General features: G+C 42.7%; 3 long non-coding RNA genes across 3 annotated transcripts; 1 reads left to right on the top strand and 2 right to left on the bottom strand.

Annotated features, from left to right (window-relative positions):
* The first annotated feature begins 10,956 nt into the window (after window positions 1–10,956).
* Window positions 10,957–11,414, top strand: LOC116537487. The gene is made up of 2 exons (XR_004263145.1): window positions 10,957–11,005; window positions 11,307–11,414. It is a non-coding gene; the product is annotated as an uncharacterized LOC116537487 (long non-coding RNA).
* Window positions 11,415–30,655: 19,241 nt separating this feature from the next.
* Window positions 30,656–39,812, bottom strand: LOC116537486. Its single transcript, XR_004263144.1, has 2 exons — window positions 39,220–39,812; window positions 30,656–31,057 (listed from the first exon to the last, which is right to left on the bottom strand). It is a non-coding gene; the product is annotated as an uncharacterized LOC116537486 (long non-coding RNA).
* Window positions 39,813–44,627: 4,815 nt separating this feature from the next.
* On the bottom strand, window positions 44,628–69,101 carry LOC116537500. Its single transcript, XR_004263154.1, has 3 exons — window positions 69,090–69,101; window positions 59,090–59,093; window positions 44,628–44,781 (listed from the first exon to the last, which is right to left on the bottom strand). It is a non-coding gene; the product is annotated as an uncharacterized LOC116537500 (long non-coding RNA).
* Between the last annotated feature and the right edge of the window lie 2,988 nt (window positions 69,102–72,089).

Here is a 72,089-nt window from a genome sequence, read left to right as displayed (position 1 = left end):
ATAATGAATGAAGTGATGATATGGCATTCTTCTTGTACTTGGTGGTTTTGACAGATGAATGTTAACATCCAGTAAAGCATAACAAACTAGAATTGGTTTTCTTTCAAAAGCAGTGGCTTGTTTGGAAAGTCTCGATCCAGTTGGATATGTAGCATGGAGTTTCTGTAGTCACACTTCGTGATGGGCCCTAAATTCGAATGTAATTTCTACGTACTCCTTCATATTGTTCTAATTGAGCATCACTTTCTATTCACAGAGTTCATTTGTGGCAAATGCCTCATGAAATTGCCTAGGATTTAATGATTGAGCCTGGTCTGCTTATAGAAAGTATTTTATGGGTGGGATACACAGACTGAAGACATTATATTTACTATATTTTAAAATATATTTTAGCTTTCGTCTTTTTTTCTAATGATTATTTATTTATTTTTGTTTCTGAGACGGAGTCTTGCTCTGTGGCCCATGCTGGAGTGCAGTGGCATGATCTTGGCTCACTGCGACCTCTGCCTCCTGGGTTCAAGCAATTCTCCTGCTTCAGCCTCTGAATAGCTGGGATCACAGGCATGCGCCACGACATCTGGCTAATTTTTGTATGTATTTTTTAGTAGAGATAGGCCAGGCTAGCCTTGAACTCTTGACCTTAGGTGTTCCGCCCACCTTGGCCTCCCAAAGTGCTGGGATTACAGGAGTGAGCTATGGTATCTGGCCCAAATGGACTTAAATGTGATACCCTTCGAGTATACAATTTCTTACTGATGTTCACAGTATTATTTCTCACTGTTCTTCCTGGAGGAGTCAAGTGGATTTACTTGCCATATGATGAACACTCTGATATGATTTTGTTCATACTCTCCACTGGCCTGCACACATGCCTTCATCTTCCTTTTGTCTGTTTTGATTGTGCCTATGTTATTTTGATATTCCTAGTACTGTTTAATTTCTCTTTTGCCTGATGAGTTTTGCTAGTAGTTTATTCATTTTGAAAATTTTCCCCTAAGAACTGACTTTTGCTTGTGTTGTTTCTTTTCATTGATTTTTTTGTTGTCTTTTTAATTGATTTCTATATGGATCTTTATGATTTCCTTCTATCTAAGTCCTTCAGATTTGTCTGTGGTATTTTTGTTCCGTCTATTCATAAAGTTTAAAATTACATTATTGAGTTGTAATTTACATAACAAAATTCATGACTAAGTATATAATTAAGTGAGTTTTAGCAGATTTACAGAGTTGTGCAATTATCAGCACAATTTAGTTCTGGAACTTTTCTATTATTCCCAAAATTTCTCTTGAGCCTGTTTTTAGTCTTTGCTCCCATTCTTCCTCCCGCAGGTCCTAAGGAACCACTGATCTACCTTCTGTGTCTAATAAGTCTGCCTTTTCTGGACATTGGCTATAAATGGAATAATACAATATGTAATTTTGGGGGCCTGGCTTGTTTCATTTTGCAAAATGTTTTTGAGGTTCATCCATATTATACCATGTATTCGTATCTTGTTCTTTTTTACTGCTGACTAGTATTCTGTGTATAGATACACAATATTTTACATATGCATTGACTGGTTGATGGTCATTTGGATTGTTTCCAGTCTTTAGCTATTATGACTAATGCTGCTATGAACATTATACAATTCTTTGTGTGATTGCATAGTTCCGTTTCTTTTGGGTATGTTTCTAAGAGTAGAATTGCTAAGTTGTATGGTAATTTTCTGCTCCACTTTTTAAGAAACTGCCCAGCAGTTTTCCAAAATGTCTATGCTACTTTACATTCAGCAATGAATGAGAGTTTCAGTTTCTCCATATTCTTACCAACACTTGACATCGTCTGTCATTTTAAATACTGTCATTCTAGTAGATGTATAGTGGCATTCTCATTGTGGTTTTAAGGTGCATTTCTCTAATGTTTAACGTTGTTGAACACTTTTTTATATGCTTATTAGTCATTTATATAACTTCTTGGGTAAAATGTCTACTCAAGTTTTGGCCATTTAAAAAATTGAGTGTTTTGTCTTCTTATGTTGAGTTGAAAGAGTTCTTTACATATTCTACATGTAAAGATTTAGAAATACCCCTAGTTTGTAGCTTGTCTTTTCAATTACTGTGTCTTTAGGAGCAAAACATTTTTAACTTTAATGAAGCCCAATTTAATAATTTTTATAAATGATTTATGCTTTTAGTATTGTATCTAAAAACTCCTTGCCTGATCCCAGATCATAAAGATATTCCCCTGTGTTTTCTTTCAGAAATTTTTATAGTTTGAACTCTTAATTGAGGATTCTAGGATCCAATTTGAGTTATTTTGTGTACGTTGTGAGTTAAGAGTCTAAGTTCTTTCTTTTCTTTCTTTCTTTTTTTTTTTTTTTTTCCATATAGACATCCAGTGGTCTCAGCATTATTTGTTGAAAGGACTGTCATTTCTCCACTGAATTATCTTGGCAATTTGTCAAGAATCGATTGAATATAACTGTAAGCATTTATTTCTGATTTCTCCATTCTGTTCTATCAATCCCTGCCTATTTTACACAAACATCAAATCATTAATGATTGTAGCTTTATAGTAAGTTTGAAAATTGGGTAGTGTATGTCTTCCAACTTTTTCTTCTTTTTCAAAATTGTGTCTATTCTGTAGATTTTTTTGCATTTTCATCCACATTTTAGGATTAACTTGTCAATTTTCTACAGACAAGATGATTAGATTTTTAATAGAAATTACATTTAATCTATAGATCAATTTGGGAAGAATTGTCAACAGTTTGACTGTGGCATTTCTTTGTGCTTAGCCTGCTGGGGTATCTTGAGCTTCTTGGAGCTGTAGCTTATCTTTTCTTTTTATCAAGTTTAGAAAATTTCAGGCCATTATTTCTTAAATATTTTCTGCTGCTTCTTTTTCCTTTTCTTCTGGGAATACCATTACAAGTGTGTTGGTCCCCTTCATGTTGTTCCACAGGTCTCTAATGCTTTGATAGCTTTTTTCTTCAATCTTTTTTTTTCTATTTCTATTGATCTATATTTACATTTACTGATTCTGTTTTCTGCATTTTAAATCTGCCAAGTATTCTCCTAGTGAATATTTCATACTTGTTATTGTTCTTTTAATTTCAGAATTTCCATTTGGTTCTTTTTAAAAATAATTTTTCTCTATTCAGATTACATGTTGAGTCATTATTGTCAGTTTCCTCTAATCTTTAAACATGGTGTTCTTTAATTTTTAAGATATATTTATAATAGCTACTGTGAAGTCTTTGACTACTAAATCCAACATCTGGAAACACTCAGTTTCTGTCAACTGCTTTTTTGTTTTCATGAGAAATACTTTCATATTTCTTGCTATGTCTACTAACTTATGTTGTTGTTGTTGAATACTGGATATTTAAATAATATATCATTTTAACCACAGAATCTGATTTTTCTCCCTGAGGTTTGTCTGTTGTTTAATTACTTGCCTGGATTAAATCTGAGAAGTCTGTCTCTCTACAATGTTTCCATGCTGATATCTCTGCTGAGTTGACTTTTTATTTTTAAGCCTTGTTTCCTAGGGTTTGTTTCCATGTCTGCCTATCTTGGTATTCAGTCAACGATTAGACAGAGGCTGAGCTCACATGCTTTAGGCCAGTAAGGCTTCTTTACTTTGTGCCACTGGATTTAAATGTAGGTCAGGGAGCACAATCAGACTCGGTCTACTTTGAAGTCCACTTCAGGTTTTGCTTTATGCCAGCCCTCTTGCATCTCCCCATTAGCTAGGACTGCATGGGTGAGTTGGATCTCCCCTGGTCTTTGTTGCTCATACACAAGGCTGCAACAACTTGGAACATGCAGAAGACCTTATGAGTCCTCCTCCGGGTGTCTCACCTCCTAGAACTCCTCATCAAATTCCTGGATAAGCCAGTGGTTCATTACTTGCCTTTACCATGACTGCATTCTCAGGTTAGCGGAGCCACTAGCCTTCGCTGTTTACCAGGTTTGGCTATGTGATTTGCAGGTTCTAGTGCAAAATGAAAATTGCTAAAAAAATCATTATTTATGTTATGTCTGTTGATTTAGAAGCTATAGATTGTGTTGCTATTTTTTAAATCAATAAAAATACATCCAACATTATATATATTTTTTGACAAGACAAAGTTATTCAGTTTTTCCCCTTTCTAAACATGACATGAATTTTGGCATTTGTTCCATTAACTGCACTTTCTATTTCTCCTTTTTTGATTGCCATCTAGAGTTTTGTCTTGATATGTGTTTTTTTTTTAATACAAAAAGAACTAAATCACTTTTTAATTAAGTTAAGCAATATTTTATCATTTACTGTGCTCAAAATAATTTCTTATATCCTTTAAGTGTTCATTAAGTAGAGATCTCAGAAAATCAGTGCTTTTGGTTTTTGAATGTCTAGAAATATCTGCATTTTGTTCTTACCTTTGAGGGATTGCTTGGCATAAGCTTCTTGATTGAGAGTTGCTTTACCTCCTCTCATTTACATCATCATCTTTTGAATCTGTTGTTGATGCCAGTCTAATCATTTTTCCTGTGTAGATGATTTGTCTTTTCTTTCTAGTGGATTATTAAATTCTTCTTTAGTATTAGTGTTTACTGTAATGTGTCTGTGTATATGTTTTCTTGACTTTATCCTGTTGAGTACTTAGAATGCATTTTTGATTTGAGCACCCATTTCTGGAAAGTTCCCAGTTATTATCTCTTCTAATATGTCCATTCCTTCCATTGTCTTTTCTGTAACTCACTTTATTTATTTATTATCACATTTGGAGAGCTGGGGTCTTGCTGTGTTGCCTAGGCTGTTCTTAAACACCTGGCCTCAAGCAATCTTCCTGCCTCAGCCTCCCAAAGTGCTGGATTAGAGGCATGAGCCTCTGCATTTGGTCATAACTCACTTTAGACGTATATTAGAATCACGGTTCTCAGCAGGAAGCAATTTTACCCCCTAAGGGATATGTGGCAAAGTCCAGAAACATGATTGGTTTTGACAACTTGGGGATGCTACTGATTTCAACTGTGCTGAGGCCGGGGATGCTGCTAAACATTCTACAAAGCATAGGACAGTGCTCCCACCCCCAAAACACAACAAATAATTATCCTTTCCCAAATGCCAACAGCTCCTGGCTGAGGATGTCACCTGAAAACCACTCTCAAATTGTAAATTAATTTTTTTGCCTATTTAAAAAACAACTCTATTTCTTTATACCGTATTTTAGGTGACTTCCTCAGCAGTGTTCTCTCTCATTTAGTTTCTGTTTTCATTTTAACATTTATCCAGTTGAGTTTCTTTCTAAAATTTGGTAGATTATATTTGTCATTTTTAAGATATTTGGATGTTTCTTTATAACTTATTTTGTTTTTTGGTTTTTTTTTTTTTTTTTTTTGGTCGATTTCTCTAACCACCAATAATTTCTTACTTTCTTTTAATGGGAGTTATTCCATTTCTCTGTTTCAACATCTAAACATACTACATTAAAGTCTATATTATATTGTTTCATCACATTGTTTTTACCTGGAATATATTTACCTTCTGTCTTTGACCATTCAGGCGGCTGTAACAAATATACCATAGACAAGGTGGCTTATAAACACTAGGTATTTATTTCTCACAGCTCTGGAGGCTGAGAAGTCCGACATCAAGGTGCCAGGAGATTCTGTGTCTGGTGTGTTGGCCTCTTGGTTCGTAGATGGTTGGCTTCCTGCTATGTCTTCACATGGCAAGAGATGGAAGGAAATTATTTGGGGCCTTTTTTATTAGGACACTAATCTTATTCGTGAGAGTTCCACCCTCATGACCTGATCACTTCCCAAAGGCCCCATCTCCTAATATTTTTACATTGGGAGTTAGGTTTCAACATATAAATTTTAGGGGCACATGAGCATTCAGTCTATAGCATTTTCTTCCTGCCCTTCCAAATTCATGTCCTCACATGCAAAATACATTTATTCCAGCCCAACAGTGCTCCCCCCACCCCAATTTCAACTTGTTCCAGCATCAACTCAAATGTTCAAAGTTCAACATCTCATCTGAATGTCATCTAAATCAGATATGGGTGCAACTCAAGCTACAATCCATCCTGAAGCAAATCCCCCCTTAGTTATAAGCGTGTGGAATCAAATAAGTTACCTGCTTCCAAAACATGATGGTGGGGCAGGCAGAAAGCAGGCATTCCCCTTCCAAAACAGAGACAGAGGAAAGAAAAGAGAAGTGATGGGTTCTATGCCAAAACCCACCAGGGCAAATCCGTTAGGCCTGAAGCCTTGAGATTGATCTTCTTAGGTCTGATGGTCTGCTTTTCAGGCTCGATGGGATGGAGGTCCCACTTTCCAGAGTCTGTCTTCTGGACACAGAGGGGCTGTGGTCCTGCCCCTACTGCTTTCCCAGGAAGAAGTTGAGCCCTGAAGGCTCTGGGTTGGTCTGCCCCATGGATTTGGGAGGTTCTTTCCTAATGGTGACCCCTGCCTGGACTCCACCCCCATGACTCCAAGGGATATTTCTCCTGTCCTCTGAAATCTAGGAGGAGGCATCCACGTCCTCGGGGCTGAGCATTCTTTGTTTGCTACCAGAGTTTGCTGCCTGTGCCCTCCAGAAGGATGACCATCATGACCTGTGGCATACTTGGGTCTACCAGAGCCATGCTTGAGATGGCTGAGGAGCTTGGTGCTGGAACATGGAGAGTGGAGTCTGTGATATTAGGAGGTGCTGGGCAGTGTGCACCAACATTCCACAGGCAGTGGAGCCCCCTCCTTTGCATTCATCTATTGTCTTGAACAGTACTACCTGGCTGAGGTGGCTGACTGATCGTATCAAATGGTCATGGGGCCACACCCTTAGTGTTTCTTCAGAACACACTTTCTCATTTTTTGCAATACATTCCCAAGCAGCCAAGGAATTTCCCACACTTCTAAGTTCTTTTTTCATTTTGATTAATAATTCCACCTTTAAGTCATTTCTCTCTTTTCTTATCTTACTATAAGCAGTCAGGAGGAACCAGGTTGTTCCTTCAACATTTTCCCTAGCGTTTCCTAAGCCAAATCTCCAGTCTCGTCACTCTCATGTTCTACCTTTCGCAAAACACGAGGACAAGAACCAATTTAGCTAAGTTTTTTACCACTTTATAACAAAGATCTTTCCTCCCACTTCCTTTCCAGGCCTCATCAGAATGGCCCTTAAGGGTTCATATTTCTATCAACATTCTGTTCAGGATTACTCAGGAATTCTCTGAGAAGATTGAGGCTTTTTCTACAGCTGTCTTACTTTATTTCTGAGTCTTCACTCCGCAATCACCTATGGTGAGGTAGTCTTTCTCTAGCATGAACACCCAAAGTCTTTCTGCCTCTCTCCATTGCCCAGTCTCAAAGCCACTGGCATGTTTTTAGGTATTTGTTACAACAGCACTCCCACTTCCTGGTACCAGTTTCTGTTAGTTTATCTGGGATGCTATAACACAACATTACTACCTGCCAGACGATAAATGATACATTTATTTTCCACAGTTCTGGAGGCTGGGACGTCCAAGACCAAGGCACCAGCAGACAGGGTGTCCAGTGAGGCCTGCTTCTGACTTTCCATGAGAGTGTTTTCTTGCTATAACCTTACATAGTAGAAGGGGTGGGAGCTCTCTGAGGTCTTATAAGGGCATCGATTCCATTCATAAGGGTTCTGCCCTCATAACCTAATCACCTCTCAGAGACCTCATCTTCAATTACCAACACATCAGGGGTTCGGATTTTAACATACAAATTTTTGGGAAATGCAAACATTTATAGTACTTCCATGTAAAAAATTTTATGACTATTCTATTTGTATTAGATTTTCCCCCCACACTTTTTCAAATTTAGACTTTCAGATTCATTTTAAATGGTAAGTTTTATGTTTAATTTTTTTTTTCTATTTCTCTCTGTTCTTACTTCCCTTTGTTGGGTTTTTCAGTTTTCTCTCCTGAGATCTCTGGGCCCCAGTCCAGACCAGGTATTATGATGTTATTTTTGGCGTTCCTATTCCAAGTCATAGTAAGGAGAGTGCCAATTTTGTCCCAGGACCAGCAGGCAGTTTACTTAAGTTTTGGACATGAGACTGTGTCTGGGCTTGTCTACTTTTGCAGGTGTGTAGCTTGTTCCAGTCTGTTTTTAAGGGGGAGTTTGGTACTGTTCCCTTATATTCCACCGTAAAGCACCATCCCAGCTTCTGACTTCAAGCCTATCCCTGCTTGGCCATGTGACTTAAAGAACGCCTGACTTCCTGGGACCCACAGGTACCAAACTTTGGCCACCACCTCCCACAGGCTTGTGGCTTCACTCAACTTCCTGTTTCATTTCCCTCTTCTGCGGCTCTCTTTCTTTTGTTGTTGAAACTATTTTTTGGTTTTAATTTCTATATTTTGTTTTATTTATTTACTTTTTGAGAAAGGGTCTCACTCTGTTACCCAGGCTGGAATACAGTAGTACAGTCATAGCTCACTGCAGTCTCCAACTCCTGGGCTTAAGCAATTCTCCCTCCTCAGCCTCCCAAGTAGCTGAGACTACAGCTGCATGTCACCATACCTGGCTATTTGGGTTTTCCTTAATTTTTTGTAGAGGAGGGATCTCACTGTGTTTTCCAGGCTGGTCTTAAACACCTGGGCTCAAGTAATCCTCCTGCCTTGGCCTCCCAAAGTGCTAGAATTATAGGCATGAGCCACTGCACCTGGCCTATATTTTATTTATCATTGCCATGTGTTTGAAAGAGAGGGGAGACTTCTAATTATGAATTCTCTACATTGCCATGTCCAGTAGATTTAAAATTTAAAAAACAACTTCTAATGCTTATAATTTCTTTCAACATTCGGCTAAAGGGATTCTTCTTGATTTAAACTTCTTTCATATTCTTATTGTCTATATAGTTTAAAAAAAGTCAATCTGTGTTACGTTTTCTATTCTTAGCTTGATCTTTTTCATTACAATTATTTTTATCCTTATTTCTTATCTTTTCGACTAGATTGTGAGCTTCTTAAGTGTAAGGGCTCTATATTTTACTTCCTTTATTATTCTGCAGTGCATAGAATAAAGCTTTGAATGGAATAAATGCTCTCTGTATTTCTGTTACCTTGATTATTCTAGATAAAGGGCGGGTATTCATGAGCTGTACTTAGGAAAACGGTCTCTAGATGTTACTCCATAGTGAAGAAATGAACATTATGGTTTTAGAAGATAATCTGGCATAAGCTTTCTTTGATTAAATCCCAGTGATAACATGAATTTGCATGGAATTCTTGAACGGTTGAGCATTTGACCTGGAAGAAATTTCATGAAGCTTTTATTCTGACCCACTTTATCAGATAAGTTGTGTTTGTCCCCTAGGAAAGAAATCTGAGTTACAGTGAAATGAAATAAAGGTTATTTTTCTCCCATAAAGGAGAAGGCCAGCAGTGTTCAGTGTAGCCAGGGTCAATGTGACATCGAAAGGTGCTGACGAGACCCACTTCTACTGCTCTGCTCCTGCACTTTTGTGGGTGGTTTCCTTCCTGAACGTACTAAAGCAGCTACCATGACTTCTGCCATTGCTGCTGCATTTCAGGTAGGAACTAGAAGGAAGGGAAAAGGGCAATGCCTGCTTCAAGTGTCCCATTTGATTAGGAAAATAAAGCTTTCGAGAAGTGCCATGCAAAGATTTCTACTTACATCTCATTGGCCAAAACTGGTCACAGTAAGTCTGGGGAAATAAATATTTTCGACTGGACACATTACCACCCTACACAAATTGGGAGTTCTATTAGTAAGGATGGACGGAAATGGAAAATGGGTAGGCAAATTGTAGAATGCAACCAATTCCCAATGCTTATTTGATAGAGAAGGACCCCTCTGGACAGTTTTAAAGGGATTTTCCAAATGATGTTGAGGAGGACAGATTGTAGATGAGCGAGACTACTGGGAGAGACTCCAGTTAGCCTACTGATGCAGGAATAAGCTAGGCAGGAAATGATTCTGAATTAGGGGAGTGGCAATTATGGCTAAGAGGTAGAGGCAGGATTTAAATGATTATGAGTTGGAGTGGATAAGATTAATGACAATCACAAAACCAAAAATAATCTCAATTTTATTTTACAGTTAGATTTTGATTAGTTGTAAAAAATCTAAACCTCTTATCTTTCAGCATTGGGGAAGAATCTGCAGTCACATATTTTATTTCATTTCATCTTTTTTTTTTTTTTTTTAAATTTTACTTAGTTATGTATTTTAAATAAGAGTAGAAGGAAGAGGTATGAGCCAGCCTCAGATTTCAGAGGTTAATAAGACGAAGAGTTGTCTTGCATGTTTGAAGAGGGTATGCTGCATAAGAGCTTCAGATATAGTGAAAATTGAGCTGGAAACGTGTTGAGAATAATATCCCTTTTGTAGGAATTTGGACTTGAAGTGACGCATATCAACTAATGTTTAAAAAATAACTGCTGTTTTAAAACTCACAATCAAGTTTACATAATTACATTGTTCTTATTTGGAGTATTTTATTCATCCTTAGACCTCAGACTCCAACCTGTGAATGATGGTGAGTATGCTTCCTAAATGCAGCAGAAAAAACAACAATCATCACAGCCCAAGCAAGATCTATGCCTCTATGACATTCTTTTCACCCAGTCAGTTAAGAAAAGCTTGAATTTCTAGGTTTGGGGGAGGCTACTCCTTCTGAGCTGTCATTTAAAATGGCAACATATCTCAGCTGTAGGTCAATGGGAAGTTGTACTTTTTCTATTGACCACAGATCAAAGTAGCCAAATATTAACATGATTGAGAATGAGTGCAAGAGCTGAGTGCTACCAATTATGTGTCCCCAAACCTTCTTCTTTTCCTTTCCTTTTTTTTTTTTTGAGACGGAGTTTCGCTCTTGTTGCCCAGGCTGGAGTGCAATGGCGCGATCTCTGCTCACCGCAACCTCCACCTCCTGGGTTCAGGCAATTCTCCTGCCTCAACCTCCTGAGTAGCCAGGACTACAGGCGCGTGCCACCACGCCCAGCTAATGTTTTGTATTTTTAGTAGAGACGGGGTTTCACCATGTTGACCAGGATGGTCTTGATCTCTTGACCTCATGATCCACCCGCCTTGGCCTCCCAAAGTGCTGGGATTATAGGCGTGAGCCACCGCGCCCGGCCCATTTCTTTTTCTTTTTTTTTGAGACAAAGTCTCACTCTATTGCCCAGGCTGGAGTGCAGTGGTGGAATCTTGGCTCACTGAAACCTCTGCCTCCCATGTTCAAGCAATTCTCCTGCCTCAGCCTCCCGAGTAGCTGGGATTACAGGTGCACGCCACTACATCCAGCCAATTATTGTATTTTTAGTAGACACAAGGTTTCACCATGTTGGCCAGGCTGCTGTTAAATTCCTTACTTTAGGTGATCTGCTCCCTTTGACCTCCCAAAGTGCTGGGATTACAGGCGTGAGCTACTGTGCCTGGCCACCTTTTTCATTTACGAATATTAAAAGGTATGCCTTAGAAAAAGGGAACGCAGAGTCAAATGCAAAATTTAAGTGTTATGTGATAAAATTATAACTGATACGAGAAACCACAGGAGAGTTGAAGAAGAGAGTTGGAGACTTGAAGGGGTTCATAGGCTGAGGGGAGAAAGCAAGTTTGATTGAATTTATACTTCAGCTATGTGGTCCTGAATTTCTGGAAGTTTCCATACATTGTCATTAGTGCTTGTAGAAGAAACAGATCATCTGGATGCTTGACTGATATGTTTATGTCTTATTCAGATATTGTTGTGTGTCCTTACCGGATTTAACAAACATACATCTGGAATCCATGCCTTTTAAGCAAGGATGAAAGTTGACTTTAAAATGGTATAATGAAAACTTAAGAGACAAAATGAGAGTTTTATAATTTATTCTTCAAACGTGGTTGAGATATGGTAAAGCTTTTCACATGTGAATGGCCGTTTATAGAAAAATCATCTGACTGCTTAATTTCTTAAAAACAGTATTTCAACAATTTAGGTCAAAATCAACAAATATGTGACTCTCCTTACTGCACGTGGCTTATTCTTGCATTTGACTTCAGTTGAGTACCTAATGCCTTTTATCTCACAATATGAGTCTCTGTACCGCGTTAGAATTCATAGAGCTACAGATTGGAAATGTGGTCTAAATGGAAAATGTTTTGAACATAATGTGGTACATGTCATTATTTTTCTTCCCGGAAAATAACTGAAGAATGATGATTTCATTTGATGAATGGATCTACAAAGCAAAATTGTCATCCTCTACAATCCAAATAGCTTTCCAGGAAACATATAAGTTTCCCAAATTTCAAAGTCAGGCTGTAAATACAGCTGCTGTGTGTGTGATCTTCTACCGTTAAAACCTTTGCAGCGAGCAAGTGCGGCATTTTGCTTGGAAAGTCATTGCGTTAACTTGTGATTCCGATTGTGAAAGTCATTAAAGAAGTATACAAAATTCTGTGATCTAGCAGCTGGGACAAAACATATTTTTGATTGCCAGTACAATATAGTCATTTCTTGAGCTGGTATTTTTATAATTGTGAACACTACTTAAATTATGTATTTTATTAAGGGAAAGAAGCTTCTTAATGGTTATTTAAACCAGTTTACTCACTTAAAACTGAGGCTCAGAGAGAGGATTTGACTCATCCATGGTCACAAACCTGCTTGAACACCTTTTCAGTTTGCCTGGTCTACTGGATTCTTCAAAGAATAAATATTGCTCATAGAGAATGTTGCAATTTGGGAATGCCTTTTAAATGTGTTTTGATATGTGCATTGACAGGATCTCTATTAGAATTTGTTTTTTTCTGTTCACCATCCCTTTTCTCTTTTTTATGAAGAACCCATTTCATGTGGGTTCATATGGGAGTGACTTCCCCACAGGAGCCAATGCACATTGGCTTGGCCAATTGGAATTTCATATTCTTCAGGTCACATGACTGGTTCAGGGTAGGGTAATAACCTTGTCTGGTCCATCGGAGCCCTCCCTTGTCCTGTTGCTGAAACCGTATAAAAATGGTCCTCTCTGTCTTCTATAATTGCTAGCATGAAACCCAAAACATCCGATGACCATCTTAAGAGAAAGGCGTCAATATGCAAGAAAGCAGAGCCAGCTAAAAGACCACAACTTGATGACATCGTTTGAGTGTCTGGATCACACTGTGCCTGAAGCAGGTATATGCCCTGGATGCCTTCCTATTAGGTGAATAAATAAATATTTTGTGTGTGCTGAGGTTCGTTGGAGTTCGTTTCTGCTACTTACAACCTGAAGAATTTAAAGTCACGCGGCACTTAGGGAACACAGGATCTCAAACATTTTTGTGCTTCTACAATGGCAAAATGAATAACACATGCTGATCCTCAAACAGGAAAGAGAAAAGAAGGAGGCCAGGGCCTTGGGTTGCCACCTTGCCCCAATCTAGGGGATGCTACTTGTATAAAGGACCAGATACCCCTGGAGGTGTATGGCATCACAACTTGGAATTATTAGGGTAAGAAGGAGTGACTGAAAAAAATTCTATTCTCTTTCACCCAGGAAATTTTGATAACTTCCACCCATCCCGCAGTGACTAACTAGATCAGAAGGTTCATTAGGATGAGGAAAAGAGCCTTTTGTGCTGGTGCAGGTGTAGGAAAGCTGGCCTGGTGCAGAGGGGAGGAGTGGACTCTGCAGGGTGGACTTCCTGGCACAGCGTCCATGAGTGTGGGCACCTGCTTCACGGCCGGGCGTTCAGTCACCTCTTCTGTGAAACAGAGGTGATTATAGAAATAGACAGCTGTGCCTGTTGATAGAGCCATTGAGAACGAAAAGTAAGATGAGACCCACGAGGCACTTAGAACAGTGCTGAGCACCTGGCGGGCGTGCAGTCCGTGTTAGCTATTTAATGATTTTTTTAAACAAATAGGTTGAGGGCTATTTCTTTTTCATATTAACTGAATGTCCTGGGAATGTTGGCTAGAACAAAGACTTAGGCAGGGAACTTTCAGAGGAATCTGAACTCACGCTTCTTACCCTTAGACACAAGTTCTTTTTGCAATACCGGGGTTGCAGTTCCTGCCCATCTAGAACACCCTGTATGCAGCTGCATGCTCTTGCTAGTTGCACAGAATTTCATTTGTTGTGAATCATCCAGGAGCAGCTAGAGCCTGACCATTGGGAAAAGGGGCTAATTTCTTAGAAACTAGCCTAGTCTGAAGACACAGCTGCCGATGAGTAGACCCACTCAGATTATACCTGCCTACGGAGAGTCTTCTGTCTAGTTAAGGAGCCAAGAAGGCATGAATAGCTATGTGACACCGGAGAGTTCATTAACAGAAGGAGGACAGAGGAGAGAGTCACAAGGACCTGGGAGTCACTGCAGAGGGGCTGGGCTGCACAGTGGGTGCTGAGGCCGCAGTGGTGGTGACGTTTAGGGATCCCTGAGGCCAGCTTCAGGCGGGGTGGCTTAGAAGCCTGGGAGGAATCTGTCACTCAGTCCTTGTAAGTCTCCTGTGAACATTTAAGAGCCTAGGCAGGCGCAAAAAGTATTTATTATCCAAGTTAAAGAATAAGGCTGGGGGTAGTGACGCACACCTGTAATCCCAGCACTTTGGGAGGCCAAAGTAAGAGAATTGCTTGAGCCCAGGAGTTCACAGCCAGCCTGGCCAACAAAGTGAGACGCTGTCTCTACATAAAAATAAAAACAATTAGCCTGGTGTGGTGATGTGTGCCTGTAGTCCAAGCTACTTGGGAGGCTGAGGTGGGAGGATCGCTTGAAGCTGGGAGGTTGAGACTGCAGTGAGCCATGATTGTGCCACTGCACTCCAGCCTGGGCAACAGAGTGAGACTGTCCCAAAAATCAAAAACAAAACACATGCGGTGGCTCACCCCTGTAATCCTAGCACTTGGGAGGCCGAGGCGGGTAGATCACCTGAGATCAGGAGGTCGAGACCAGCCTGGCCAACATGGTGAAACCCTGCCTCTACTAAAAATATAAAAAAAATTAACTGGGTGTGGTGGTACGTGCCTGTAATCCCAGCTACTCGAGAGGCCGAGGCAGGAGAATCATTTGAATTCAGGAGGCGGAGGCTGCAGTGAGCTGAGGTCACACCGCTGCACTCCAGCATGGGCGACAGAGTGAGACTCCATCTCAAAACAAACAAACAAACAAACAAACAAAGCACAAATGAATTCAAGAGGGGTAACAGGACTTTTTTTTTTTTTTGTGAGGCTGGAGGCTGGCTAGTCAATAAAAGAGAAGAAAAAACCTTAAAAGTACAACCTCTGTTTTGTGAGGTCCGCAGTCCCTGGTTTTGGCATCTCCTCCTTGCCTGGTCTTTTCTGTGGAGGAAATGAAGGAAATCATTCCCGGAGATCCTTTGCATCCCCCACCACCCCCAAATTCTGTGGAGAAAGTACAGGGGAGCAACTTGATAGCTTACTGCTTCTGAATTATTCACCCTGTGCACCGATTCTCCTCCTTCCGGGGGGCTGTGGCTTTAAGTATAGCAATGGTTACCTAGAGCAGGAACACTGGAAATGGAAGGAACTGGAACTTGCTTCCTTTGAAAATGATCTTTTCTGGTATCCTGACAATTCTACAGAAGCATCTGTTAAGGGTTGGTGAGAGTCTGCCTGTGTTTTGCTCATTAATTAGTTTTCTTGCTGAGGGGGAAATGATTTATTATGTATGTAATTAGGGAATTGATTTCACAGTATCCGTAGTTGAAGTCTAAAGTTATTCACTTGAAATATTTGCATCTTCTCCTCACCCCCCCCATACTTGTTTGAACTAGTATATTTATGTTTCTTTTTCCATTGCCTTAAAATGCTAATTGAAGTACAAAAGGCACAGGCTTGGGCTATTTGCAGTTCAACATCCCGGATGGATGCTGGTTTCCCATACAGAAATCTGCAGCTTCACAAGTCCCTCCAGACGCCGGGTCAGACCAGGGCCACCTGGTTTCATGATGAGTATGTTTGATTCTAGACCCTTCGGAGGTCCAAAATAAGAAAACAGACGAGCTGAGTCTGCTTAAATTATGTTCTACTGTGAACCAGGACATCCTCAGGGCAACCAAAATTGATCAGAGGCTGAAGATGGCTCTAACACTTAATCATCAGCCAGCTGGTATCTTTCCATGGATAGCATTCGGGATGTCTTAAGCACTATGGATATTACCAAGAAGGGGAGGACAACGGTCCTGTCCTCTGAAAAGTTCTGGTCTGGTAAAGACTAAAATCACACCTGCCCAGAAACTGCAGGCACAGAACCCTGCCTTGCGGTTAACCTGGAGTCATCCATGTAATTGCTGAGTGGCTACCACGTGCAGCGCCCACGGTAAATACAGAGGAGGCAGCCCCAGCCTCAAAATGTTTAGAATCTGAGCATGGAAGCTATATATGAAAATAGAGCACCAGGCATGGTGGCTCACCTTTGGGAATCCCAGCACTTTGGGAGGCTGAGGGAGGAGGATCGCTTGAGGACAGGAGTTTGAGACCAGCCTGGGCAACATAGCAAGACGTACCTCTACAAAAATTTAAAACAGTAGCTTGGTGGGGGGGTGTGGGGCACAGCTTTAGTCCCAGCTGCTTGGAAAGCTGAGGCAGGAGGATTGCTTGAGCTCAGGAGCTGGAGGCTGCAGTGCATTCTGCTGGCAGCCTGGGCAACAGAGTGAGACCCTGTCTCCAAATATATATATATTTATACTTCATCTCTACTGAGTAGGACAGATGAAAAGCTACTGGAAGCCCAAGATGGGAGACGTTACTCTGACATAGTGCAAGGGGTTGAAGCTTCATGAAAAGGTGGTATTTGAGATCGATTCTTGAAGTAATGGCACAGTTTAATGATTTGGAAAACATTGGCTCTAGAAAATCATGGCCGTAATCTCAGTGCATTGGGAGGCTGAGACAGGAGGATCACTCTAGCCCAAGAGTTCAAGACCATCCTGGACAACATGGCAAACTCCATCTCTACAAAATAAATAAATAAATAAATAAATATTAGCCAGGCATGGTGGTGTGCACCTGTTCTCCCACCTACTCCAGAGGTTGAGGTAGGCGGATCACCGGCTCCCAGGAATCCAAGGCTGCCGTGAGTGGAGCTACAATTTCCGCTGCGCTCTAGCCTGGCTGACAGAGCAAGACGCTGTCTCCGAAAAGAAAAGGGGTGGGGGGAGGGGGCGGAAAAGAACAAAAAGGGAAAGCATGGGAGGGAGGTCTCTCAGGAAAATTTGGAATTCAGTGCTGCAAGCTTCACCCCTTTTCCGTCTCTAGTTTGTGGTTTTCCCCTTTCGGGACAATGGTGAGTATTGTGTGATACAGGCTGACACGGCTAGTAAGGCTTGGTGGGGCTGATGATACCAGGTGGATTCTAGATAATACCAGAACATAGTAAGAGTTCTACGATTCACCTCCATAGGTCTTAGTCCACGACTGATTTAGTCCTATGTGCTCTGTTGTGTAAAATGAAGATTAGGCAGTTCTAAATGTCCTAGCAAACCTCTGATGGATATTTTAATGCTTGAGGTCATGTCCACAGCAGCAACTGTATTTCTCAAGCAAAACAAACGGGGCAAATTCACTGATCTGTTTGGACTGAATTACCCAGTGGGAATAGGAAACTAACCTTGGGCAGTGGTCTTACCAAAAGCAACTGGAAAATACCCCTCGGGGAGAAGAAGGAGATTCTGGTGAAAAAATGTTGCTGTGGCAGGAACTCCTATTTGAAGTTAGAAGATGCTGCCCCAGCACCATGGCCTGGAGCCTGGTGAGCAGGTGAAACTGAGCTCCCAGGCTGGCTGTCGCGCTTGGGAAGCGCGCCCCTCACCTGCCGGGCAAGGCCCTCTGAATCTTCAGGGATTTGAAGACCTCAGCAAGAGCAACTCAGGCCTCCTGTCCCACCTGTCTGAAGACTGTTGTCCCCCAGCCCACTTTAACAATAACCAAAAGAAAACTGCAGTCCATTTAAATGCCTTTTTATATTTTTTTGAAACAGAGTCTCACTCCTGTTGTCAAGGCTGGAATGCAGTGGCACGATCTCGGCTCACTGTGACCTCTGTCTCCCGGGTTCAAGCGATTCTTTTGCCTCAGCTTCTCAAGTAGCTGGGATTACAGGTGCGTGCCACCACGCCTGGCTTATTTTTAAATTTTTTATTAGAGAGGGGTTTTCACCATGTTGGCCAGGCTGGTCTTGAACTCCCGGCCTCCCAAAGTGCTGGGATTACAGGCAGGAGCCACTGCCCCCAGCCTACATGGCCTCTTCTTGATTTATTTTATTTTATTTTTTTTTACCAGAGATGTATTGACCTCTGCAGTGAATCTCTACAGTGGATGCTCAGAGCAGAATCTGTGCCTCTGCAGGTAAGATACGAACAGGAATGCCAAGAACTTCAGCAGTGAAAGAAATCACATAATGGTGACTTCAGATAGCAAGGCTTGAATCCCTTTGGCAATTAAAAGGTTAAATTTGCTGACAAACTCCCTCTGTATGAAAAAGTCTAGAAAGTCAAGAGAAGAACAAAAGCAGGGTGTCTGGCTGATCCCCACATCCTCCTCCTGTCCCTGTGCCTCTTCGATGCTCGTGGGAGGGACATAGAGGGACAGGCGGAGGGAATTCCAGTCTCACTCTCAAAAGTTCAAAACATGAATGTTATTATAACGTGAGGCAGTAAGGAACTTTCACTAAAATCAAGTAACAAAAGGAAAACATGCACATGAAATACCGTCTGATGTTCTGCCTCTCCCACGGCAAAATCGGTAAGATGCTTTATCTCCATGTCTTCTGACTTTCTGCCTCTGTCATTGAGCTGCTGTCCACTCTGGTCACTTGAATGAACTCTTCAGGATTTTCAGTGGCTTCCTTTTCTACCTTTCCACAGACTCATTCTTCTTCTTCTGTTCTTTTTCCAGAGTCAGGGTCTTGCTCTGTCCACCACACTGGGGTGCAGTGGTGCAATCATAGCTCCTGGGCTCAAGGGATCCTCCTCCCTCAGCCTCTCAAGTAGCTGAGACTACAGGGGTGCACCACTATTCTCAGCTAATTTTTAGAAATTATTTTTTGAAGAGATGAGGTCTTACCTTATTGCTCAGGTTGGTCTCAAACTCCTGGCTTCAAGTGATCCTTCCACCTTGGCCTCCCAAAGTGCTGGGATTATAGGTGTAAGCCCCTGTGCCCAGCCTAGCTTCATTATTCTCAATGTCTTGGTAGCATTTCACCACCGATTTCTTCTGGAAGCTGTCTTTCCTCACTACAGGGGCAGCATGCCATCCTCCTGTATTTCTGAGCGGTTCCATCATCCTTGGCGGCCTCTTTGCTGGCCAGCTCCCTTCTAGTGCCCTCCAGCTTTTGAACATTAAATGAGATGATATTTGTGAAAACATTTAGATGATGTAACTATCCCAACAAAAAGTGTTGCTAATGTGATCACGTTCTGTTTCATGTCTTCTCAACGGAAACGAGATCTGTTTTTCAGTTGCCTGTTCTCTTTGGGCTTCCTGCCTTTCCCCGGGGGAACCTCCTCCTGCACTGAAGTGATCACATTCTTCTCACATCGGCCCCTCATTCTGCCCTATCTCCTGAGCTTCCTTCACTTGGACAGAGAAGCCACAGCTGCCTCTGAGCATCTGTCAGTGAGCAGACGTTGCTAGACATTCCTCAAAGGAACCTCTTTGTCAACAAGCATGAGGTTCTGTTAGATGGATGGAGTAACCAATGCCATGGCTTTCAACACACCAGCAAACTTCCTAAAATTGCTATTTTCTGGGCGAATTGACTGGTTCTTTTTTAATTTCCTGAATGCTTCCAATAGTTCTGTAAATAGGTCGCTGTGTTAAATCCCCGTTGTTCAGAATATCCGGTGTTCTTTCTGTTCTCTGGACCACCTTAGCCTGTTTTCCCTGCCTTTCCAAGCTCCAGGGGCACTGGAGTTTTTCAATGGAGCAGGGTTGTTTGCTTATCATCAGATTCCATAATCTCATCTGCTGAGTCCAACCATAGTTGGAAATGTGTCCAAGGCTTAGTATATAAAGGGCTCCTGTGTATGTGTGTCCGTGGAGGGGCGTGGTGGTGGTGTGATAATACATACACATTTTTATTTTGAATATCATGGATGCATAATAGTTGTAGACCTTTATGGGGTGAATATAATGTTTTGATACAGGCATATAGTGTATAATAATCAGAGAAGATCTCAACACCCCACTTTCAGCATTGGGAAAATTGTCCAGACAGAAAATCAACAAGAAAACATTGGACTTAATCTGCAGCATCGACCAAATGGATAATTCCACACTGGTGATGTTTTCTAGTTTAGCTGTTTGCTGTGGTCTTTCTTAAGATTATGAAACGTAAGTAACAGTTTTGACACAGATCTAGGTTTTTCAGTAGAATTTGATTTGGGTTGTATCAGGAGAGAGAACATGTGTGAAATATTAATAAAATAATAGCCAAAGAAGAAAACTGTGCCTGGTAGGATCCCTCTGTGTTCTAGCACTTTCTGGTTCTCACGGGCACAAGTCAGGGAAGGTGGGGCTATGCTCGTGCCAGAGCACCAGGCCATGTGGGCGCCAGAGTGCCAGGCCACACTGGAATTTCCCCATCTGTGTGCTTTCCAAAGAGCTGGGGACTCTGGCTCAGGCCGTGTCCATCTCTGTAAGGAATTTTGCAAACCTATTGCTTCTGTTTTTTTTCCCCCAGACTTACAGTAATCAGAGAAAGAATTTAACTTCACTTAATTTAAAAGGTTTTGGAAAGGGAAGGGTTTTTCAATTATCCGCAGGTGCTACAGGGGCTGGTGCAGGCAGTGGGGTTGGGGGAGTTCCACTTTAGAAACCAAGGTTAGCCACACTGCCTGGTGGGAAGATACTGACGCATATCCCAGAGAACACTCCCAGCCTTATCTTCCAATTGCTGAGCAACTCCCAGGAGATTCGTGTCTGATTGCTCTTTGGCAGATTCTGAATCTGAGCTTCAGTGCTTAAAAAATACGGCATCTAATTCTAATTGAGGATAATTCCACGGCCCCACCTTGATTTTAGCCCCCTGCTTTTTATGACCAAGGAACTACATCGATGCGAGTTTTTCCTGGCTGTTGAACGATGATGAAGCTGAGTTCCAGCTTTCTCAGTTTGGATCTAACTGGACTGGAACAGGTCATGGCAAGCTTCTATTGGCATTTTAGTTGCTGATAAATGAACAATAAGCTCTGTTTAATACTAAGCTGTGATTTTTTTTTAAAAAAGATGTCCCTGCCCTCTATCTTTGGGTAACATTTCTATGACAGTGAAAGTGATCAAGGCGCATGACTAAGGGGAAACTCCATGAAATGACACCCCTTCCATAAATCAAGAGCCGCAAGCCTCGGGCATGTTAAACGAGATCATCGAAGTCAGGTGCTCAGCATAAAGTCACCATACAGCACATGCTCAGTAGAGTCAGGGGCTGAGACAGGCAGTCTTTCCATGGAGGAGAAACGAAGGTGAAATAATGGGTAATCACAGCTAGACAGGAAGAGTAAGTTCCTGTGCTCTAGACCACTGTAGGGTGACTAGAGCTAACAATAGCATATCATATATTTTCAGATAGCTAGAAGGATTTTTTCTTAACTTATATTTTAGGCTCAGGGGTAAATACACAGGTTTGTTTTGTAGGTGAGCTGCGTGCCATGAGGGTTTGGTGTACAGATTATTTCATTACCCAGGTAATAAGCATAATACCTAAGTATTTTTTTTTCCGCTCCTCTCCCCTCTCCCACCCTCCACCCTCAAGTAGCCCCCAGTGTCTGTTTTTCTCTTAGCGTCCATGTGTAGTCATTGTTTGTTCCCACTTCTCAGTGAGAACATGGGGTATTTGGTTTTCCGCTTCTGTGTTAGTTTGCTAAGGATAATGACCTCCGGCTCCATCCATGTTACTGCCAAGGGCATGATCTCATTCTTTTTTATGGCTGCATAGTATTCCATGGCGTATGTGTATCACATTTTCTTTATCCAGTCTACTGTTGATGGGCATCTGGGTTGATTCCATGTTTTTGCTATTGTGAATAGTGCTGCAGTGAACATATGTGTGCATATGCCTTTATCATAGAATGGTTTATATTCTAGAAGACGAATGCAGGTATTGATCAACTTACCACCTATGTAACTTATGACCATTCGACTTTACGACCACAATTGCTAACCACGACTGCTCCGCGTCTGGCAGCACAAAGGTTGCCCAGCTGGGCGTACAACAGTGCGGACCAGCTTCCGGCAGCACTACCATCTCCGTGTGTGCCATTTCAACTGTACATATAGCCTACTCAACTTACGACCAAATCGTGTTACGACCGGTCCACGGGCCCCACCATGGTCGTAAGCCGAGCACTAGCTGTACTGAATATTCCCCACATAAAGAAATGATAAATGATTGAATTGATGGATATGCTAATTACTCTGATGTGATCTTTATATATTATATGTATGGAAACACTGCTATGTTCTCTATAAATATATATATATATAATTATCATGCATTATTAAAAAGTAAAATTAGAAAAGGTCACTAACATTAATCAATAAATCTAAGAGATAAAGTATTAAAAGGTATTTCTTATGAAATAAAGGTGACATCATTTCCACATTCTTCCAAGACGTGCCTGAATCATTTCACTCCCAACATCATGAGACAGGACTCAGAAGAGCCCAGGTAGCACAGCACACTGCTCATGCGTGAACTTTGGTTATGTTTTTTTATCTATAGGACCGTGGTGATATTTACATGACCAGGCCCCTGTGGCTGCTAGCCTGCTAATCGTACCAATAGACTTAACAATGCAGCAAGTCACGTGGTTAGCCCCGTGTATGATGAGCTGCAGGACTTAGACCTGAGCACATAGGAAAGACAGCTCCTGAAATGCAAAGTCCTAATTCACGTCTGTGAAATTGTGGCTGGCCACAACAGAAGCAATCAAGTAATTGCAACATAGAAGGATAACAGAGTAAGTTGCTTAAATTCTTAGGGGGGAATAAATTCTGTAGACCTATTGCTTTTGTTCTTTTACCTCCAAGATAGGAGCATCAAACTATGTCGATAAAGGATGGGACCTAAATAAAAACCGGAGCTACCCTTTCCTGGATAATTTGTCAGAAAGGAGAAGTCTTGCTTAATTTTAAAGAATTGCTTCCACATTTCAACTCACTTCACAAATCACCAGTAGATCAAACATTTTTTAGACTTCAAGCAGTTTAGAATAAAAGCCAATTTAACTTTACTTAATTCAAAATGCTTTTTTTGCTAGTTTCGAAAGCTTTCTTGTCCAATATAACTATAGAATATTAAGAAGGATCTAAAACATTTGCAAGCATTTTTTCCCCACTGACAATAATCTTAGAAATTTAAGAACAATTCTTGACCCAGTTCAAGGTTTGAGAGTATAAAGTACCTTTGGTGATTGAGTGTCACTTAACAGAGGTATATATATACATATATATTCTTCTTTTAATCACTAAGCCCCCAAAGCCAAATGACTTAGCTTGCAAAAAGCATAAATGAGAAGGCATATACCTAACTGCATTTCACAGGTAGTGTAGAAATACCACAGTCAGATTCTATAAAAGTCACACCTGACAGCAATGCCATTGGTATGAGATTATGATTTCATAACTATAAAAATATTTTTTGTGATAGCTGATGTTAGGAGTTTTTGTATAATTTCCTACACAATCATATTTCACAGATGGAAATCACAGATGAAACTGACTCTTAGAAAAGGTCAAGAAAACCTAGTCTCAGCTGTGAGAGCTCGGAAAGGAAAATTACACACGGGAAAATGCAAAACACGAGTATGTTAGTATTGGGGGAAACAAGAATTCCTAGAAATCTTATTTTCCAACCTTGATGGTGAAGTTTTCATTCTATTTGCCAGAACTCCAGTTTAGAAGCTTACTAGATGGAAACAGAGTTCTATGTGCTATTAACGTTTCCATCTTGAAAGTCTTGTTACTTCCCCTGAAACAACTTTGTGGCTAAGAAGCGAAGATCAAGCTTTTGTTAAGATAACCAAAACGCGTTTGGTACAGCACACAGTACTCTTGTGAGGCGGTGAGTGAAAATGCTTCGGATGAAAAACAGAAATTAAAAATTGTAAAGATTTGCTGTGATTTAAAAGCTTGGTTCTTTTACTATGAGATTAGGTTTTCTTTTAGTTCTGTTCTCCCCTAACGATTTGGTGGCTTTAAAAGCTATTTGCCGTCCTTTTATTATTAAATTTAAAAACCATTTAACACAGTTTTCTCTAATGATCAATAACATGAATGAGATAGTCACTACCTACTTCTTTTTTTATTTTTATTTTTATTTTTTTGAGACGGAGTTTCGCTCTTGTTGCCCAGGCTGGAGTGCAATGGCGCGATCTCGGCTCACCGCAACCTCCGCCTCCTGGGTTCAGGCAATTCTCCTGCCTCAGCCTCCCGAGTAGCTGGGATTACAGGCACGCGCCACCATGCCCAGCTAATTTTTGTATTTTTAGTAGAGACGGGGTTTCACCATGTTGACCAGGATGGCCTCGATCTCTTGACCTCGTGATCCACCCGCCTTGGCCTCCCAAAGTGCTGGGATTACAGGCGTGAGCCACCGCGCCCGGCCCCCTACTTCTTTATTACAAGAGGATAAACTTAAAATGAGCCAATTCCTCCCTTACTCTTCACTCTATTTTCTAGTTCTTTTTGATAAAACTGGAATTATAGATCCAGATAATTATTATTTACTTATCTTTCACATCTTATATGTCAATAATTACCTTTGAGCTTGCATTCTGTAATCATATAAACAATGATTTAGAATTTGTTTTGTGTCCTATGGAGGTACTATTTTTGCCTATAATTTTTACTACAAATTTTTCAATCTTGAGTTACTTAATTTTATTTATCTCTTTAGATTACATCTTTGGGTAATTTCCTCTTTCAGAGAAGGTGGGTAATGTTTTCCCTGACTCTGTGTGTGTGTGTGTGTGTGTGTGTGTGTGTGTGTGTGAGAGAGAGAGAGAGAGAGAGAGAGAGAGAGAGAGAGAGAAAGCTTGGATTCCTCTTGTCCTTGCATATGAATAAGGACTTGGATGAGTGTACATTTTTTGAATAGTTAGAGCTGCAGGAAGAAGTCTGAGGCCAGCTTTGCATGCATTTCTTTATAAACAGCCTGCTCTTTCTGCCTGGATACCCGTACGGTTGATTTCGTATTTTTGAATGACTCATGTCTATCTTCCCTGCATCAACCCTTCACCCAGCACCCCAAGGACAAAACCCTCCATGCAGTAGATTTTAAGTAAATTCAGTTTTTCTCCTGCAGCCTCGTCAGCACTGGAGTCTCATTCTTCTGTGCAGTCCGTCCTCTGTTTCTTTCACTTTCTCCTTCATTCTCGAACCCACGTTCCACCCACGTGGGGTTCCTACCCTGACCTTCATGGCCTCATGATGACGAGGTGGAGAAGACCAAACTCTCATTCCTGCTGATTGATTAATTCACCACACCACCACCTTACAACTTCTTAAACTAAAAATTTGAAAGGAACGGGAGGATATTATAAAATAGAAATAGATATATATATTGAGCCGGGGTCTCATTCTGTTGCTCAGGCTGGAGCACAAAGGTGCAATCATAGCTCATTGAAGTCTTGACTTGTTGGGCCCAAGTGATCCTCCCACCTCAGCCTCCTGAGTAGCTGGGACCAGAGGTGCAGGCTACCACCCCTGGCTAATTTAAATTTTTTTTTTTTTTTGTAGAGACAGGGTCTCACTATGTTGTCTAGGCTGACCTCAAACTCCTGGGCTCAAGGGATTCTACTGCCTTGGCCCCCCTAAGTACTGGGATTACAGGCATGAACCACTGTGCCAGCTAGGAAACAATTCTTAAGCACGATGCCCAGTGGAGTATTCCAGAGAGGCTAAGGGAAAAAGAATGAAAAAATATCTGTTTGATTGGGGTCCCTTCCTGGTTTCAGCCTGTTTCTGGGCCTTGCTGCTCTGCCTTGAGTCCCCACCCTTGACTCTCCTGGGAGGCCCTCCTTCAGTTCTGAAGAACTGAGATGCACTGTGAGCAGTGCACCTCACCACACAATGAAAGAGCATCTCCTGGCCTGGCCCCTGCAGCCATTCTTCAATCGAGGTACAATGTGCACGCAGCAAACCAAACGTAAGTGTCCAGATGGGTGAATTTTCACACTGTAGCCTGTTTCCCCAGGGCATTTTTGAGGTCTCACTAATTCATAGCCTCACATTTTCCAAAGCATGGTGTATGTGGTCTGGTTAATACACAGAATTGGGCACAGTAGACCCTGGTGGGTTCTGGCTTCTGAGACAAGAGAAATAGCACAGAGTGTGCTGTGTACCCCAGGGCGAGTTCCTCCCCAGGTCCCTCTCCGTGTGGGGGTGAAGATGTGCTTCTTCCATCTTCCTAGCCTCACACACTCACACTGTGGGAAAGTCTCAGGCAACACGCACTCACCCTTTCCAAAAACAAGTGATAATTTGCAGAGAGAGACTCTTTTAAAATCTCTTAAAATCAACCCAGAGAATGATTTTCCTAAAGGTGACATGTTCAGGGTTTCTCTGCTCCTGGGGAAGACAGCGTTTCATATTGTTATTGAAAGCTGTCAGGGTCCCCTTGTCACCCTCCTGGCTCCAGATCATGCGCTGTTTATACAAGTGGTGCCTACCACTCTGCCCTTCCGATTCAACATCAGTCTGCTCCAGCCGTGAACATTAGATACTTGAAGACTGGGCAGGGATCTTTCACTTCTCTTCACTTAAGTTCAGCTCAAATTGTGGGCATGGCTCCTTCCCTCCCCATCCCTCTCTTTAAGTTAACAGGAATCACAGATGCCTTCATTTCTCCCCTTGCAATTCTGTTCATTTCTCCCCTTGCAAAATGCCTGCATTGCTCCCAGAGCAAGAGTTGGGGCACCAGGAACATTCTGCTGGGATATACCTGGGTAGTGCACTCTTTTCGTTAATGTTACGAGCTACTTGTTGTGAATTACAGATGCCCAGGTTCAGGTCTCTCTCTGGTCTAGGAAGACTTTCTCTCAACTCTGACTATTTCTTCTCTTTCGATGCTGGTTTTCCCTTCTGGAATGTCGCTTGCTGCAGTGAACTTTCTGTCTTCATCTTTGTGTTTTGGGCTGCCCGTCATCGACCCCAGCTTGATTTCTTTTTGGGGAATTGCATTTCCCTCCTTGAGTGCATTCTGGTGGGACTGGTTATCTGGGAGTCCTGCCCTCTCCTTGCTAAGGAATGTGAGTCTTCATGCTGGAATTTGAATTTCCAACAGAGTGATTAAAAAGTCTGACTATGGCTGGAGTGCATTTTATTCTGCGATTGTGTCTGGATGAGACTGTTGAGTATTCCCTGCTCCCCTGACCCGGGCAAGCACTCTGCTCCGACCCAGCCTGGATCTCTAGCCTCCTTGGACAGTGCAGTGAGCTCCCGGGCTCCTGCCAGTAGCTTCCCTCTGGGCTTAAGAACCAGAGCTGGTTCTCGGAAACTTAAGCAATCAAAGAAACACAGCTGACGCACTTTACACATAGGCTGCCCCTTTTTGATATCTCTCCTTCCTGTTTATGATTTTCATATCTTTTCTTCCTTTCATTCAATTTTTCTTGCACTTCAACGATTTTTTTTTTTTTGGCAGCTTCCAAACTTTTGAATGTTGCTGTCATGTGTTTGTCACAGCCTGACCCCAACTTATTTCTTGTGGCTTCATTGTTAGCCTTTGACCTTCTGTCCTGCTCAATATATTCAGCCACAATAACTGGATTTTCTTCCTAATACTGTCATTTTCACTCTAACCTTCCTGCAAACACACACGGGGTATTTCCTTGCCCTAAAATACTATTTCCTTGCTTTTCATTTGGGCACACTTTTACTTGTACAAACACCAGCTCTTCTTCAAAGCCTATTCTTTCTTCTCTAAAAAATGAAGAAAAACTCCATTTTTATGCTCCCTTTATTGGAAACCCTTAGCACTTTATCCTTTTCTGATTTGTCACTTGAATTGTATTTATTTTCAGCACGTCTCTCTTTTCCAATAGACTGTGAGCTTCTTGAAGACAAAGTCTGTGCTTAACTTATCTCTGTATTATCTATTTAGTATCTTGCACAGTGCCTGACACTTTTTTCTGTCCCCAACAAGTTATCGGGGGACTGGATGTCTGAGTGCATAGATGAAGGTTGCTAACAGAATACCTTTCTCTGCAGTAGAGGTGGACTCATTAGTTGGGTGTCCTAAGCCTGCTGTTGGGCTCCGGCACATTTTGAGCATGCATAAGTTGTTTAGATGTGTGTTTTAGTGTTCAGTTCTGTGTTGTTTAGTTGTTCGGTTGTTTAGAGTCCTTTGTAGGAATTAAACAGTGACAGTGTTCATGATTATTGGTTCTGGGCATCCTACTTCTGACACCAAAATTACTGGTCTTACCAAATATAAGAAAGCATTGATTCACTTCTCTATATAAGCAATGTTTATTGAGTATCTGCAATGCAAAAAGCTCAGAAAGGTGAACTGGGCCGGGCGTGGTGGCTCATGCCTGTAATCCCAGCACTTTGGGAGGTCGAGGTGGGTGGGTCATCTGAAGTCAGGAGTTCAAGACCAGCCAGGCCTGAGCTTTCTGCATTGCAGATACGAGAGATGCACAGGCAAATCCGACACACATACGGTCCTCAAGGAAGACCCAGTGGAGAAACATGTTGTTACAAATAACCATCAGCCAGGTGAAGAGTATTGGGAACCATAATAGATATGCACCTTAGATATTTGAACAGCTCTTAAAACACGGTCCATGATTCAATATGAGGAGATGAGAAGGAGGCAATTTTGATGTACTCCCTTATGAAGAGGCAGCTTTTTTCATTTTTCATATAATGAAGTATTTCTGATATTATAAAGGACTTATTTAGAGGCTTTTAATTCATAATCTGAACGGATCTTGACTTTCTCATGGAGATCGTTTACCTTGAAATCTTAAAAAATGTCTTTAAGGGACTCTTTAGATAAGGAAATATTTCTAGACAGTCCAGGGAGATTTGATTTTTCTTGACATTTTCGTCAAGTTTTCAAGACAAAAGAGAAAAATTTTTCAAGCATTTTGAGTTTTTGTGTTCAGGCCTTTCTCCCGTGGTTCCCAGACAGGAGAGAAATCTGATCCACTGAGAGACTGCAGCCGTGAAGAAGACCACAGACCCAGGCCACTCGGCACGGAGGTGCACCTGCGATCTCAGCCAGCCACAGCCAGCTGTGATCTGCCTTTCTAGACACTCCTGTAGATGGTAAAGTTGACAAGGATTTAGTATTTATCACTCTTCTGAAAGTTAGTGCATGAACGAAGATACACTCAATTACAGTGATCCTTGGAGGAAATGACCCTGTCCAGGAGTTCTAGCACAAGAGGAATGTGAGGCCTTCAGAAGATCCAGACAGACCAAATGACGTCCTTGGCTTGGCTGGGGTTACTAGATTATCTGGGATTCTTATGAGAACAACTGTGTTTCCTGTAGAGGTCATTCTGTGAAAGTGTGTCCAGCAAATGCAGGATTCTCCTTGCAGGCCATGTGCTCAGCCGTTCTTGACAAGCCATAACATTCTGAATTAAAGAATCCCTCAAGACACAGCTAAATACACATAAAATGAGTGAGGACAATATACCAGCTCTCTATAGTCAGCACTGGGGTGGGAAAAACTAGTTAAGTAGGATTCTGTTTGGGTTCATGTCAGATAATGACATTGTTTTCACATTCACAGACCTAAACTCAATGAGTTACACATGGTTGTGGATTTGTTTACTTATCCATCTGCCCGTCCTACAAATTAGGTTGCATGTGTGAATATTTACTGAGTACCTGTTATAAATAAAGAATTGTACCAAATATTTTTCAGGAGAGTACAGAGAATTATGTCATAAAGGGTTCTGCCTTTAAGAGTTTTCCAATGTAGTTGAGAAATTAAGGCATAAATATGCAAAAAATGAGTACGAGTGGTAAGAATCACCGAAAGTGACAGCAAAAGGTTTCTCCACGGTGTTACAGATCAGTGTCAAAGGAATCGTGCCAAGAAACACTCCAGGACACCTGTCTCCGCACACCTTGGGGGGCAGGAATTGAACTAACATTTGGAGGGTTAGCAGGGTTTGCTTGGTCTATGCAGGAGGAGGGAAGGTATTAAAGGAGGATTCCCAGCTTGAGCAAAAGTCTAAAGGCCAGAAAACACGTGGAATAGCCTAGGGTAACGCGGGAGCCAGCTGCACAGGGTATGTAGAGGGGAAGAGGTGGGGGGTGAGAATGGAGGACACTCTGGGGCCAGACTGGAGAGGTGACATTAGATTATCTGTCTCTTAAAGGGCACATAAGTCAAAAAAAGTAGAAGTAAGTTTTTCCTTTAAACTCTATAATTTTAATTTTTATATTAACTTGCAAGCATAGCCTTGCATGATGAAAACACCAATGAACGGACAATGAGAGGTCTTGGAGTTCATGCCTGTCTGCTGGTCCATGGAAAATCCCATTTTCCCTGGGCATCAAGTGAACACAAGCATGGGAATGAATAGCCTCTTAGGTCCCAAGCAGCCCCGAGATCTTGTCGCCTCTTTGCTCCCTGTCAAATATCCTGGGTGACGTGGTGCCTTGTCCCACAAGTGGACCATTTTTGGAAAGCACATGGTTCATAATTTGGAGAAATCGGACTGAGCAATTTCTGCTTTTATTTCCGTATTTAAAAAAAGGGAGAAAGAAAAAAGAAATAGGCAGGTGAGTCCAGAGAAAACAAAAATCCATCTGATAAACGTTCTTTCAGTTATTAGTAAACTCTGACAAAAAAGGACACCTCAATCCACAAATACCAATGGGTGGTCAAGAGCAGTGAGATGCATTCTGTCCAGAAAATGCTCCCTGCCTTGGAGCAGACTTCGATGGATGGTGTCCGACTCCATCTGTAGCAGCTAGGGGGGCTTCACCAAGGGCCCTGAGACAGGGTGTGGATGGGAGGGGTCTGAGGCAAGGCGCGGACGAGCTTCGTGTTCCAATGTGCTTTGCAGGAAGGCACCGGAGAATTTGAGAATAAGCCCACCTTTATTGAGTGAGTGAGTTGTTACTTTATCCTAAGAAATGAAACAAAACAGAAAGGCCATCTATCTCAGAAGGTTCCTTTAAAACATGAAGGAATGTCTGTTGGAAAGGCAAAATAATCAGCCTCAAACTGCAATTCCCTTTGCACCCACCTAGTAAATCATCTGAAGCTATTATTAAATGGGACATTTTAATACAAATTTCCAGTTGGAATGGCCAGGTCATTTAAAAACATAGTATTAAGTAATAGAGTGTTTGCACGAGTCAGGTGGCCATCATTTACTGAGGCCATGTCCATTTTCTGCTGAAGAACGTGCAGAACTGGGTGGTTTCCCATTATTTCTGGGGTTTGCAGCCACTTTCTCCTTCCACGTGATGAAACGAATTTCCCCTCGGATAGGCTAGGTGGACTGTGGGATCCTGGTGACTACAACTTTCGGATTGTTTTAAATGGATAGAGTGCTCTACAGAATTATTTGAGTCTTTATATAATAAGTAGAATTCCAGTATCTTCATATTTTTTAAAAAAGGCTATGGTTATTGTTTTTTCTTGTTTTGCAGAGTTTTGTTCAACAATAATAAAAAAGCAATTAGAAATACAAAATCATGGAAACTCTCATACCATTAAGAGGTCATTAAACTTGGCAAGAATTGCTATATTCAAAATTTTGGTCTCATTCCCTGCTCTTTGGATTACATTTTTTTTAAAAAACACAGTGATTACATAAATTTTAATAAAATAAATTATATTTGGCTAAAGCTTAGCTTGTGTTTCTTTCGGGAAAAGGCAAAACCTTGTGAACTGAAGACAGAGAAGCACACTTAATTCTTTATTACTCTTTATTATTGTTTTGAGTCAAACTTTTAACTACGAGAAATGGATCCAAATTTTGGAGGGCCCTGAAGCTTATACAACTTTGATATAAGGTTAGGTATGAAATTGAACATTTATCAATGATTTTTATAGTGATGGGGTTTCTCCATGCTGCCCTGGCTGGGTCTCTCTATTTACAGACACAATTGTCACACTCCGCAGCCTGGAATTCCTGGGTTCACGCATTCTCTCACCTCAGCCGCCCAAGTACATGGCACTGCAGGTGTTCACCACTGCACCAGGCTGGATGTTTGTTTAGAGAAAAAAAAATCACATTGCATCACAAACTTAGAAATTCCACAGACATTACAAAATGTAGACGACAATGTCCTTTTAGACTAATCCATAATATGCTGCTAAAATACTTTCCTCCTATATTTCCTTGATTTTTGTTGTACTTGTTAGATGGTAGAAGGATTTTCTGCAGACTAGCTCCACTTGTATTTTCAAACACTTTCTCCTGTCTCTGGGGACCGTGGGACTCATTCTCATAACAATGAAACTTCTGGCCCTGGCTTGTACCAGGATGGCAAGTGGGTTAGCAGGGTGGACGGGATTATTCCTGGAAGCCATTTTTACCTTGCATGGCTAGTAATACCTACGCACAGAAGTGACGCAAACTATATAAATATATCCCTCTAGATCCTAATGAAAAGTACCTTCAACTTATCTCTTTAAGCAGCATCCAAAAGTGCCCGGCATCTCTGCCTGACACGGTGGTCAGTGTAACAGCAGAGAAGCTGGGGTGCAAAGAGACATGAGTTTCAATGGACTGCGGTTAAAATATCTACCTCTGCAAGTTACACAGAAAATGTGCAGCCTCTTGTATGTTCATCGTTGTGCTATTCACAATAGCAAAGACAGGAGACCAACCCCGCTGCCCATCCGTGGTAGGCTGCATGAAGAAAATGCGGCACGCGCACACCATGGAATACTATGCGGTCACAGGAAAGGATGAAATCACGGATGGAGCTAGGGGCCAAAATCCTAAGCAAATTAACCCAGGAACAGAAAACCAAATACCACATGTTCTCATGGACATGTGGGAAGTAAGCATTGAACACACATGGACACAAAGCTGGGAGCAATAGACACTGTGGACTCCTAGAGGGTGGAGGAAGGGGAGGTGGGGTTCAAAACTGCCTACTGTGGCCGAGCACCGTGGCTCACACCTGTAATCCTAGCACTTTGGGAGGCTGAGGCAGGTGGATCAGTTAAGCTCAGGAGTTTGAGACCAGCCTGACCCACCTGACCCACCTGGCCAGCACGGGGAAATTCATTCCATCACACAGAAGGGGAGAAAGTGGCTGCAAACCCCGGAAATAACGGGAAGCCATCCAGTTCCGCACATCTTCAACAGAAGACAGAAATGGCCTCAGTAAATGGTCACCTGAGTCATTCAAGAGTAGTGAAACCCCGACTCTGCTAAAAATACGAAAATTAGCCGGGTGTGGTGGCACGTGCCTGTAATCCCAGCTACTCGGGAGGCTGAGGCAGGAGAACTGCTTGATCCTGGGGGACGGAGGCTGCAGGCAGCCGCGATCTCGCCTTTGAACTCTGGCCGGGGTGACAGGGCGAGTGATACTCCATCCCAAAAACAAAAGTAAAAAACAAGAGAACTGCTGTTGAGCACTGTGCTTAATGTTAGGTGATGGGATCCGTACTCCAAGCCTCAGCATCGCGCCGTATTCCCGCACGACACATTGCACGCGCACATCCTGCCTCTACAACCAGAGCTGAAATCACGCAAAAAAGTGTCCTGTGGCTGGACTGCCCGGCCTTCTCCCAGGGCCTGGGACGTGAGGAACCAGGGCAGGGTGAAGCCACTTCTGCTCACGGGCGTTTGTTGGCCCTAAACGACTTTTTTCTTTTTTTGGCAAAAGGAACGTGAGACACCCGTGTCCTCTCCACGTCCCCTCCGTCAGGGCCTTCGGGTGCTGGGACTTCAGCTCGCAGCCTGCTCCCTCTGCGTCCTGGCGGCCTGCAGGTCCCCGCTCAGCCCCGGGGACTTACCGGTCTTTTCCCCCCGCGCCCCGGCCACGCGGGGCCCAGCCTCAGCCCCGGGGACTTCCCGGTCCTTTCCCCCCGCGCCCCGGCCACGCGGGGCCCAGCCTCAGCCCCGGGGTCTTCCCGGTCCTTTCCCCCCGCGCTCCGGCCACGCGGGGCCCAGCCTCAGCCCCGGGGTCTTCCCGGTCCTTTCCCCCCGCGCCGGCCACGCCGGGCCCAGCCTCCTCCGCTCAGCCGCGGCTCCCTGGGGCTCGGGCCGTCTGCGCCCCGCTTCTCCGCGGGACCCCGCCGCCTGCGCTCCCGCCGGGCCTCAGCCGCAGCCCGGGCCCTCCCAGGGCGCTCGGCTGGTCCACACCCCCGCGCCCACCGTGCGGCCGGGGCGCCAGGCCCGTCCTCGCAGCGCTCCAGGGACCTTCTGGCCTCCAGTCCGCGGAGGTCGGGCTCTCATCAGAAGCTGGGGACGCACACTGCCTCCCGCCTGCGGCCCCCTCACAGTTTACTCTGGCTAAGATCAACAGTGGCTCTTGATTGATAAATCCTGTGGATACTAAATTTTTTAAATGATGAAATAGATCAAGCATTCTGAAAAATACAGACCATAGTAGGATATGCCGTCAAGTGCCCAACGGTCAGAACAGAAAGTTCCAGCATGCTATATGCAGCACATTATTCTCCAATTTGCTTTTCTTATTCAAATCAATGTTTTCAACATTGATCTATATTTCTATAGCTGTATCTTGTTTAATTCTTTGAAAGTGGGTCTATTTTATGAGACCCTGCAATTTCATCGATCCTTTTCTCTATTGACAGAACTGCAGATTGTTCCCAACTGATCAATATTCCAAGCAATGCTGCAATAAAAATGCTAGCACAATGCCTCTTGTGTCCACATGGTAAAGGCACCCTTTGTGACAGTATTCACAAGTCATAGAGCAAAAGCCTATCGACACTTAACGAGACGTTGCCAAACTGTCTCCAAAGCAGCGTATCAACTGATGTGACCATTAGCACCGTGCGTGCTTCCATTTTCCCACATCCTTCACAATACTTGGAGTTTTAACAACGTTTTTCCAATATTAGGGATATAGAATAGCATCTTTTAATTTCCAATGACCTCATGATGAGAGCGTTTGGGTATCGTTTTGTGAATTTTCTGTTTGCATTCTTTAACTGCTTTCCTATTATCTGGGGTTCTTTATATGTTATCATTACTGAACTTTTATTCTTTGGGAGTAATTTTCTCTTTTTAAAAGTTGAGCGTGTTATTGCCATATATATGGAGCAGAGGGAGTTGGACAAATCACGGCCTTACAGTGCCTCTTCACTGGAAGTTCCTGGTTTTGTTTCATATTTTATGCCTTTTAATGGCGTTTGAAGTAGTACTTAACTGTGTGAAATTTGAGAGTTTGAGAAAAGTATCAAGGAAAAATTGTCCATTCCTGGGAGTCAGTTCTGGCATACAAAGATAAAGTTTTGGCATATTTTCTTCTTGCCTATTTTATTTTTCAGTATATATTTTTCTTTTTTTTTTTAAGATGCATTTTTGCATTTTGTTTTTTTGTTTATCCTTTTTTTTTTTTTTAGATGGAGTCTCGCTCTGTTGCTCAGGCTGGAGCACAGTGGCGTGATTTCAGCTCACTACAAACTCCACTTCCTAGGCTCAAGTGATTCTCATGCTTCAGCCTCCAGAGTAGCTGAGACTACAGGTGCCTACCACCACATCTGGCTAATTTTTGTATTTTTACAATTTTTAGTAGAGTTTTGTAATTCTGTATTTTTAGTTTTGCCATGTTGGCCAGGCTGGTCTCGAACTCCTGGTCTTAGTGATCCACCCGCCTAGGCCTCTGAAGATGCTGGGATTACAGGTGTGAGCCACCATGTCTGGCCTGCTTTTTCACTTGTCCTAATGGACATATTTTGTATTTTTGTTTTCTAAATTTCTATTTAAATATATTCTATCAGGGAGGGAAATCTTTTTTGTTTAGTTTTTTTTTTTTGTTTGGAAGGAAGTTGCATAGCAGGATACGTGGTTCATTGTGGGATAATCCTGAGAGTTGAGGTGGCCTGGGCAATCTGATCTTTCTCGGTTTGTGCATAACAAAACCCAGTGCCTTTTTCAGAAACTGCATGGATTATGGCTCTGGCCTCCTGAGGTGCCCTCTTTCAGTCAGATTCTCTTAGTAAGTGATATAAATCCTGAACATATTCCTTTGTAGAACTCACTCTTGCATCTGAGATACAAGGACAACATTTTAAGCACTAGACTGCCTTCCCAGTCTGAGATTTATATTCTTAGAGTAAAAATATGTGAAGATATAAATACGGAAAACTTTTGCATCTTTTGGTTTATTTTCCCAAATGTAGAAAACACCAGTACTCTCCCCTTCCTAGTGGCATTTTTGAACTCGTTCAGTTAAAATGGAAGTTTTTTAGACTAGATGATTCAAATAATTTAAAATATCAGACCCTTTCTCAGTAAGTAAAGTAAGATATTCTGTTGGAAAGATTGCCTCCAAAGCTCTGAATGAGTAGTCAGAGAATGAGCCAGCAACATAAAAGTCCTCCTTCAGCTGTGGGTGTCTTCTGACAAAGACATTCCTTGGCTTGTCCCTGTGAGAAATTAGTTCACAAGTCTTTTCTGTTGACACATTCTCCTCTTGTCCCAGGAATATGGGTTTCAGAAATATGCTGAGCTGATTCTAGAAAGGTTTCAAAGTTCTCAGCAGCTCAATGCTTTGGGGACAAGTTTGTTTCTTTGTTTTAATGAAAGCTGAAATAAATAATTTAGGCAATTAATTAAAAATAAAAAATATGATTTGAAGTCTGTATAAGCAGTCATCCTGGTTTACCCTACTCGAAAATTATTTGTAAATACTCTATCCCAGCGGTTATTTGCCTACTATCATATTATGGATTTCAGTGCAACTTTCACCTGACTCTATCAGCATCTGCCAATCTGGTTTGCTGATTCAAGAAAGAAAATCTTGGAAAGAAAATACCTAGGCATTGAGCTGTTCTCTTCATTTTATTTCTGCTATCAATGATCATTCTCATCATTTTTAACTGAAATTCTAAATGGAAATCCATAATTGCATTTTTGAAAAAACCTGTTTATATATATTATATATATATAATATATAGTATATAAAAATATATATATTATATATATAATTTATAATATATATAATATAATATATATTATATATTATATATATATTATTCTTTGGACACATTGATTGAATTTCCAGTTAGCAAAGCTAAGTGATTTGAAACTTACTTTTCAGTGCGTATCTGTGGCTACACACAGGCCCTTTTGTAACTCTTTTCTGGAGTTCCCTCTGTCTTTCTTCTAAATCCCCTTTAGACTTTTGGTTAATATATGCTATTCATTTTCCCCAGGAAAATTCAGCTCTCGAGCTTGGTGACAGATCCGATTCTGTGTAATTGATGATGAGTATAAATTTCAGTTGCTTCTGTTCTTTGTAGCAAGGGCAGGGATGTAAGGTCATATTGGTGAGGCCCAGACTCTAAGACTAAGGGCCTTTTGTGTTTTCTTAAGGTTTCAGGAAGTTTGTGTCGTTTATTTAGCAGAGCACAGTTAAGACATATTAGACAGGTTTCTCTGAAACTAAGATATTCACGTGTCTAGCTGAGGAACCGTCCCTGGTTCTGTTAATGTCACAAGGGCCTATGGGAAGGTGAGAAGCTATACCTTTAAGTTTATGACATTTTAACTAGCCATGCCCCAATTAACCTCTGCCCTTTCTCGAGTTCATCAGGAAATAGACTTTAGTGCTCATTGCTTAATGGTAGGTTTGTGGTTATAATTACACACTACCAAAATTAAGTCTAGTAACAGGAAACGTGTGATAACTAATCTGTAGAAACAAAAACAAGCCTCTGACTTACTTACAGTTTTATTGGAATTTCTCTCTTGACTCCATCTTCCTTTAAGTCAATAAAAAGCTGGAGCTGCTTGTTAAAGCTCCTTTGCGGGCGTCCACTTTCTGGCCCCTCTGCCTTGTTTCTTCAGGGGACTGTCCTGAGCTTCAGTGACCCTGGGAGGCCTTAGGGAACGCTTAGGATAATCATGGAGGATACCATCCCCCTGAGTAGAGCTTCCTAATGTCATAATTTTTACCTTAATGGTATCCAGAAACACACAGCTGTGCCCATGAATGGACTGAATGGATCAAGTTTTGCTGTGTATACCTCTGTCAAAGACATATTCTTGGTGGTAGATACGATGGGCCTTGTGATCTGTGGATCTCACAGCTGAAGATTCAACCAATGTTGATCAAAAATACTTTTTCAAAAAGGACGATTGTGTCTGTGTTGAATACGTACAGACTTTTACATCTTGTCGTTATTCCCTAGATAATACAGTATAATAACTGCTGACGTAGCATTTGTATTGTATTAGGTATTCTAAGTAATCTAGAGATGATTTCAAGCATGTCAAAGGATGTGTGAATGTTATATGCCAATATCACACAATTTTATATCTGGGACTTGAGCATCTGTGGATGTTATTATCTGCAGGAGGTCCTGGAGACAATCCCTTGCAGATATTGAGATGACTACATAGAACTAATGCCAAAATGAGCACATAGAAGAAAATATGACTTGTGTTACTGAAGGAGATAAGGAAAGATATGGTCTTCCTACAGGAAGTCTTGGTTGGGACCTGGGGGTATGTGTCTCTCCAAGCTCTGCAGTTGACTGAGGACCCGGGGCCACTAAGTTTCTGTCCTTGCATTTACATTTCTAGAAGGAAATCATAGAGCATGTGCAGCCTCTGTATTTCCCAGAATTTTTTGACAGCAAGTAAAATACTAGCTTTTAGAAAAAGCACTTTATAAACATAAAGAAGTTAAAAGGTATAGTGGTTAAATCCCAGGCTCTGGAGTTAGACAGGTTAGAGTTTGAACCCTGTTTCATAGGATCTCTCCCATATACTAGCTATGTGCTCTTGGGAAAATTGCTTTCCTTTTTTTTAACCTCAGTTCTAATTTGTAGAAGATGGTGAATCACAGATAGTTGAACCTGGAACAATGCGAGGGTTAGAGGCACGGAACCCCCTCACAGTTGAAAATCCTTGTATATATTTTGATGCCCCCAAAACTTAACTACTAATAGTCTACTGTTAACCGAAAGGCTTACCGATAGCAATAGATAGCCAATCAACACACATTTTGTATAACATACCTATTCTATCTGTATTCTTCAGGTAAGCTAGAGAAAAGAAAATGGTTTAAGAAAAGCATAAGGAAGAGAACATGTATTTACTATCTGTGAAGTGGAAGTGCTCACCATAAAGATCTTCATCCTTATCATCTTCACTCTGAGTAGCCTCAGGAGGAGGAAGAGGAGGGGTTTGTCTTGCCGTCTCTGGTGCAGGGGCAGAAGAAAATCTACATGTAAGTGATCCCCTGCAGTTCAAACCCATGTTCTTAAAGGGCAACTGGAGTCTGTCATGTACTCACACAGCTGCAGTGAGGATTCGATCAGATGATGGGCACACAGCGTTCAGAATGCTGTTTGAGATGCAGTAAATATCCCAGCCCTGCTAGCTGGCTTGCGTTGGTATTTATAGGTGAACTGCATGGTCAGTATGGATGAGGCCGATCTCATCCTCCAAGAAGTGGGAGGAGCCGTGGGTCTGGAGGACGGCAGCAGGGTCAGTGGTACCTCCTTTAGCTCTGTCCAGGCTGTGCAGAGAATGAAGAAGGCATGGGTGGAGTGGAGCCCTTCCTGGCTCCTGCAGCTGCTTAGCTCCCTGGGCAGAGGTGTTTCTGTCTGGGAAGCTGAACTCTAGCACTGAACAAAAGATGCCTATTGGCGGCAAAGGCCAGCATCCTGCCGCCCCAGGCTGTCACTGACTCTCCCTCCCCTGTCCCCACAGCCTTTTTCTTCTCCCCTTGAGAACTGCCCTCCCCTCCCCCAGGCCCAGCACCCATCCAGGTCACATTCCTGGCATGCTTTCACTCTCAGCTGGTTGTCAGCTAAGGTGTTGGCTGATAACAAAGCTATGAACTGATAAGACTTAATACCTTGGAGTGGTATTTTAAAAGGCCAGAAAGCCTTCAAGAGCTAAAGAAATAGTGGAGTAATGACGGGCATTAAGTAAGTGTGTGTGTGTGTGTGTGTGTGTGTGTGTGTGTGTGTGTGTGTGTTGGGGAAGTACTGCCAATTTGGGGCCAGGAGGCTGGACAGTCATTACAATAAGCCCTCCAGAGACTATCTGTGCCACTAAGGTCACATTAAAATGCTTCTTCCATGTAAAACTGAAACCGATCCCACTTAGGAGCTAATTGCAGTCGTGGCTTTTCTCTTTGAGATTTAATACATTTCACTCAGCCCAGGAAGCCTCAGGACAAGCATAATGAAAATGCAATTAATTAAAATGTTAAAATATTTGTATGCCACATTCTCTGTGATTGAATAAAAGAGTTCTCACCATGATCAGGAATACGAACGTCTCAGAGAGTAAAATAAAATATAAAATAGCTCTTAAGTTAAAAAAACTGCTTGCCAAGTATTTCAAGTTGAAGATGCCCAAGTTAAGAGAACAGTAAATGCAGGAAGGCAAAGAGTTCCCGTCACTTCCTTCACTGGAATTTCGTCTCTTTCTCACCATGCATAGGACAAATTGCAGCAACATGGAGAGCTGCTGGCTGCCATGAGCTGAGCCATGTCCAGAAGATCTGAAATCCAATAGTGTTCTGGCGCAAGCTGGAGGGAAAGCAAACTCTGCAGGGAACCCTCTTATAAAGGATTTGCAAATATTCCACTCATTTTGAATCAGAGCGGTTGTTACTGAGCGCTGGGCGAGGATTTGTGGATTGCAGTGCAGGCACAGGTAAGCGTGGATAGAGCCTCGTGTACTCTATTGCCCTTTCAACATGCCGATCGTGCTTTCAAGGTTGTAACTAATAGTATTTCTTGAGACTTCATTTTTTTTTTTTAGAGCAGTTTAGGTTCATAGTAAAATTCAGAGGAAGGTACAGAGACATTCCATCTATCCCCTCTCTGCCAGTCTTTTGCATTTGGCCATTTTAATAGGTGTGTAGCCTATTTCATTGTTTTTTTTTTTTTAATTTGCATTTCCCAATGAATAGTATTTTGAGTTATATTTTGAATGATGAAAGAAAGGTGATCCCTGAGTCCTCTACTACAATAGGACATTTTCTGTATCTGCAAAGACTTCCTGACGGTTTCTCCAAGCCTCTGGGGAGCAGCAGAAGTGAGTTAAGAGAAGCTGTGGGAAGACGACACAGCCAGCCACTTCCAAACACAGAGCAAAGCTCGCCCATTCATTCGGCAAATATTTATTGAGCTCCTAACGTGTGTGGCACTAGACCAGGCTTTATGGGTACAGGGTAAGCAAAACCGGGCATCTAGCCCTCACTCTACAGGCAGAAGCTGAGTGTGAGCATCCCTGGAGCTGTACATATGCGGAAATCCACCTGCTCAGGGAGGTCCCACAAGGCTTCCCCTGGGGAGATAACAGTGTGGTTGAGATCTGAAGGGCATTCTGGGAGGAATGGGGAGAAAGGAGTGCTCTGAGCTCAAGAGGAAGTACGGTGAGCACGAGGAACCGAAAGAAGGCCCGCATGGAGCACCAAGAAGGAGGGAGGGTACCCTAAGAGGAGGAGAGAAGCGGGAGACACCACTCAGGGTCTTGGAGAAGGAACAATGATTGACAGACGTGTGGGAAATTGCAGCAGCGCCTTCTCAAGGCAACAGGGAAAGGGAGATTAAAGAGCTTCCTTTAGAAGGGAAAACTGGGAGTCAGGACCACGGGAATTATCACTACGCAGCAAGAGACAACCCAGTGGAATGATCAGGAGCATGGACTGACGGGCGATTGTCTGGAATGGAGTCCTGGTTCGACTGTTTACCTGCGGTGTGACCTTGGACAGATTACGTAACCTCCCTGCGTCTTGATTTCCTTGTCTGTAGAACACTTTGCAGGCCTATGTGGAGATGAAGTGAAGCGATATTACAGTTTAGAACAGTGCCTGACATGTTTTAAATAAGAGATGAGGTTGTGCTGTTTTGCTTAGGTTGCAGTACAGTGGCGAGATCATAGCTCTCTGCAGCCTCGAACTCCTGGGCTCCGGTGATCCTCCCACCTCAGCCTCCAGGCATACGCTACCACGCCTGGCTAATTTTGTAATTTTTTGTCCAGTTGGGGTTTCGCTATGTTGCCCAGGCTGGTCTTGAACTCCTGGCCTCAAATAATCCTCCTATCTCCGCCTCCCAAAGTGCTGGCATTACAGGTATGAGCCACCACACCCAGTCTCGCCTTCTTGATTGGGCAAATAAGTGTTACATTTGTCAGAATCACTTACAGAGGGTAAGTACATTGCACAATGCAATTTAATCTCACAATAATTCCATAGGGAAACATAATATTCTTTGAATTTTAGAGATAAAAAATTTAAAAATCAGAAAGGTTAAATATCTCATCAAGCAGTTCAGAATGAGTAGAGGCTAGATTCAAAGCTAAAAGTGTCTGAATTCAAAGTCTACATTCCCTCTCAGCTAAGACGTGTTTGAAGACAAACCATTGACTGTTATGTGCTCTATATGGAACCAGCTGACAATTAAGGGTCATGGTCATGGGCTTGCTGGAAGAATCATTTGGCTCTCTCTCCGACCTCTGCTGGTTTTAGAGAGTGATGGGAGCAGAGAGAAGGATGCAACATGCATTTTTAACTTTAATTACATGTGCATTTTTTTCCCTTTGAAGAGAATAACTATTCCCAAATACAGGCATACCTCAGAGGTACTGTAGTTTAGTTCCAGATCAGTACAATAAAGTGAATATTGTAATAAAGACAGCTACACAAATTTCCCAGTGCACATAAAAGTTTTGTTTATCAGTGACTTACGCCTATAATCCCAGCACTTTGGGAGGCCGAGGCAGGTGGATCAGGAGGTCAAGAGATCGAGACCATCCTGGTCAACATGATGAAACCCCGTCTCTACTAAAAATACAAAACTTAGCTGGGCATGGTGGCGAACACCTGTAATCCCAGCTACTCGGGAGGCTGAGGCAGGAGGAATGCTTGAACCCAAGAGGCGGAGGTTGTGGTGAGCCAATATCGTGCCATTGCACTCCAGCCTGGGGAACAAGAGTGAAACTCCGTCTCAAAAAAAAAAAATAAAATAAAAAGTTTTGTTTATACTACTCTGTACTTTACAATGGCAGTAGCATTATGTGTAAAAACATGGACATACCTTGATCAAAAACATTTTATTGCTAAAAAGTGCTGCTGATCATCTTAGCCTTCAGCAGGCTGTAATCTTTTTGCTGGTAGAAGGTGTCACCTCACTGATGGCTACTGACTGATCAGGGCAGTGGTTGCTGAAGGTTGGGGTGGCTGTGAACATTTCTTAAGGTAAGAAAATCATGAAGTTTGCTGCAGTGATGAACTCTTTCAGGAAAGACTCATCTGTAGCATGCAATGCTGTTGGATAGCGTTTTCCCCAAAGTAGAACTTTCAAGATTGGAGTGAAGCCTCTCAAACCCTGCTCTTGCTTTACTGACCAAGTTTATGGAATATTCTCAATCTTTTGTTGTCATTTCCACAGGGTCACAGAATCTCCACTACGAGTAGATTCCGTCTCAAGAAATCACTCTCTTTGTTCCATTCAATTAGATTTTTATCATGAAATTGAAGGAATTCAGTCACATCTTCAGCCTCCACTTCTCATTCTAGTTCTCTTGCTGTTTCCACCACATCCGCAGTTCCTTCCTCCACTGAAGTCTTGAATCCCTCAAAGTCACCCATGAAGGATGGAATCAACTTCTTCCAAATCCCTGTTAATGTTGGTAGTTTGACCTCCTTTCCTGAATCACGAATGCTTTTAACGGCATTTTGAATGGTGAAATCTTCCCGGAAAGTTTTCAATTTACCTTGCCCAGATCCTCCAGAGGAATTGCAATCTATGGCACTTACAGCTTTATGAAATCTGTTTCTTAAATAATAAGACTTGAGAGTTGAAATGACTCCCAGTCTTAGCGGGCATAAAAACATTCCTCTCCTTGTACAATCTCCTTGTATGTCTCTTGAGCTCTTGGATGACCAGGTGCATTGTCAACATGCGGTAAGATTTTGAACAGAATATATATATTTTTTCTGAACAGGTTTCAACAGAGGGCTTAAAATATTCAGTCCGCTATGCTGTAAACAGATGTGCTGTTATCCAGGCTTTGTTGTTCCGTTTCCAGAGCACAGGCAGAGTAGATTTAGCATCATTCTTGAGGGCCCTGGGATTTTTAGAATGGTAAAGGAGTACTGGCTTTCACTTAATATCACCAGCTGCATTAACCCTTAACTTAACTTTGAGTCAGCCTGGCCTTCGAAGCTATGAAGTTTGGCATTGACTTCTCCCTTCTAGCTAAGAAAGATCTAGATGGTATGTTCTTCCAAAATAAGGCTGTTTTGTTTACATTGAAAATCCATTCATCGATGATCTTAGCTGGGCCTTCTGAATAACTTGCTGCAGCTTCTCCATCAGCACTTGGTGCTTCAGACCCTGCACTTTTATGTGTGGAGACAACGTCTTTCTGTCAATCTCATGAGCCAATTTGGCGCTGCAGTTTTCTTCTGTATCTTTCTCACCTCTCTCAGCCTTCATAGAATCGAAAAGAGTTAGGGTCTTGCTCTGGATTAGGGCTTTGGCTTAAGGGAATGTCACGGCTGGTTTGGTCGATCCAGACCACTCGCACTTTCTCCCTATCAGCAGCAAGGCTGTTTCACTTTCTTAGCATTCCTGTGTGCACTGGAGTAGCACTTCTAATTTCCTTCAAGGACCTTTCCTTTACATTCACAGCTTGGCTGTTTGGTGTAAGGGGCCCAGCTTTCAGCCCGTCTCAGTTTTCAAAATCCTTCCTCACTAGGCTTAATCATTTCTAGCTTTTGATTTCAAGTGAGAGCTGTGCGACCCTTCCTTTCACTTGAACACGTAGAGGCTGTTGTAGAGTTATTAATTGGCCTAATTTCAATATTCTTGCATCTCACATAACGGGGAGGCCTGAGGACAGGGAGAGATGGGGGAATGGCTGGTCAGTAAAGCCGAAGAATGCACACAACAGATACAGATTAAGTTTGCTGCCTTACAGAGGCAAAACAATTACGGTAGTAATATGCAATATCACTAACGATAGGTCACCATCATAGAAGTTACAATGATGAAAACGTCTGAAATATTGTAAGAATTATCAAAATGTGACCCATAGCCACTAAGTAAGCACACTGTTGGAAAAATGGTGTCAAGAGCTTGACACAGGGTCGCCCCAAACCTTCTGTTGGTAAAGAGTGCGCCATTTGCAAAGAGCAGTAAGCAGGGCACAGTAAAATGAGGCATGCCTGTAGCTGAGCGAACAGTTGCTTTTGTGGGAGTGTATCTACTTTTAAAAGCTTAAGTCTGGGCCGGGTGCAGTGGCTCACGCCTGTAATTCCAGCACTTTGGGAGGCGGAGGAGGGCAGATGACCTGAGATCAGGAGTTCAAGACCAGCCTGGCCAACATGGTGAAACCCCATCTCTATCAAAAATACAAAAATTAGCTGGGTGTGGTGGCACTTGCCTGTAATCTCAGCTACTCAAGAGGCTGAGGCAAGAGAATTTCTTGAACCTGAGAGGCAGAGGCTGCAGTGAGCTGAGATCTCACAACAGCACTCGGGCCTAGGTGACAGAGTGAGACTCTCTCAAATAAATAAATAAATAAATAAAGTATGCACAACACAGAAGAGATGCCCTTAGCTGACCTGGGAACTCTATGCAGCTCTGAAAGTGAAGCATAGCATGTGGTGCTGCCTGTTGTGATTTATGATGGAAACAGAAGAGTAAGGAAATGCATTTGCTACGCCTCCCTGGAGCCTTCAGGGCCACTCTGTGGGTAGAGGAGCAGCTTCCGGAGAGGAACAGAATCATCCTCCAGCTGCTCACACCTCACCCAGTCTGTGGCCAGATGTAAAATGCTGGAGAACTTGCTTCCAGGGTCAGAGACGGAGAGATGTGAGGGGTCCCTGTGAGCAGAGCAATGAATCACGGTATAGCCCAGTTTGCAAAGGAAGATGCTTCTGAAGACGGAGTGGAGGTCGACTTAAAAATCAGCAGAGGGCCGGGCGCCGTGGCTCATGCCTGTAATCCCAGCAATTTGGGAGGCCGAGGCGGGTGGATCACGAGGCTAAGAGATCGAGACCATCCTGGTCAACAGGGTGAAACCCCGTCTCTACTAAAAATATAAAAAATTAGCTGGGCATGGGGGCACGTGCCCATAATCCCAGCTACTCAGGAGGCTGAGGCAGGAGAATTTCCTGAACCCAGGAGGCCGAGGTTGCGGTGAGCCCAGATCCTGCCACTGCACTCCAGCCTGGGTAACAAGAGCGAGAAACTCCGTCTCAGGGAAAAAAAAAAAATTGGCAGAATGCCGAGGAGTCTCATTTCCCACTGATTCCCTTCGCCGTGGTCAGTGGAGAAGCTGGGCTGTTTGTTCCTGGTAAATGTGCTTGGTTCTGTCCTGACGCTTTGGCCTGATCAGGAGCCGAAGCTGTGTGCTTCCCATCTCCTGAGGCTGCAGAAAGATCAGGGGAGCAAAGCTTTGCAAGGGAGACTTGTGCCATGTAAAATGGCAATGCTTTCCTTGGCAATGAGTGAAGCATTTTCACGATAACAGTTTGGAATCCTGGAAAGATAACTGGACTTTGAAATGGAAAATGAGCTCTGTAGTTTGTTACCTCTGGGACCTCCCATTCTCATCTCCAAATGAGGATGTTACATTGAGCTGCCGGAGAGGCGGCTGCCTGGCCAGTCTTCCTGTCTGCGGTTACCACAGTGCGCTGAGCATTGGCCTCTCCTTTTAAACTCCCAGTTCTTTCTATCTGAAGCCCAATTATAGTACTATGTTTAACCTAAAAATTAGGATTTATATCGTAATATGACAGTTGTGGTCAACATTCTTTATTTCAACAGCTTCTTGATTTCATTAACTTTATTTCTTTCAACAACTTTTCATTTAGCTGTGTTGTTGGAAATATATATGGAATACCTAAGGAAGTTATAGGACAAGAAACGTGTGCTTGCAAAGACAATTTTTGTCCCCTAAGAGATTCTCCCTAGTGTGGAGGTTTGTGTGGTATACCTTATTTAGCTGTGTGAGGTTTGTGTTTTTGAAGGACTCCCCATAAATGTCATTCTCAACTCTGCTGGGGATCTAAAGAATTTGAAAATTTAAACCAGGAGAGACAGATGGGGGCAAAGTATCAAGTTAAAAAGAGCAAAGTTGGAAAATGTGGCTTTAGGGCTGACAGCCAAGTATGCCTGTGAACGCCGAGCCCAGAGTCAGGCCCCTACACTCCCAGGCAGCGCTGGCCTTCCCCACTAAGCTTAATCAGTCCTAGCTTTTGATTTAAAGTGAGATACATGCAACATTTCTTTTTACTTGAACACTCAGAGGCCAATATAAGGTTCTTCATTGGCCCAATTTCAATATTGTTGTGTCTCAGGGATCAGGAAGGCCACGTGGGAGGATGGGGTGCTGGTTTGCTACAGACGCCATAATAAAGTACCACAAATTAGATGGCTCGAAGCAACAGGAATTTGTTGTCTCATAGTTCTGGAGGCTAGAAGTGGAAGATCAAGGTGCTGGCAGGGTCTTTTTCCCTCCAAAATCTGTAAGCGGGGGTCCTTTCTTCCTGGTCTCTTCCTAGCTTTTCGTGGACCTGTCAAGCCTTGGCTTTTGGCTGCCTCACTTAGATCTCCAATTCTGCTCTTTCATGGCCTTCTCCTTGTTTATCTAGGTCTGTGTTCAAATTTTCTTCTTTCTTCTTCTTCTTCTTTTTTTTTTTTTTGAGATGGAGTCTTGCTCTGTTGCCCAGGCTGGAGTGCAGTGATGCGATCTCAGCTCACTGCAACGTCCACCTCTCAGGTTCAAGTGATTCTCCTGCCTCAGTCTACTGAGTAGCTGGGACTAACCACCATGCCCAGCTAATTTTTGTATTTTTAGTAGAGACGGGGGTTTCACTTTGTTGGCCAGGCTGGTCTCGAACTCCTGACCTCAGGTGATCTGCCCACCTCAGCCTCCCAAAGTGCTGGGATTATAGGCATGAGCTGCCACAGCAGGCCAGATTTACTCTTTATCAGAATACCATTCATGTTGGATTTAGAGCCCATACTTATGACTTGATCTTATCAATTACATCTGCAATGACTCTATTTACAAATAAGGTCGCATTTTGAGGTCCTGGGGTTTGGACTTCAACATGTCTTTTGGGCAGGGGGTGGGGACACAATACAGCCCACAACCGTGAGACTCAGTGCAACTCACAGCACTGGTTACAGAAAACACCGGCTCTCTGAGTGCAGGTTTTTTCCCTAAGACAAAGAGCCATGCATGTAGGGTTATTTATTTCAAAGATCGGAGTAGAACTCAATGAAATTTAGAAAAAAGAACAATACAAACAAGGAACAAAACGAAACAGATGAAGAAAGTGGATAGATTCCTAGCTAGACTAACCATGAAAAGAGAAGGTCCAAATAAACATAATCAGAAATTCTAAAGGAGACACTACAAATGATACCCCAGAAATAACCATAGATCATCAGAGACTGCTAGAAACAACAATATACCCACAAACTCGAAAACCTAGGGGAAATGGATAAATTCCTGGCAATGTAGAACTTCCCAAGATTAAACCAGGAAGAAACAGAGATCCTGAACAGACCAATAACAAATAGTGAGCATGAATCAATAAAAAAACTCCCATCAGCAACAGCAAAAACCCCGAGAGCAGATGAGTTTACAGCCAAATTCTACCAAACATACAAAGAACTGGTACCAATCCTCCAGAAGCTCTACCTCCGATTTAACCATCAGTTAAATGTACTAACCTTCCCAGGAACAAAGTGAGCAGAGACTTAGAACTGAGGAATGTCAGCCAGTGGAGTTCCACCTTCTGCCATGAAAATCAGAAAGAAAGAAGAATCGTACTCTCTGCTATGAGCCGAATGTTTATGTCCACCCAAAATGAATACATTGAAACCTGGTTTCCTATGCAATACTATTAAGAGGTGCAGCCTTTGGAAGTGATTTGATCATAAGGATTCCACTCTTAAGAATGGGATTAATGCCTTCATAGAAGAAGCTTTGGGAAACCTGTTTGATCCTTCGGTCAGGTGAGGACATAGCAAGAAGTTACCATTTATGAAGCAGAGAACCCTCATCAAACACGGAATCTGCTGGTGCCTTGATCTTGGACTTCCCAGACTCCAGAATGGTGAGCAGTCAATTTCTGTTATGTATTACCCAGTCTAAGGCATTAGTTATAGCAACTGAAATTGACTAATACACGTCCTGTTATTCCATCTTAATATCCACTCAACATTCAGTTTAACACATTAATGGGAGCTCATTTTCAGGGCATTGCCTTTGTCATGAGCTTTAGAAGTATATTTTCTTTTTTTGTGGGGAGGCTTTGCATTTTGCTTGCTACTCATATTCCTAGAGTAAAGAGGACACTATTCCCCTGGCCATTCCCCCACATGCTCTGGACAAGCTTCTCAAGCTCCTGCTTCTAGCATTAGAAGTCCTCCAGGGAATGTACTCTGCTGGGCGTCTCATTCTAACTTCTACCTGGGCTCCATCTTACAACATCTTAATTCCACGCAGAACCACGTTAATCAGATTCCTCTATAACACTACTTAACAGTTTTCCGTTCAAGTTCTCCTCATAAGCATTAAAAAACCAATATCTCCCTGAAATTGTTCTGAACTTCTAATCCTCCAAGCCTCCGTTCTAGGGTTAGAGAATGTAAGAATCTGTTTTGGGGAGGCTTGGGGTGGCTGCTTCCTACAAAATTAACCTTCATTCCTCTGAACTGGAGTCACAAGTCTGATGAAGAAGATGGTGTGAATCTTTATTCTACTGTAGGTCAGTTGGTGTCAGTGAAGGCAGGGGCCGTGAATCCATCGCACGGGGCTCATGAAATGTGCCTGGCTGCTTTAGATTTTTCTTTGCAGCTCACAACTCAGAGTGTCCACGTGGGTTACTGATAGGAGATTCTTAATCTGTCCTGGGAGAAGAAAGAGTGAATTGGGGCAGGGGTTTGGGTTTTTAATTCTTTGGCTCAACGTCAAATTTCTGTGCAAATATATTACACGAAAGAGGTAATGCAATGAAAAATTATCCATTAATAGCTAGACATGAATTTGTTTCCAAAATGAGACCCATGGACTCTGGAGCTAGGAGAAGGGGTCAGATAACTGGTAAGCATGGGTCCTGCCTGCACGGAGGGCAGAGCTGTGGGAGTCCCTGTTCATCGGGAGGGGGCATTAGGAGAGTTCTGACAGATCTCGAGGGATTGACAGGAGGAAGGAGAGCGAAACAAAGAGACGCAGAAGAAACACCAAAACCAAACGTTTCTTCTTTTAAAACGTTTGCTTTTGTCAGGCACTGTGACTTATGCCGGCAATCCCTGTGCTTTGGAAGGCTGAGGAGGGAGGATCACTTGAGCCCAGGAAGTTGAGGCTGTAGTGAGCCATGATCATGTCACTGCACTCCAGCCTGAGTGACAGAGCAAGCCTCTGTCTCAAAAAAAAGAAAAAAAAGCATGATTGAACAAACCCTATGTGAAAAGATTACATAGTCTTAACTGGGCCAGTATTTGTATGAATGAAGAATTCTTATGTGTTTGCAGAAACGTGAGACAAAGAAACGCAGCCTCCGTTTTAACTTGCTCTGATGCCAATCAGGCTAGTTGGAGCGCGGGCTGTCAAGGCAGGCCGATTCTTATTTGCAGGGTGTTTCATTTTGCACAATATGGATGTGCAAATATTCATTGCAAAATAGTTTGCATAATCTTCTCAATAAAAACTACATTTTTAATTGTTTTAGGAGACATTTAAATAAATGTCACGGTGAGTGGGGTTTTGATGAAGCACACGCTCTTTGTCATTGGATTGCAGTTAAGCGAATAATCACTTTCCTGCCTCTGCTCCACAAATCTTGATTGCCTGGGGTCTGGTGTGCTGAGTGAGTCACCTGCGTGGCCCCCGATTGTGCATGGTGAACGTGCTGTGCGCAGTCAGCCCACGTTCCAGTTCAGCAGGTCAGCGTCATCTGAAACAGCCCTCGAGTTTCTCACACTATCTGAGCAAACTGCTGCCTGACCAAACAGGGAAGCGTGGTGGGAGGAATACATCATAACTCGCCTTCCAAATCTGTCTGTATAAACATTTGCACAACGGCTGATCAAGGCTCTGTGTGCTAACCATTACATCCAGTGCTGACAATTTATACAACCCCTTCGCGAAGATTCTCCTGGTGAACCTTTCATTTTTGCAGTTCACGCTATGACATTATTCGGAAGTACTGTTTGTGTTTGCAAAATAGAGCTATATGCTTGCCTCTATTCATGTTTATTTATATAGATGCTCTTAGCACCAGGGTAACAGCAGGTTTGACAGAAGGAGAGGAACTTTGCTGCTGAAGACATACCACAGATGCCGTGACTAGAAAGAACCCCATTGTTCTTTCTTTGCCTCAACATAGCCAAGCAAGAAGGTTTTTGGGAAAACAGTAACATAAAGAACATGGATAAAGTTAATATTCAACTTGAGACCATTACAGCCAGGAAATGGAGGTGAATTTTAAATCTTGTTGGCAATTATTCTGTCTTTGTACCTGTAATTACTTCCCTTCCTTCCCGTCCTTTCTTTTCTCCCCCTACAAAGATGGTACCAGTGACAGTACAGTTTGGAACAAGGTTTAATAGTGTGATTTTAAATTATTATCCTTAAAGTCACTTTGCTGCCAGGTTTCCTTGGGTGTTGAATTCAAATCACTTTTGTTTAAAAAACATTGGTTTTCCATTTGCTGTTTTACCCCTCTATTGCTCCTTTGTTCTTCTGGGTGTATTTAAATCTGGAAATCTGCCTCTCAAAACGGCTGATATGAAGAGTGGGAACACTTCCACACTGAGAAAACCCTGAGCTCTAACAAATCACGAATCCCATTCCCAGGTGATTAGTGATTTGGTGGAGCTCTGCATTCATTATAAAGTTACTCATAAGCAATCATAATCATTTCCAGACAAAAAGACAATGATCAATTTCATGGCCCAATATGTAATCGTGACTACTTTCAGGCACTTAACAATGATCAATTACCCATTCCCTGTTAATTAAGAGCTTAATCTTCCCACCCATGTCATGTGAACAATAGTGCTCTGTTCCAAGCTGCCTATTATATTTCCTCAGGACAAAGACCAAAGAGACTGGTCACGGAGTGCTCAGGGCTGTGGCACTGGATTTCCTGCCTCTCCAGCCAAATGCAGTAGGCACAGCTCAGTATTAGCAGACTCATGTTTCCTATGAGCTAGGATGATGTCTTTCACCCACAAAGCCAATGTTGAACACATTTTGTCTTTTAGCCTCAACATCGTCACTCCTTTTTATATTTTTCCAAGTATGCATAGTGAATAAGAGAAGAATAAGAGAGGGAAGAGAAGAGTAATAATGTTCCCAGTATGAAGAACAGATAAATGTTGGGGTGATGGAGATCCCAGTTACTCTGGTTTAATAATCACACATTATGTACAGGCATCAAAATAGCGCATGTACTCCAAATATGAACACAACTATTAGGTATCAATTAAAAAGAAGAAGAAATGTTTCGAATACCAAGTTTCTTACTACCTAGGTTAATGCTTCGTTTCTCTGCTGCATTTTTCAAAAACAGCATCTCACCACCAGTAGTCTTCCTAATGCTGAGCCTCTGGGTGGGTGCGTGGGGACCCGCCATGTTCTCTTCATGGCCACTTTCACAGAGACTCTCACTTTGCTCCCCTTCCCTTCTGGAATCCCTGCATTTGAATGCCATGTTAGACTGACCAGTCACTGTTTTGTCATCTACAACCCCAGGGTCCTTGCCATGCTCACTGTTGGTTTTCTCAATATGACCGTTGCCTTAATTCTTGGTGACTTAAATACCCACATACTGTGTGCAAACTGGTCTCTCTATTCCCTGACCTATTCTCCCAAAGATCTCATTCTAGACACCACTTCAGTCCCCCATTCCACAGTCACACCCTGGAATAGCTACAAAGTACATATTTCCACTGCAAGCATCCTGGGCTCCAGCTGCAGCCTCCTTCCTCTGTCACTCACTTTCTTCACGACCTTGTCTGCAGTGATGCTTTGACCTGCCGGCACCCCTTAGCTAAGTGTCCAGAGAAAACCACATGCCCAGGCTGACTGTCCTAACTCTCTTTCATGACACTGAGCTTCCAAGGGGCCTTGAGTGCACATGGCGGTCAGGCTACATCTCTAGGGTCCACTCAGTGCTCCTGGCCCTTGCCCACGACTCACTGTCCTTTCTGCCCTCTTGTACCTTCTTCACTCAGTTGATGATCTTCCTTCCTTCCTAACAGAAAGCAAAGGGGATCAGGAGAGAACTCCCACATCCTCTCCTCACTTTGTCTGCCCGTCTCTCTGAAATCTAAGCGGAGGTTCCCAAACCTCAGTTCTTGACTTCCATGCACCTGAAGGCTCAACACCATGTAGAAGCTGCCAAGGCTTAAGGCTTGCGCCTTCTGAAGCTATGGCCCAAGCTCTGTGCTGGCCCCTTTCAGCCACAGCTGGAGCATCTGGGACACTGGGCACCAAGTTCCTAGGTTGCACACAGCCGTGCACCCTGGGCACAGCCTATGAAACCATTTTTTCCTCCTAGGCCTCAGGGCCTGTGATAGGAGGAGCTGCCATGAGGATTTGTGACATGCCCTGGAGACATTTTTCCTCTTTGTAGTGGGGATTCACATTTGACTCCTTATTACTTATGGAAAATTTTGCAGTCTGCTTGAATTGCTCCTCAGAAAATGAGATGTTCTTTTCTATTGCATTGTCAGGCTACAAATTTGCTGCACTTTTATGCTCTGTTTTCCTTTTTAAACTGAATGCCTTTAACAGCACCCAGGTCACCTCTTGAATGCTTTGCTGCTTAGAAATTTCTTTCATTACATACCTTAAATCAACTCTCTCAAGTTCAAAGTTCCACATATCTCTAGGGCAGGGGCGAAGGGCTGCCAGTCTCTTTGCTAAAACATAACAAGAATCACCCTTGCTCCAGTTCCCAACAAGTTCCTCATCTCCACCTGAGACCACCTCAGACTGGATTTTATTGTCCATACCATTATCAGCATTTGGTCAGAGTCATTCAACAAGTCTCTAGGGAGTTCCAAACTTTCCCATGTTTTCCTGTCTTCTTCTGAGCCTTCCAAATTGTTCCAATCTCTGCCTGTTATCCAGTTCCAAAGTTGCTTCCACATTTTCAGGTATCTTTTCAGCAGTGCCCCACTCCACTGGTACAAATTACTGTATTAATCCATTTTCATGCCGCTGATAAATCCATACCCAAGACTGGTCAGTTTACAAAATAAAGAGCTTTAATTGGACTAACAGTTCCACATGATTGGGGACAACCTCACAATCATGGTGGAAGGCAAGGACAAGCAAGTCACATCTTACATGGACAGCAGCAGGCAAAGAGAGAGAGAGCTTGTGCACAAGTCTTAAAAGCCATCAGATCTCATAAGACTTATTCACTATCATGAGAGCAGCACAAGAAAGACCTGCCCCCATGATTCAATTACCTCCCACTGGGTTCCTCCCACAATATGCGGGAATTCAAGATGAGTTTTGGGTAGGGACACAGCCACACCATGCCAGTCATCGTGATGGGATGCTGTCTTCCTTTCTGCTTTTGCCCCATCCAATGCACCATCATAGAGTGGACATGAGTATGGCTTTATTTGGTCTGTTTGGGCAGCTATGAGAAAATACCATAAATTGAGAAGCTAATAAACAACAGATATCTGTTCCTCATGGTGCTGGAGTCTGGGAAGTCCAAGATCAAGGTGCTGGTAGATTCAGTGTCTGGTGAGGCCACCTTCCTCATAGACAGCAACTTCTGTGTCCTCATGTGGTGCAAGAGGCTAGCTAGTTCTCTTTGGTAATGGCACTCATTTCTTTCATGAAGGTTCCATCCTCATGACCAAGTCACCTCCCAGTGGGCCCACTTCCTATCCAAGCACATGGATGATTAGGGCTCCATATACTGTATAGATTTGGGAGGGAACACAAGCATTCAGATCATAGCACTGTTCCCTTGTCTACAGTCCAGCAACTAACTTAGGTAACTTCATCCCTTTGGATAAATATTCAGACTGTTCAAAATCTAGGTCCTGACATGTATAATGCTTGGTCTTAAAGGGGAAAGTCTCCTACAAGTAGTTTTGGGGACTCCTATCCAAACCTTTCTATTCATCTTCCTCATTGCAAATAGATCCTCCAAGAGAAAGAGGAATTCTAGATGAGTTTTAGGTAGACTCTGCTTCCTGAAGTGTGTAGCAATCTAAATATAGTAGTCCTCTCTTATCTGTGGGGAATATGTTTCAAGACCCCAGGGGATGCCTGAAACCCTGGATAGTATGGAAGCCTATATGTACAGTTGCCCTTGGTATCTGCAGGGAATTGGTTCCAGCATCTCCGGGAGATATCAAAATTCACAGGTGTCCAAAAGTTTCTTGTATAAAATAGTGTAGTATTTGCATATAAATACACCTCCGGTATACTTTCAATCTTCCCTAGATTACTCATTGATATGGCTTGGCTGTGTTCCTACCCAAATCTCATCTTGAATTATTGCTCCCATAATTCCCACATGCTGTGGGAGGGACTTGGTGGGAGATAATTGAATCTTGGGGGTGGTTTCCCCTCTACTGTTCTCATGGTAGCAAGTCCCATGAGATCTGAATGGTTTTATAAAGGGAAAACCCCCATTGCTTGGCTCTCACTTTGCCTTGCCTGCCGCCATGTAAGACATGCCTTTTGCCTTTTGCTATGAATGTGAGGCCTCCCAGCCACGTGAACTGTGAGTCCATTGAGCCTTTTTTTTTTTTTTAGTAAATCGCCCAATCTCAGGTATGTCTTTATCAGCAGTGTGAAAACAGACTAATACACTTACAATACCTAATATGATGTAAATACTATGTACACAGTTATTATACTATACTGGCTTTTTATTTGTATTTTTATTGTATTGTTATTTTTATTATTATTATTTTTAATATTTTCGATTCAAGTTCGGTTGAATTTGCAGATGTGGAACCCATGGACATGGAGGGCTGGCTGTCCTGTGTTCTTTTCCTACATACACAGAGCTATGAAGGAGTTTTATTTATAAATTAAGCACAGGAAGAAATTTAAAACAATAACTAGCAATACAATAGAACAATTACAACAGTATATTGTAATAAAGGTTATGAGAATATGGAAAAAAAATTTATCTTTAAACTCTCCCAGGTAGGGTCTGGGTGGATGAGAGGAAGCTCTTCTTGGTTGGAGGTGTTAAAATATACATGTTTGGCCAAGCATGGTGGCTCACACCTGAATTTGAGCACTTAGGGAGGCCGAGGCGGGTGGATCATGAGGTCAGGAGTTCGAGCCCAGCCTGGGCAATATGGTGAAACCCCGTCTCTACTAAAAATACAAAAATTAGCTGGGCATGGTGGTGTGTGCGTGTAATCCCAGCTACTCAGGAGGCTGAGGCAGAAAAATCGCTTGAACCCAGGAGGTGGAGGCTGCAGTGAGCCAAGATCACACCACTGCACTCCAGCCTGAACGATAGAGCTAGACTCTGTCTCAAAAGAAAAAAAAAAAAGATACACACATTTGCAGCCCCTTGGCTGCCTCTGCTGGGGCGCTGCTCATCATGTCTCATCCCTGGTCCCATCTGGCTTTCTGAGTTGTGCTGCTGCTGCTTGCCTCTGGAGAACTGGAGTCTTGGTCAATTACCTTTTGAAACAGAAGGAAAGACATGATATAGCGGTCCAGATACAGATCGGTGGGCAGGCAAGTGAGGAGAGCATGTGGACGTTCTCTTCTGATCACCTGTGCTTTCTCAGTTAAACAGAAAGCAAGATCATCAGGGAATGATTCATCCAGGGAAGTCTCCCCTCTGTGTTCAGGGTTAAGGCCAAATCTCTGTCACCGCATGCCATGTCCTGCATGGCTGGCCCTGCCCAGCTCACCCCCTGCTGCTTCTCTGTAATGCGCTGCACGGGACACTTCGGGGCACGTCTTTCAGTCCCTAAGTGTACGTCCTGGCCTCCAGGCTTCTGTGCCTGCCCTCGTGCGGTTCCTTCTGTCAGGCTTACCCCACCCTTGTCTGACAAGTGAACTTTATCCATACCACAGGGCCAGTCTGGTGGGTTACCTCAAGGGGCAAGTTTCCATGAATACCCTGGATGGAGCTAGCTGTTTTCCCTTTGGTCCCTGGTACAGTTTGAATGTCTGTCCCCTCCAAATCTCATGTTGAAATGTGATCCCCGGTGTGGGAAGTGGGGGCTGGTGGGAAGTGTTGGGTCATGGGAGTGAATCTTTCATGGGAGCTTTTCCCAGAGCAATGAGTGAGCTCTTGCTCTGTTCGTTCACTCAAGAGCTGTTGTTTAAGGGAGACGGACACCTCCTCTCCCTCTTGCTTTCTCTTTTTTGCTCCCTGTCTCAACATGTGACACGTGGCTACCTTCCCTTCCACCATAACTGAAAGCTTTCTGGGGCTTTATCAGAAGCCGAGCAGATGCTGATATCATGGTCATGCTTATACAGCTTGCGGAACCGTGAGCCAAATCATCTTTTCTTTATAACTCCCAGTCTCTGGCGTTCCTTTATAGCAATGCAAAACTGTCTAACACAGGGTGCCTTATGGCACCCCATCCACATGCCTCTGTGACCACGCATACAACGATTTATTTGAGACCTTTATTTATGACTTACCCTCTCCCCCAGGGTAGGGACCTGTCCTGACTCATTATAAAATCACCAGTGTCTAACAGAGTGTCTTGTGCATAGTAAATGCTCAATGCATATTTGTTTGAAGGTGAAAATGAATGAATGGACAGGATTTGTGCTTTTATCTAGGTCTTTGGCTAGCCACTGATTGTAGAGATACGAAATGGAGCCATTTGAAAAAAGTGAATTGTAAATCAACAAAGATAACATGAAGTAACAGCAATTTAACTAATGTTTTAAAGTTAAGTTGCTAATTTCGCTCTCAAGGTTTAGCAATGCTGTGTAAGCCTAAGTCATCACTTTCTCTCTCTCATTTCCAAAGTGGAACTTCCGAATCAAAGGATGCTGACCATTTACAAAATTTGTTTTCAGAAATAGTAGAGTACGTAGAGTCTTCATCAGGAAGGCTCAATAATCACTGGAAATAATAGCAGAGAGTCCGACAGCAATGTTTTGCAACACATTAATAAATAATCAAAACACAAGAAACCATCATTTAGACATTGGGATGTGCAGACCAATTTGGTTGAAAGAGTTTGCATCATCAATTCAGGCAAGAGCTGTGACCCAGGAAGGGATTACCAGTCTTGCTGTACTTAAAATTCTGTGCTTTGCTGTAAGTCTGCATTTCACTTGTGCCACTAGATACCTGTTGCAACTCTGTTTCACGTTGGGTCGTCCCCGCGCTGGGAAGAGGAGCATTCAGGCAGCTCATAGCTGACAGTGGACTTTGGTTAAATAGGAAGAATGCCTTTCTCTCTAAACTGTAATAAAGCCGTTTTACATGACATTCATCCTGATATTATCTTATTCGCTTCATGGACTGCAGAGTACTTACACATATGCTCAAGTCTTATAAAAATTGAATCTAGCAGCAGCTATAAATAATTAAACTTCTCCTAGCTGGGACTTGCCTGTATAAAGATGTTACAAATTCAAAGTCCGAACAGGGAGGGTAGAACAGTGGTTTATCGTTGCGAAACCTAACAAATCCCAGCCTCTGGCTTTGTGTTTTTACTTGTCTGGCTCATTGCTGAGTCCTGGGGTTGTTTGTGTCCGCAGAGCCCCACGGTGGGAGACACAGAGACACAGGAAACTGGAGGAACAATCTCAGTGGTGGTTTTTCATCACCGGATCCAAGCATGCGCAGGTTAGAGTGAGATTCTTCATAGCTAACTCCAGTTGCGATTTCAGGAAGGTCGCACACAATCTGAAGAAATGCATCCACTCAGTGTTAGTTTCAGAAAGCGCCACAGTGACATCAGTGGGGAAAAGGGGGGCTCTCTTAGGAGCCTGGCGCCTGCCGGTAGCAGCAGACACACCTCTTATCGCCTGTGCTTTAAAAAACGTAATCATCCATCGTTAGATAAACTCACTTTAAAATGTGAGCACAGTCGTTACCAGATCAGCCTCAAACGATTCACTTTTGTGACAGTATTTAATTATGATCTCAGCACAGGATAAAACTCCTGATGAAGTCTTTGTATATTGTCTTGTAAATTTGATTACCGATTCATGTAAAGCACTACTCATAAAAGTAGAGATTACATGAATAACGATTGCCTTGATAGTAAAATTGTTACGAGAGAGAGAAACAGTGTGTGTTTTCATTTCTGTTTTCCTTGGGTTTGACAAGGGTGCTTGACGCTGCGCGTGCAGGGTGTGGCAGTGAGGTCGGCTCCCTGGTGCGGCTGTCATCCGATGGAAACCAACTTTGAAATGACTAACAGCGTCCATGAAGATGGATTCATGGTAGGAATCCCATGCCACAGATGAGGCTGGGGGGTGTTGAGGAGGGTGTCACACCCACCTACCTGCATCAGGACCAGGATCTGTGTTTTCTGTGACCACAAGGCCGGAGGGGCTCTGGAGAACAGATACTTCAAAGGCAGATATTGTCTGCAGAAGACACACGCAGACAGGATGAAAACTGATTGTGGGGGAGAATTTGATCAAAGGGAAGGATGAGGAGAGTGAGCAGGGAGTGAGAAGAGGAAGGTACAGGAACAGGCTTGGGAGAAAAGGGAAGAAAAATTCAAGACAAATGTGAAATACTACGTCTAGGTTTTGTCTGGAGCCAACCTGCCTAATGGTAACCAGGCATTTTCTATGGTTGAGTGTGAAATTCCATTTTTGCAATTAGCCCCAGTGTTTTCAAAAGAGAGGCCCGCTACTCCAGACCTGGGGTGTGATATCTACCACGAAGGATGACTGACCCCTCTCGAAGGGGGCCTCTTATGAGCACATCGCTTAAGCCCCACGGGCACCTGGACCTGCCTGATGACTCATCCATCCAGGACAGCTGCTTTCTCGAATCTCTGCTTCAAAAATCGCCGGATATGGAGACTCCAAAATCTCACATCTCACTTCAGTGGTCGAGCTCGCTGAGAGGAATTTTTTCCTCCTTCGATGAACAACTGTTCCCACGTGTTTATTCCTCTGTGAGAAAGCTGTTCATCAGCGTTGTCTTAGGAAAAACTGTCTTATACCCGACATTGTTAAAAAGTTATTATGTAACCATCTTGCAGTCATTCCAGTCCCTTTGCATATTTCCCTAAAACGGAGAAAATGTATGTTAAATGAAATGCAGAGTGCTTGTCGGGGAGATAACATGTAAATGCATTTTGCATCTATTTCTCAACTTCGCCACTTACTGAGCACCTACTATGTATAATTAAGGCTGTTAATGGCAATGTCCTTCTCTGGAATCAGTTGATCACTAATGTGCTTTTGCACAAGTTTCTTTGTTTTTTGCTCTTGTCGTCCAGGCTGGAGTGCAGTGGCGTGATCTTGGCTCACTGCAACCTCCGCCTTCTGGGTTCAAGTGATTCTCCTGCCTCTGTCTCTCAAGTAGATGGGATTACAGGTACCTGCCACCACGCCAGGCTAATTTTTGTAGTTTTAGTAGATACAGCGTTTTATCATGTTGGCCAGGCTGGTCTCAAACTCCCGACCTCAGCTGATCCACCCACCTCAGCCTCCCAACGTGCTGGGATCACAGGTGTGAGCCACTGTGCCCGGCCTTGTACAAGTTTCTTAATCCTTCCAGATCTTTCCTAAAAGTGAAGTTGTAAAATGGTGATGATGATATTTAAGATCATAAGGATGGAATCTTTGAAATACGTAGAACGCCAACTACATACTAGATAGATGCTTAATAAATTTTAAATTTTGGCCGGGCACAGTGGCTCATGCCTGGAATACCAACAGTTTTGGAGGCCCAGCAGGGAGGATTGCTTGAGCCCAGGAGTTCAAGATCAGCCTGGGCAACATAGTTAATTTTGAAATTTTCATATAATGGCCTTATTTAGAATTAGTAGCAAAAGTATGAATGAATTGTTCAATAATTGGGTTTGGAACAATGGGATCATCTATTTTTAAAGTTAGATTGTTATCCACAATGGCTCTAGGTCTTCCATAAAAGGGAAACTGTAAAATGGTGATGATGATATTTAAATGATGATCATGAGAATGGAATCTTTGAAACACCTAGAATGTCAACTACATATTAGATGCTTAATACATTTTAAATTTTGGCCAGGCACAGTGGCTCATGCCTGTAATCCCAGCACTTTGGAGGCTGATTTTAATGTAAAACACAGAACTATAGGAGAACTAGGAAAATTTCAAGAAAAATATGTTATAGCCTTTGGGCCAAAGGGCCTTTCTTAGCATGACATCAAAACTAGAAATTGTGAGAAAAAATATTCTTATAGGAATAATTGTACAATTGTACAATGACAGTCATTCAAAGATGTCAGTTACCAAACAGTTTTAATGTTAATGACATATAAAATGGTTAGCATGTAGTTTTGCAATGGTAAGGATCATGCAAAAGCAGCATACAACACTGTTCCCTCCATATTCTATGCTATCATAATAATGTAAATTAAAATACCTACAGCTGCCGTGATGGCTTACAACCTGTAGTCCCAGCTGCTTGGGAGGCCGAGGAGGGAGGACTGCTTGAACCCTAGAGTTGGAGGCTGCCGTGAGTTATGATGGCACCACTGTATGTCAGCCTGGGTGACAGAGCAGAGTCCTGTCTCTGAAAAAAAAAATTAAGGAAGAAATTTTAAGTTTGAATTTGGGGACTATGCCAGGTATGAAAGCTCACAGAAAAAACAGGATTCAGACCTTGCTCTCCAGGAACATGGTGTCGAGCAGGGGCCGGGCCATACAGGAGGGATGTGGAAGAGCCTCCGGGGAAACGGAGCAGGGTTGGGCTTGCTTGGGTAAGATCTATCTGCGAAGGGCAGGGGTACAGGGGAAGGTGACATGAAAGCCTTAAAGGGGGACAGTTGCCACAGTTGTAAGAGGTGGCTGTTGAAAGTCTCATCTAAGAAGGGGCAGGCCAGGCAGTGGCCTCTTGTGACTGTGGATTCCATTAAAGCCTGAGAGCTACCTGTTGACCAGCTGAGGCCCAAGCGTGTTCAACAGCATAACGCTCTCCTGGAGCCTGGTCTGGGCAGGAGGGCAGCAGGAAGCAAAGTCCGTGGCTGAGGGTGTCTCAGCCCAGGGTGCGGGGCCCTCGGCTTCTGGCAGGTACCTCTCCAGGGCTGTGCCTGGGGTTGCCCTTGAGGTCATGGGAAGACTCATTTGGAAGTAAACTCCTGGGTGGCTGAATGCTTGCCGTTCTCAGATTCGTGTAGATTGGACAGCAGCCCGTCCTGGTGGAGGGAGCGGAGCCTGACCCCCAGACTGTCTGTTTCCAGCCTCCTCTAATGCTGTCAAAGCCCCAGCCTGGGCTGGCAGCGTTTCAGGGAGGCTTGTGTATCCAGCACTCTGCAGCAACTCTGGTTCCCATGAAGGTGAGTTTCACAGGGACATCGACAGAGTAAAAATCCTTGAGACACTAAACTGAGATTCAGCGGGAGAAAGCCCCGAACAGCGGACCTGACTGGACAGGAAAAACAACAGATCCCTCAGAGATCAACCCCCTTGGACAGATCCCTGCTCCAAGGGCCGAGGCAGGTCAGTCGTGCAAAGGACAAGGCCGGTGGCTCCCCGGGCTTGGCTCTGCCTCTGAGCGCCGTCAGTGTGTGCGTGACACCCAGCACGATCAGTGAGTTTGAATGGGTCCGTGCCACTGAGACTCCTAATCTGTTTTGGAGAAGGAAATGCAGTTGACGTAATTTCTGTCATGGGCTGTGTGCCCCGTGCTCTCACGTTACCATGACTCACCTTGCAGGAAGCTGATGTGTAGCGGTAGGTTGTGCGGGACAGGGGAACAATGGCATTGTGAACGGTGACAGGAGGAGAGAGTTTGCCAGATGCACGGGCCTGATTTCCACGTCTGCCAGGCATCGGGTGGCCTCCTTCAAATCCCAGAGTCTTGTTCATGTCACCACAGAGCGTCAGCCAAGGCAAACACCACTTTCTTCACTAAGCTGCAATATGGTTTTTACAATAACATAATAATCACTGCTCTTTCCTGAGAACTTCCTCAAAGCCCTGCGTGGGCATCATCTTCAGTGTCCATCAGACCTGAAAGGGTGATCACCCTCGTTTTGTAGATGAGGAAACTGACTTGTTTGCGTTTGCACAAGCTTGGAAAAAGGTTTGAACACCGGGGAGTCCAACAGAGCTCTTTTGTTTTTGCCCACCATATTATGCTTTACGGAGTTCTAAAAGTTTGAGATCAATTATGAGTCTATTCCAGCCTTTGTTTTCTTAGAATGGGAGTTCTCAAGAGGCACTTGGGTCACACAGTGACTGTGCTGGGAACCCCAGCCACCTCCAGTGGCTCCCTTCACCCAAAGCTGTCATCTTCTTGTTACTTTCCAGTCATTTGTCCTGAAATCTCATCAGAGGTGGAGCAGTTCCTACCCCATTTCCATACTCTTTACGTTTCTCTCTTTAGAGACAGAGTTTTACTCTGTCATTCAGGCTGGAGCCCAGTGATGCAATCACAGCCCACTGCAGCCTCGAACTCCTGGGCTCAAGTGATCCTCCTCCCTCAGTCTCCTGAGTAGCTGGGACTACAGGCGCTTGCCACCATGCCTGGCTTATTTTTGCCTTTTTGGTAAAAATGGGATCTCACTATGTTGTCCAGGCTGATCTCAATCTTCCAGCCCCAAGAGATCCCCTTGCTTCGGCCTCCCAAAGTGCTGGGATTACAGACATGAATCATCTCGCCCGGCCTCTATTTTCATGTTCTTTAACTGCACGTTTCCCTGAGCTAGCCTCAGATTCTGCTGTCTTTCTTACTGATTGCACAGATTTTGAATGACGACTCTCTCTTCTGCACATTTGCCTCCTCCAGACTGAGCTTGCTGCAGAAGGAAAATTTCAAAATAATCCTCCAGCGTGATTGTGGCCTCAAGGAGCAGAGCAGCGGTGGGAACAGTTTAATTCCTAATAAAGTCCATACCTCTAAGTCGCTGCGTGCATGCCGTGGAAACGTGGAGAAGTTGCTAGAACTCCTCCATGTCTGGAGAGCTCTTGGCTCTCTGGGTCTGTGTGACAATGTTTGTTCTCTCTGCTGTCACTTTGCACTTCCTGAGTCTCTTTGGATGGCACTTCATGATTTCTCCCTGCAGCAATGATGGAAGTATGTCAGCTGTCACAGGCTCTGGCAGCAGAAGGCAGCTGAGAATAAAGTGGCTTCATGGTAAAGCAGGTGACCCCTTACCATACCCTGCTTGCTACCCATATTTGTCTCGACAGTGTTTAAAGTAGATAAAATATATATTTTTTGAATCAGGTAACTATTTTCAATAGAAGCTGGATACTTCTGTTACTGATTGAACCTGATAACTTATCATTCTTTAGGAGAAAGTATCATCACTTATTCTGGGTTGGTTAAGATAGAAAGGAGTTTCCCTCTCTTTTCCAAACTAAACGCTCCAATCACACATTGTACAGGTACATTTGTCAAATGAAACTTCCTGAAATTATAGAACTGACTAAATATGTTAAATAACGGAGGGCAGAAATGCAGACGTTCACATATGTGCACTTTTGTGAATTTCCATCACTGTGTGAAATGTGTGTTTGTTAGATACTGTACTCCAGTGAGCATTGACGTGGCTTGTGGGTGACTTAAGTTTACAGTCAGAATCAGAATGTTGTTGTTGGCCTTGATCTTAGTTTCACGTTGCCAGTGTTTCCCACCCCTTGACTTTCTTATTTTAAAAAAGAAACTAAATCAAAATTATTCCCACAAAATTGCCCCATGTATATTTTAAATATTTTTAACTTTATCTGAGTTAAATGATGGAGGGACTGTTTTACTCCTCAAAGCTGAGACTGTGCACCTAAAGACCAGTTTACATTTATGAATGCACAAATCAATTGTTTTATCTCACTTCTAGCTAAAAGTCTTCAATGTTTCAAACTTAGTAAATTGATGAGGATGAAAGTGGCCTTAGACTTTGCACCTCCTCATTTACAGAAGAAGAGACGGAGGTCCAAGTGGACCAAGTTGCCTGAGATCAAATAGCTAATTAGTAGATGAACTAGAACTAGGACCTGGATCCCTGCCCTACAAATGAGCCATCTGTCTGCCTACTGCTAAATATATTCAGGCTGTGATCATTTTGGGTGAGATGATGCTGGCTTTTTTGTCTTAATTTGTTTTTATTTTTGATTTTGAAATTCAAGAATATCTCAAATTGCTGGCCCATTAAATCTTGTATCCTTTTGCTGCTTAAAGGCAACAGGAGATGCCCAGTGCTGGGTTTCGTGGGAACCAGAGGATTTATGGCTTTGCCTGGGCTCCACGTATCAGCAGGAGCCCAGTGAGGCCAGCGGCTATATTCCAAACGGTTTTCAGGAAGTCTCCTTCAGCCGAGACCACCCTGGCAAAACTTCCTCAGGATGTAACCAAGTGAGACGTTGACTCAGGAAGCCCAAGGTGGCATCTAAGAATTCCAGCACTTCAAGGAGGCCAGGCATGGTGGCTCACGCTTGTCATCCTAGCACTTTGGAGGGCCTAGGTGGGTGGATCACCTGAGGTCAGGAGTTTGAGACCAGCCTGGCCCACATAGTAAACCCCATCTCTACAAAAAAAAAAAAAATCAGCTAGGCGTGGTGGCAGGCACCTGTAACCCCAGCCACTTGGGAGGCTGAGGCAGAAGAATTGCTTGAACCCGGGAGGCGGAGGTTGGAGTGAGCTGATATCGTGCCGCTGCACTCCAGCCTGAACAATAAGAGCGAAACTTTGTCTTAAGAAAAACAAAAACAAAAACCTCCAAGGAGCATGTGTGTGCTTTTGCTCTAGAAAACTTGTGATTCCTGGGGAGAAACTGATCACACACACACCCAGTATTGTAAAGTGATTCAAAGTCGCACAGGTGAGAGGTGAGTTCTGAGTCTCCCTGGACGCAGGGTCACTGACTAATTGGTTATATCCCAAGACGGTGATTGGCTATTTTACAAGCAGACAAAGTCACCGTGCTTTAAAAGGCAGGGCCACCTGAGCCACCCTCTTTTTACATTTATAAATGCACAAATGCACAGTTGGAAGTGGCCAGGCTCCGCCCCTCCTCTCACTTCTCAAGTGTAGGCTTGAGGTCTAGGAATGCTGCTGGCCGATGTGGTCTGTCCCTGTCAAGACTGGGATTTGGAAGGAAAAGGAAAGACCCTGTTTGAAGCCTGAGCCTAAGTTGAGAGCTCCAACCTTAGGTTGCAGAGACGCCTAGCCTGTGGTGTGGGTTCCAAGCCCAGATGGCAAGAAAGGAGCCCCCTGTCTTCCCATGGGCTGGAGTTCCTTGTGAGAGCGCTTCCTTGGAAATTTTGTCATTACATTGACAGGGCAGAATTTCAGCATGTCTTACCCTTGGCCCTAATATCCACCCCGCAGATGACCCCCAGCATCAGGAATCATTAAGAAGGCGGTGGTACAGTTGAGACAATCAGAAGGCTGTTAGTTTGAGAACCGTCACATGGAACAGATGGAATTCCGGGAAAAGTGTCTTCAGCTAAGGCAGGAGAAAAACACCAAGAACTTTCTGGGGTAATTTCTCAACAGGGGGATGCTGTGTTCCCCTAGACAGCTGTATCAACACATGGGGACTGGGAATCCGGTGGTGAATTGGTGTGGTTCGGTTGGGGCAGAAATGCCATGGGGCCCGATACAGCTATATGTCATGGGAAATGGTCCCGGAGACAGCCACCAGCCGGATGTAGAATGAGTCTGTTTAAGTAAAGAGTGCAGGACTGCAGCCAGAAGGAGAGAGCAAGACCTGAAAGAGTTGAGGGAACTGTGATGTCCTGCCTGGCACCAGCACCCCCGATGACACTGGCAACTGCTTTCTCTCAGGCACCCTGGACAGGTGGAAGCCGAGGTAAGCTGCGTAACTGATGCCTTCAGGCTTCCAGGAAGGGCCTGCTTTGGGAAGAGGGAATATGTTAATGCAGTTCCCTGAATGAAGCAGGGAATTCTGAACACATCTGCAGGCCAGTGAAGGAAAGGCCCTTTCCCACGTCATGGTTCCACGTGCTCTCCACCATAAACTCTGAAGAATTCAAGCTGACACATCATGTGAAATTCAGGGTGAAAAAAACCCTGTTGAAATGGGTAGTGGAATGCAGAACATGTAGCTGGACCTTTAACTCTGCATCCATGCAAAGGCCTGTAAGTAGAATATGCAAGGGTAACATCGTGGAGTTTTTCAAAAGCAACTTTATAGTTGATCTATTTATCTTGTCAGTGGGATGAGGGGACAGGCAGAAGAATGGGAAAGAGTGAGAGCAGAGAAAGAGAAGAGTGAAGAGTGACGGGGAAGAGAAGGGCTTTTCTAACAACTCCTTGCCACAAAACGATGAGTGATGGTGAGTGGTCTAATCAGGTCATTAAGTGGATGAAATAACATGGCCAAGGTAAACGTATGTAAACTGTTTCTTATTTGAATTTTGTTGGATACTTGGATCATCTGCTTAATAAAAAACCTCATCCACTCTTCAATATTGACGGAAATCTTCTCCCCTGAACAAAGGCTTTCTCTATGCATTGCAACTGGGACATTTCTTAAAGTTCTTTATACATTTTTGACCATATTATTTAGTTGAAACTAATTGCATGGTGCTCGAGTTCACGTAATTATTTCCATGGGTCCCTGAGTCTCATGTCTCCCCAAAGACGTTTTTCTTAGGGAGGAAGAAACCAAGCTACAAACGTTTTTCTCCTGTGCTTCCCACACTGTGTTCTGTGCAGTAGATGCTGCTGAACATTTGCCAGGAGTCTGATATTTGAAAAGTCTGGCTCCTTTTCAAGGCTATGCAATTTAATGATACTGACAAAATGAAAAATTTCTGGATCCCAATTAAGTATTTCATTGTCCTGACTTCATTTATCATAATGGGAAATTAACTTATTGTCTAATATCTCATTTTCTTCTCTTAATATGGATAACAAACTAACCCATGCAAATGTTTTGAAGAATAATGAATAAATAAAATTTGCAAGCAAATGTAAGTATAAAGATTATCTAAATGCGGGTAATATTCATGGAGATGAATAAAATAAACCAGCTAGTAACGATGTGGAAGTGATGAGACTGAAAGTTGCACTTTTCAGTTCTTTACATGTATACATTGTTTGCAAACCAGGTTTTTAGTGACTAAACACAAAATGATCTGGACAAAATACATGAGACTTCATGAATGATTCTGAGTTGGAAGAGAAATTTTTAAAAATTCTGAGGATGTATGATGGGATTCTCTAAGGCTCTTTCTCTCTTAGTCACCTGAACTCTGTTTATAGTGTAGACATTAACTTTGTGTATGAATTTAATGAATCAATTTTTGATTAAATAAACATGTGCATGGTAAAGAAATTCCATGAGACTGAATAATTCTTCCACTCCTGTCTTCCAGTTTCCTGGTTCTCTTCCTTAGAGAAAACTATGTTTCTTGAATTTTCTTCAGAGGTATTCTCTGTAGATACAAACATATTTCTAAATATGCCTTTCATTTTTATAGCACGAATGTTGGTGTTTTAAGCAAGGATTCTACACTTTGCTGTTTTACTTACCAATGTGTCTGGAGATTATTTCATGCATATATATCAATCCACTCTTTCTTTATAACACCAGAGTCTATGTTATAGATATAACACACTTGTCCAGGTAAATAACTTCTCAGCTTAGCCTTTTCAAGGTTGTTACATAATAATGATATTTTTAATGGATTTGTCCTTTTCAGAGCAGGTCTGGGCTTTTGATGTGCTAATATGGATTATTGCTGGAAATCTATGACTACATTCCCTGGAGTCTCATTCACATTCAAGTCTGTATTATAACATTCACAATTATAGGCATTGGACCCTTCACCATCTTGCTTTAATTTACATTTGTTGTAATTCTGGACTTCATACCACTGTTAGCCTTGAACTTTCATTTTGAAGCTCTTCTATAGGAGAGCTAGACAGGGATATATTTTTTTAATTTTTATTTTTTAAATAGAGATGGGGTTTCACCATCTTGGCCAGGCTGGTCTTGAACTCCTGACCTCAAGATCCACCCATCTTGTCCTCCCAAAGTGCTGGGATTATAGGCGTGAACCACCGCACCCGGCAACAGGGATATTTCTTGTTTAATATCCTGGGCAATGTTCTCCAGTAGCAATGAACAAAAGAGTTGATGGAAGCTAAGTATTTTGAGCACTTGGACATCTGAATATATCTTTAGTCTGTTCTCACAATTGATGTAACAATGTGACTAGTTATAGGTATCTAGGTTAAAAAGATTTTCTCCATAATATATTGGGCCTCAGTCTGGCAGCTTACAATGTTTGTTATTTCTATTGAGAATTCTGATTCTTTTTCTTTGCATGTAACCTCATGTTTCGATCTAGATCTTTAGGTCTATTGTTTAGGTATCTCCATCTTTGGATTTCTGATCTGTTACTATGTGTACCTTTTTTCTTTGGTTGTGACAGACATTTCTTTAGTTCTTTCAATTTAGTGAATTGCATGCTTTGGTTCTGAAAATTTTCTTGTACTATTTCTTTGATACTTTCATTCCATCTCTCTGTCCTCTGTTTACTTTTTCTGGAATTCACATTTTCTAGGGTACTGGGTCACCTGGGTTCATCCTTTACTGCCTTATTTTTTCTCATATATTTCACTTCTTTTTATGGAATGTCAGTTCTATGAGGGCAGACATTTCTTTCAGTTTTGTTCACTTTGTATTCCCACCACCTGAAACAGTACCTGGGACATGGCAGTTTTGCAGTCAATATTTATTGAATATTCATTTTCTGTTCTTTGTGTGTAGATTTCCTCTATCCTGTATCCCACCCATATTTTGGATTTTTAAAATGTCTTCTATATTTCCACTTTTCAAGAAATCGTTGTTTTCTGATTTTTCTTTTACTGTAACATCTTGCTCTTGTTTTATGGATGCAATAGAATGCGTTGTGTTTCTTCTTTTAGCTCCTGCATTATTGTGGTATCTTTTGACTTCATTTTTCTTTATTTTGGGCTCATATATATATATTTTTTCTTGATATCCTCTGTGAACTTGGATGGGGATTACCAACTGGAAAAATTCATTTTGGGGTAAGTGGAGGGGAGCTGGCTGTTTTGTGGGAGGAATTCCATGGATGGGAATATGGAGGTCTTTCTCTGCAGCTAGTCAGTTTCTGCAGAAATGTCTGGGCAACCAGGATGCTGTCTTTGCCAAGGACCAAGGATATAACCATGGTAAGTGCACATTTTGAATAAACACCCGTGTGTAGTCTCATGATTCACCTTCACTTTCTGCTAAGGCTGAGGCTTCCAGATCCCTAGCTTCTCTCATTTAAGTTTTCCATAAGAAAATAAAAACAAAACACACCATTTCTTACTTGGGTGGGATGGGGTGGATTGGGCATTTGAATGTCAGTGTTCTGGGTGGAGAGTGAAGGATGGGCCCCAGCACAGCTGTGCTGCCTGTGTCTGCTGCCACAGTTCCCAAGTCCATGTTGTATTCTGCTGAACAAGATAGCTCTTTTCTAAATGGCCTGCTAACTGCATGCCTGTTAGTTTTGGCTCCCACTGGTCTCCACCGGCAGGCATTTCACGGAGGCAGGTTTTCTTGTTGTGTCCAGTGTATAATCTACATTTTGCTGAAATTTCACACCCACTAATGCCCCCTCTCCTGCTTTAGTTTAAATGGTACCGTACCATTTTCATTCTCTCATTTGCATTTTAGTGGAATTTGCAGAAGGTGAAGACACAAGCTCTGAAGGCTGTGCATTGTCTCCCATCCAAGTACTAACCAGGCCTGACTCTGCTTAGCTTCCGAGGTCAGATGAGATCGGGCGCGTTCAGGGTGGTATGGCCGTGGCTGTGCATGGCCTCTATCCTTCAGAAACCTCCATGCTGTCTTTTAAACTTTAAGTCAGAACATGTAAGAGCACCCAGCTGAGGCTGATGGCTACATAGAAGGCTTTGTTTGCCCCTGATAGGGGGAGGTACAAGAAACACCAGTCCTTTCTTAGGGCTCACAGGTACTCAGGGCTTATTGCATTTGAACACTGATCTGCAGTCTAACAGAAAATGAATGTAGAATGTTTACTAACAGCTGGCTTAAAGAGGGGTCGAAGTGGCAGGACAGGTGAAGGATGTCAGAGTTGGGTACTACATGTTTGGCTGAGGATAACTCATTATTATTTACAAAAATAAGTATTTAGTAGACAAGAAAACTCTGAAATAGCAGATTTTAAATAATTATTAATTTTATTATATTTATTTTATTCTTCTTTCTCAATGAAAATAACAAATATAAGAAACCTTTAAAAACTACAAATAGGTAACAGCATAAAAACCAATCACAATCTTACTACCCAGAGATAACTACTGATATTTCTGCATCGTTTCTTCTTGTAGGTATTCTAATTTACATTCTCAAAATGACGTAAAATACGGAGTAAACAGTTTTTTAGGCTGCTATAAAAAAATCATTGAAAACTATATGCTAAGCATTTTACCTATCATTGACATGAAATCTATTTGGCAACTGACATGAAATTATACGAATGTAACAGTTGTACGATTATTCCTATAAGAATATTTTTTTCTCATGACTTCTAGCTTTGATGCCATGCTAAGAAAGGCCCTTTGCACCCAAACGCCATAATGCATTCCTCTTAAAATTTTTTGTAGTACTCCTTTAATTTTGTGTTTTACATTAAAATCTTTATTTTGAATTTATTTGGTATTTTGTGGCTAATAATGTACCTTCGAAAATATGATTATCCCATTGTTCCGAACATAATTATTGAGCAATTAATTCCTCCTTTTGCCACTAATTCTAAATAAGGCTATTTATCCTACCAAAATTTCAAAATTAACTGTGTTTGGACTTTCTATTCTACTTCATGTACCACACCC

The sequence above is a fragment of the Sapajus apella genome, unplaced genomic scaffold, assembly GCF_009761245.1.
Source record: "Sapajus apella isolate SASKATOON/1434 unplaced genomic scaffold, GSC_monkey_1.0 scaffold111, whole genome shotgun sequence".
NCBI classification, from domain to species: domain Eukaryota; kingdom Metazoa; phylum Chordata; class Mammalia; order Primates; family Cebidae; genus Sapajus; species Sapajus apella.
This window is presented reverse-complemented; position numbering and strand designations above follow the sequence as displayed.